We start from the raw sequence: 60,948 nt of genomic DNA on the forward strand, positions 1-60,948 counted from the left end.
TGCCAACAAAGGAGAGCAGGAGGCCAGTCCTGTTCAGTGCTGCAGCTACAAGCTTGCGCAAGTGTGATGTGTGATTTCATATTCAAGAAGCTCTTGTATGTGTCTCCCATGAGTGACTGGACCATCGGAATTACAGTGTTACAAGGTATCGGCCAGCGCACCAGAAAAATGACATAATACTATACTTAGAGCAACACAGCTAAGCTTTTCAAGCAAAGTCATAAACCGTACTTTTGGCCCTCAGGAACACATCAAAACCTTTATGTTGGAACTAATGGTAATTACATCTTTCGGTTATGAAAGTTCACATTATAAAGGGTTTCTCAGGAGCGCATTACCTTTATAACGTGGGGAGTGATGGAACACCCCTCAGAAAATTTTATAATGGTGACAAATTTGTTGCTCAAAAGTGTGTAAGTTAGGACTCACTATATATTACTGTAAGTTAACCTTTGTACATTTCAATGATTATTCCTTGGTATCTGAAGCTTTGTGGACTGCAAAACATGTAGTCAAATTCTTTGACTTTTAATGTATGACAGATAAAAAGAGAAAAATAAGTAAAAAATAAGATAGTCACTGGATGCAGTCTGTAATACCTGTAAATTTAAATTAATAAAAATTGTATCTATGCTGCAAGTATAGGATAAGAAGACCCTCTGCTTTTGTTTATTGCCATGACATGACTCAAATTTTAAAGTGAAAGCCTAAAAGCCTACTGAAAAACATGAAAAATGTAATTCAATTTGTAAAAAAGGACAAAAAGCCAAAAACCAGCACTGGAACTACTACATTTCTTAGTTTGAAGAGGTCACTGTGTAATTAACAGGTAATTAATATATGCCTTTGTGTATTAAGATGGCTCTTGCAAACAACGGATGTGGTCACATGCAGCTAAGGAATCCAGAGTAAATAAATACCATTAAGGCACTAGAATCTGCCATCTGTCATTCTGCAGAAAAATATAAAGGTTATGAATCTTATGAAGCTGTAGTTTAGTAATGACAAATATCCATCCATAATGATGTTGGGATTATGGGGAATTCTGGAAAGGGTGTTCTGAAAATTTACATATGCAAAAACAGCATTCGGGTAATTAGCCGGTTTTGCATATAATCATCAAAGTTTAAACAGATATTCAAAGTATGAGTTCATAATGGAATTTAATCTTGGCACCAAAAAACATAAATGTAATTATATATAAATTACGTTAATGATAATGAACAGAGATAAACTGGAGTTTGCGTGGCTGCATCTTATGCAATTTCACTAATACATTTTGAAAAATGACATAAAGGCCATCACACATCCCAGCACACAGACATGCAAATGTGCATACTATTCAGACAAGGGACCGCTGTCTCAGTGCTGTCATGCATGAGAAGCACAGGCCAACATTTTATATTTATTCCACATTTAAGGTGTGAGATTTTAAGTTCTCAGCTAAGCCTCTATTCATGAGTCAGTGTACATAGAGCTCTTGTTAAGCTTAATGTAAGATGACATGTTCAGGAATATTTATACCTTCAAAAAAAGGATGTACACGGCATGAGATCAACTTTTTTTCAGTTCCTGTATCAACAGCACGCATTTTGTGTGATTTTGGAATTTTTATCATTTAGAAGATTAGTCACCTACTGAAAATCCTGGTGTTGATTTCCCAGCGACTTTAAAGTCAGTTAATTTGACTTCTAAGAGCAACGTTCGCCCATTTGACCTTTGCCAAACATCCACATAGGTAGCCTGAGGTGTTTGCAGACATGTGGGTACCATGAAATACAACCAAATCTAGTGATGAAATTCAAGCAGACAGTTCAAAATATCTATTTAACCTTCAGTTAATACTTGGGTAAAAAAAAAAAAAAAAACCCGAAGAGGTATATTTAGCTGTCCTAATTAGGTGGCCTGATTTTCCTCAGCTGTGGACGGAAAGAAATCCCAGAGTGCACAGCCTTTAAGATCTCTTTCATTGTGAGTGACTTGGAAGCAGGCAAAGTCATATTTAGAAATGAATATCTTATCTAACTTTCTGCTATAGACAGCCGGGTGAAAATCCAGTGATTCATTATTTATCATATTTCTCTCTACTAATGTATATTGATATTCAATCTTTTCATGAAACCTGACATCGCCCACATTCCCAGGCAACTGACAGGACTGAAATATGTCAAGCTTCATTACCAAACTCAGTTCTGAGGAGCACGTTCCTCCCAGGTTTTGCACGAGTGGAATACTGCATGTCCGGCACCCTGTTCAACATCTTCAGATTTGCCTTCTGAATAATTTACATACCATTTGCAAATGTGCATACAGTATTACCGATCTATAATTCATATTGAGGCATGCCATGCATAAACAGTAGGTTTATTTTGATGTTAACTGAAATCTAAACATGACATAAAATTTCATAGGGAAAATAATCACCGTATTTACTCTAATATAACTCGCCCTCGCGTATATCTCGCACGCCTGATTTTACTTTACGAAAAAATAAATTAAAAAGTTTTGCATATACCTCGCACATTACAAAAGTTTAAAACTGCAAAAAACAGACAATCAATGTTTTTTCGGATATTTTGGAATTTGGTTAAAGAGAATCAGCATTTCGACAATCATCGGCTTTGCCTTTTTTTTAAAAGGACAAAGAATAATGAAACTGTTTTAATTTAATTACAGAAGCACTGTTGCTAAAGATTCAAATATATCGCATGATATCACGTAAACAACGTTGAAAATAAAAATTTAAATGCATTAATTTTATAAATAATGTGAGCAATTATAAATTATAATGAATACTGAGGATTTAATTATAAACATCAATTTCATTTTTTCCAGAAAAATCGTAGTTTTTGAAAATTCTCGCATATATCTCGCAACCCCAATTTTTAACTCGAATTTTGGGGAAAAAAGTGCAAGTTATATTCGAGTAAATACGGTAGTGTTGCAACGCTATACACACATTAAAAACATCACCACTGAATCTTTTGACAGTGTATCATAGAAACACTTTGTGTAGAAATGTACACAAGGGTTAATTTGCTCAGAATGTAGCTACACTATGAGTTTTATACTTCCCTGTCAATTTTTGTAGGACAGTTGGTATTGTAGTTACAGTCCACTGCCTTTGGACCAAATGGTTGCAGGTTTGATCTCCACCTCCAGCTGTAGTAACCCTGAGCAAGGTACTTACCCTGATTTGCTCCAGTAACATTACCCAGCTGTATAAATGGGTAAATAATTATAGACAGACTAACACTGTAAGTTGCTTTGGAGAAAAGTGTCATATAAATGTATTTGGCCAAGAATGATGGTTGACACATCTCAGTCATGCCCTTGTGCAGGGCATTGTGGGAAATCTTACCTTAGCCCTGCTCTCTACACAGCTGCTCTTTAGTAACACAGAGGACCACAGTGTCTCATGCAGTGACTGTGCTGGCTGCCGGATGCACGTCAGAAAGACATAGAAAGCCTTTTATGTGTCGTGGATAGACAATTATTCATGTGTTTGAAATGAACTGACTTGCTCAGTGTATTAGACTAGCTTGTATTAACTGTGTAAATTACACCGGAATTTACTCCAAGTGTTTGGTTGTCGCCTACTGTTAAAGTTTGAAAGCAACCATGACACACAAATGCAAGTGCTTACATTTCAACTGCAATTCCATTCAATGAATCTGTGTTGGACCGAGAGTAGGTTGGCAGAATCTAATGTATTCCAAACATAATGTGTTTGCATTTGAAATAATCTTCTTTGTTCATTCACTCATCTGAGTGCAAACGTAAATGTTTTGGCCAAATTTTTTCCTAACCTTAGAACAGGTGTAAGACAAAAGTTTATGTGATTCTGAGAACTAAAAGATTAATTTAAAATATTTAAATCAACATGATTTGTCTGCAGCAGGCTGCTCATGCATGCCAATGGGCTGGCATGACATTTCTCTAAATAAAAAATATGTCCTTATAAAAATTTGCCTGTATAACAAAAAAGCAAAATGAAAAGCCAGTAACGACCTTTAAAAAAAAAAAATCCGTTACTAATTGCAATCTTGCCTATTAATAGAAGTATATAGCTCACAGGAACAAGTACATCGTTCAATGGTACTACAGTTCTGCTGCTTCTGGGACTTGAACCTTGAACATTAGAATTTCATGCACTTAACTGCTGCACTACAAGTCGACCTTTTACTTCCCTTTTGTAGATAAGACCATTTTTCAAGAGTTGATGAGTTAAGGCAAAACTATAAAAAAATTGCAACATTACATAAAAGCTTGCTTAGTCAAAACTACATAACCTTTAAAATTCTGCAGTCACATATATTATTTACAAGACTGTAAATACTAAACATAATAACAGTACTTAAGTAAGTGCTCGGAATTTTAAAAAATATGGGGAAATCAAGTGGCATCATTGTCTGAAAATTGTCAACTTAGATCAAAACTTGCCACCCAGCTGTTGTTCAACAAATAGCAGAAATCAATCACAGATTACATTAGATTGGAATTTGTCTTGATATTAAAAAGAGGTAATTTCAGAAAAGTGTCTCAAAATGTAAAGCGGTTTTCAAACTCTGAAATTTTTCAACAGATGGCATTGCAAAGAGGGTCACTGCGTTTATTGACCGGACTTGTATATCATTATTTATCATCGCTGCCATCAAATGGCAAACCTGGTCATGCTTTTTAAGTATTCCGACGGGGGAATATCAAATAGCTGATTGGGATCATTGTTTTAAATGTCACATCATTGTAATTATATCGTTTATTGTCTTTAATTAGGCTAATTTATTCACTTACTAATAAGGACATTTAATTTGTAGAACCAAAGTTATTGAGCTAATAGTTCTTTATGATTACAGGTGGTCCCCTAGTTACGATGGGCCGACTCATGATTTTTCGACTTTACGATGGTGTGATAGTGATATGCATTCAGTAGAAACCGTACTTCGAATTTTGAATTTAGATTTTGTCCTGGGCAAGCGATGTGTGGTACGATACCCTCTCGTGATGCTGGGCAGTGGCAGCGATCCATATCTCCCAGTCTGCCATGCGCAGTTACTTGTGTATGCAACCGATACTCTACAGTGTTCTGTGTTGCCAGCGTTTGTTTGGATGTACCCCCCCCACCGCATCTATGTTGTGTTTTGTGCATCTATCACATCTACGAAACGCCCATCTGTGTCTACTGCTACTGGTAAGAAGAAGAAGAGGAAGGCAATTACTGTTGAGGAGAAACTCAAGATAATTGCCTAGCATGAAGGCGGCAAGACCGTAATGGCCATCGCACGTGAACTTGGACTTTTGCAATCAACAATCTCGACCATCTTAAAGGATAAGAAGCGATGATGTTCGGCAGGTTAGGTGAATTAAATGCATTTTCGACTTACAATATTTTCGAGTTACGATGGGTTCATCAGAACATAACCCCATCGTAAGTCGGGGGCCGTCTGTATACTAAGAAATGCAGCTCAGATTTTTGGAAAATTATGCATTCAAATATAATATTAATCAAATGATGATGCCTTGGAGTAATTAATAACCATTAATAATGTGGCATTGGTAAATGTGTTTTGGTATCGGTAACGTGGTATTTACATGGCTTGGCAGCTGGCATCCCTGATATGCGGTGATAAATCCAAATCCCATCCAAATATATGTTTAGTTTCTCCATTTTTCATGTGGGTTTGCTATAAATCCTCCCATCTTCTTCCCACAGTTTGAAGATGTTGTGAATTGCTGACTCTATTTTGCCCTTTGTGAGTGTGAGCATGACAGAGTGTGCTGTGAGGAACTGACATCATATCCAGCGTGCAGCACTCCTTAAATTCCGCGCTTTCTGAGACAGAATCCAAATCATGCGATGACTAATGGATGAGTGGTAAAGCACAGTATCATATCAGTCATTATCAACTGCTTGTCAGAAATGCCCTGGAATCACATAATACTCTATTACCTTCATAAGGACTGTGGAGCTGAATTAACTAAGGTGTAGTTTATTCTATATGTTCACCTTTACTTGCTAATTCAGTTAATATGATTTTTCCAAAAATCCCACAAACACCAGCAAAACATATTTTCTGTGGCTATGAAAAACAGCTACCACCTTTTGATGAACTTTCTATCATATTGGCACAGAGTTTCTGTTGCTATAGCAACAGTTAATGCTATAAACAGCCTGGGCAGTGCATTCAATTAGCATGTTAATTTGCAACAAATCCAAGTCATTATAATAACACCCATAAAAAGCCCGCTGAAGTCGGCATACAATGTGATACCTTGTATTTACACTTTCATTGCTTAGGTGTAAATACTGTGACTAGTTTCCCTTTGTTCCTGGCATCAGGTGAGATGTGAATTTATACAATAGAAAAAGCATGAATCTTCAGCTGACATTGCGTATTATATGTATTTTGTAACATGTAAATTGGAGTGTGATATCCAGGTCCAATAGAAGTCATGGAAGAGTCTGTTGAAGATCCTACATCTTTTCAGTAGTGTTTCAGCTGATCATGAGTTTGAGTTTAAGCGCTTCACTAGCAGAACAAAATGTACCTGCCCAAGTAGGCTAACATTGTACGTTCTGATCATATCCACATATATATTCACGTCAGCCTGCTGAGATGCCTGACATACCCACCTGCCCAGATTCTACATCATCTCAAACTCCGGTCTCACCTCCCACGGTAGTTACCACTAAATCCTTCCCTGGCAACCAAGTGACAAATAGATCAAAGCGACCGCCCACCTGCAACCTTGCGGGATTCTACAGCAGAAACCCCAAGGTCCATTTGAATTGAATTGAATTACCAAGGAAACGGTAAAGGAAGGAGCTGCTCATTGGTTGGAATGCTCTTTTGAGGCTTAGACAGCTTCGTCATTCATGACACGAAACGTCATTTTGACACAAGCAAAAATAGAACTTTCTTTACGTATGTTAAAAAAATGCCTAAAGGGGTATAATCACCTCACAGACATCAAGTTAAAAATTAAATGAGAATATCTGATGCTTCACGAACTTGATACATTTAGTATTTTGGTTAAACAAACAAAAACAGGATAAACGTACACGTATCGTTCATAGTCAAACACATATTATACTTATATTGTCTTCACCATGTATGGAGCATAATAACTAAGAAAGCAGGTGCAAAATCAATAAATGCTCTTCAGATTAAATGCTGAACGACTGTGTGCATAGAAAGATCAGGAAAAATTGCTTCTTACTGAAAAACACCTAAGATGTGTCTAATGGTCTCCAGTCTAACGGTCTCCGGAGAAACGACATTTCGTTCCACTGTATACAAGCTATTGCATATAGAGGAATGGCGATAAAAACAACTTGAACTTGAACTTGAATAGCCACCATTCATAAAACCTGCATTTTCTTAGTGTTATTTCGAACATTTCAGTTGAGCATTACAGATTCCACGGTAACTTGGAAAATTAATACGCACCTGGAAAATAAATTACATAGTGTGCATATTTAAGGCTGTCACCTGGATTAGCCGTATATAACGCTGCAGTGCTCAGGGTGCAGTTCCATAGTTGTGTAATTTGTCATTATGATGAAAAACCATAGCTGTCAATTACTTGTGATGGTAATCAGAGACCTCCCTTTCCAGAGAGAGAGCTTCATATACGTGGGTCATCAGCTCCTGACTTATGACCATGAACATATAAAGCTGAATAACATCAGTTGCGTCATTCAGCGTCCACCACAATATTCAAAACATGAAATAACCTGAAAGAAAACCCAGTTAAAGTTATATAGTTGTTTCCCCCCCAAGTATTAAATGAATGATTCAGAGTTTAATAAGATGTACATACTGTATTTGACCAGTGTTCCCTAGAATTTCTCTATGAACCAATTAGGGAATTTTGTAAAGTTGACAATTATGATGATGATGATGATTATTATTATTACTATTATCCAAAAAGAGACTTTCCAGATGAAGCCAAATATATTTTATAATTCCACCCTCAGTATATTTGTTGTTCAGATGCTTTACTTATGACCCTTTTTTTTTGTAACATTGAAGACACCGGTCCTTTCCTGTTTTACATCATTAAATGTCACCCAGTACAGCTGCATACAGTCTAAGCAATCAACTATTAACATTTTTCTGCCTTATTTACTGAAGGTGTCTTTCCCATTTGCACATAAGAATGAACTTAGACATACAACTGAATGTATTTTTCAGATGGGAGCAGGTTAAAGTGGAGCTCCATGCACTATATGGGAAGCATCCTTTTCATTGTCTGGGGGTACCTTAAATCCCAGTGTTTGCAAAAAATGAATACTCCATGGAAAAAAAGAAATGTAACAAGCAAAGTGGTGGTAATGAATTCATATAAGGCTGATCCACATAAATGAAATATGTTGGCAGCGTTCTGCAGAACCCACATGGAGACGACTGCAGATGAGCAGGGCGTTATGGTGCTTCCAAGCACCCTGCTTCTTTAGATTATCAATCTGTTGCTCGTACACTCAACCCTTTGAAGATATTAATGCTACTGCAGGATTCGTTCTGTTGGAACATCAGACCGACTAAAGCTTGGATTGAACCATTGAAGAATCACTGACACATATTTGAGTGTCATTTAGTCATCAGGATCAGTTCCTAAGGAGCGGTCCAGAAACAGCTGTACTCCTGAACAAAATATGCATATAACAGTTATGATTGTTTCACAGATGCAGGTTTTACTCTATTGCTTTTATTTAGTTTACTGAACAGACAATCATCGCCTCACTGGATGACTGTCATTTTTACAATATGCTCTGTAAAACAAGAGTCAATAAGGCAGGCTTATGGCCTTGAAGTGCTTTATAGGAAATTATATAATTAAACTGTAATTTAAATAGTCTTGAGACTTTTCACTAAAGTCCTGTAGGGATATATCATCTGAGCCCACCTGAGTACAATTTAATTGCACCAAATGGTATCTGAATGATACACTTTCAGTTAACATGCAAAGTTATAAGTTAAAATTTGCAGTTTCAAGTAGCAGGGTAAAAAGCTTCACCGTAATCATCGCTATTAATTTAGTCATGCATACTAAAAATGTATTAGTATACATACCGTGTCTTTTGATGAAAGTAGAGTAAGAAAAAAATGTCTTTAGATTCAGAGTGCCATCTAGTGATTTAACATTTCATAAATAGCAGGCACACCAAGATTACCCTTTTGAGCATGTTTTCTTTTCCCCTTTACTGTCTTTACTTGTATTACAAGAAACACTTATTTGTATCAGGAAATCATAATCTCATCATTCATTATACTTGTCATGCAAGAAATGTATGGTGTCCCCTGCCCATGTTGTATGTAGCTCATGCTATTGAACATTACCACTTTCGGTGACCCAGGTTGGGCCTTTTTTCTTGAAATGGCACATTTACGTAATTGATTTATATACGGACAGATTTATGATTTGTTATATATTCCAAACACGGTATTTACGATTACCGAAATTTATATATAAAAACAAGATCGTTTGGGGTTTTACATCATCCTGCAGTCTCTAAAAATTCCACATTAAAGCAAATCTTTTTAAAATTCATATCTGGCAGCAGGATTGTGACTGATCCGCAATCGAAATGAGTGAGTTCACTCTCCCATGACAAGCCACTCAGGGAAAGGGAAAGCCACCATATGCTTAATCAGAAGGACATGGATTGATGGAACACTATGGCTGGAGGAAGGAATCGCTCAAAAATCCATATTCCATATACTACGGTATACCATTGACATTTTAAGAGAAGAATAACCAACTGAGATATTTGTTTTTTATTAAGTTTACCTATATGAATAGCATATGTTGAGCCACAGCTTGCCGATTACATAAATCGGCATAACCATGTCACAGTTTCATGGTGCAATGATACCTAGGGAGCAACAAGGATTGGCTTTTAAACAGGTGACACCTGGTATTCTGTCTCCAAGGCACGGTAGCTGTAGACGCCTGTGCCAATTTCTCAACCAGAAATAATCCAGTTAATTTTTGTTTAGAATCGCAAGCAGAAAGAAAATTGTAGGAACATGAGGAGACAGCAGGGTTTTCAAAGGGTGTATTTTATATGTGTACTAACTGCACCTTGTATGAAATCTGCCCCCTCTATGAAATGTGTCCTTTTTGCTGTGATTAAGATATTCAGCAGGGGGGTTATACTGATTTCTCCTGATTGATTGAGATATAACGGTAGGACCCACAAGTAATGCCATAGCAGCACGGTAATTTATCGTTACCGTGGCGAGTAGTCCTTCACAGGGAAATCCGGGTTCGGTTTACAAAGTTCCAAATGTCCTAACCCAAAAGCACACATCGCATTGCATCCGATTTTCAGATTTACAGTCCTAAATAGCCTAAATAGTTCTAAATTTTAATTATGCACAAATCCAGCATTCCAGTGTGAGATTCTTAGCAGACCCATTTATTTCTTCTCTTCCTTTTGCATGTAATTCCCTCATGGAAGGCTTTACAGCAGCTTTCCAAAATTACCATCTGAGAGCCAGACTTTGCCAAATGTGTGCAAAATGCCATACCGAGTATGCGTACAGCATCACATCCGCTCTTCAAGTGAATTTGATGGAAGATACGTGAATAACGCAGGGCTACCTTTACATTCACCAAACTGCCTTCAAACAGCCATTTCTCTATCTGTTGCTTTGGAAACCAAATTAACCAACATGCCATGTGCAGGTTACTAAAACATATATGTTTATAGGAATAGGCATCATTATGAATTATGCTAATGTACAGATGGCAGGTAGAGTATCTCTATGGATAATATTTGTGAGAGTTCTATATATCTCAGCACAAAGGACATGGCTGGAACACCAACATAGTTCATATACACACACAGTATATATATATATATATATATATATATAAAGCTGGAACACATGTATACGGCTGTATATTATATATATTATAGACATATATATATATATATATATATATATATATATAGAGAGAGAGAGAGAGAGAGAGAGAGAGAAAGAGATTAGCTGTATAATATGACATTCAAGGTTTAGATGGGGTTTTTTCTGGATTCTGACACATTCCACATTGAAGACACTGACTGAGGGTAATGCCAGTGACTGAATGGCCCGGTGTGCGAAGCCCTTGGAAAGATGCCTTATTACTATTATTATTATTATTATTATTATAAGAAAAATTTGTGTTACTCACAACAATTGGTGACCGCGAAGCTGTTGGCCACTTCCAGGTTGTCGATGTGCGGCGTTAAGCGGAACTCGGAGGTCCCGAACTGAACCATCCCGATTCGAAAGGCGCTGTACTCCTGGTCGGCGCCCCTCGGAAAGAGCCCCCCTGCGGAGCAACACGGGGGGGGACATGGACACGCGTTTACCGTACACACTTACACACGGCTCGGACGCGTACATCGCACAGACAGACAGAGCCCTACATCATGATGCCACACACACACATACACACACATACATGTTCCACATGCTCTTTGGCAGATCGTGCCACACGGGGCTGCACCGTCCAGCAGGATGTGAACGGGATCGTCCGGAAAGCGATCTGATTTCTATTTTTATTTTCTTTATTATTGTGTGTGTGTGTGTGTGTGTGTGTCTGTGTGTGCGATCGTAATTTCGAGTGTTTCAGCCATACGTGTCTCCCTGCCGCCAGTTGCCCGTGTCTCCATCATCGCTCCACATACCGATTTGAACGCTGGGAGAGCCGCCGGACGATAGTCCGCATAAAAAAGGAAGAAGGAATAATGATAAATTCATCTTTCGCATTTCCACCGCGTTACGTCCACATCCACCGGGGAGAGAGAGGAAAGAAAGAAGGAAATCCTCGTTCTTTCAAGCGGAGTCTGTATTAGATCCTTATTATTTGCTCATCATCTTGGGTTTAATTGGAGATGGAGAAAATTATGGTATCTAGTATTTACTGACAGCGGTTAGTGGGAAAATTGCTTTGTTTTTTTTTCTTTGTTTCTTTTTTTAAAAAAAAAAAACGTATAAAAATAAAAATCCGAAGTCCAGTTCCGGTGAGGGAAGGAGGGATGGCGAATCGATGTCTCCTCTCCCACTCGAGAGCGATGCTCTTATGTCCGCCGCGCGCAGCAGCTCGTCTCAGCAGCGCGGACACGGGGGGACGGGGGAGGAATGCTAATGAGCGCGTGAAGACGCCACGCGAGCCGAGGCGAACTGAACTGAGCTCAGATCAGCGCAGCTCCGCCGCCGCCGCCGCCGCCGCCGCGCGCGCCCCTCTCTCACCGCGCTCGCGCACTGCTTCAAATGCATGTGCGCGCGCACCACCGGCTCCACGGTCTTCGTAGATGAAACGAAAAGAACGCGTAGGCGCCGACCGGATACGTCGATCCGTTACATTTTATTGACCAAAAGATAATTATTGTGTCATATCCGCCCGCACATTTCAGCGATAACGACATCGATACGTTTATGATTCTTATTTTTGCATTTATAGACGCTAATTGCGTTCATATTTGGAACAGATGTTCGTGGATTCAGTTGGTTGCCAGGGTCATGTGTCAAAGGAAAAGCGGTATTCGCTGTGTTTCTTCGATGCTGCTGCTGCTGTTGCTTCCTCGGGGGTTGCTGCGCCGCCGTCTCGCGCCTTTCTCACCGCGCTCGTGCACGTCCCTCGTTCGGCCAGGGTCAGGGACTGGATGGTTGGAGCCTAGAGGATGCCCACCGATGCCTGGCACCTCTCCCCCGCAGGCTTTTTGTCTAAAAGAATCGATTCTAGGTCTACGGGGTGAACCCAGTAAAATACAGCCCCATTTACCATACCTTAGCTGGACAGCTTATGGGCTCCAGCTATATTTCGAATTTTCGCCCTCTGGTTGGTAGTGTTAAGGTTTCCTAGTTTCTAAGCACCTGACATAATTCTGTGCATGGTGGAATATGAGAACATAATAGTGGAACCTGCATACACCTCTATACGCATTGCCAGATGGGTTTACTCCGGTATAATTCATGAGCAGCTGCCTTAGTGTTTTTTTTTTTTTCCTCCGCTGTAACAGTGTTTCATCCTGGACTGTTATGAGCTAGTTATCCTACAACCTTGTACCTACTGGTTTGGCTTCTTTAAATTATCACTCTTGGAGGTCTTTGAAAAAAGCTTCAACTGAAGAAACAAATAAAAATACACACACACACACACACACACACACACACACACACAATAGATGAAGCCACTTGTCCCAAGTGGGGGTCACTGTGAACTGGAGCCTAACCCAGCAACACAGGGCACAAGGCCAGAGGGGGAGGGGACACACCCAGGACAGGACGCCAGTCCATCACAGGGAACCCCAAGCAGGACTTGACCCCCAGACCTGCCAGAGAGCAGGATCCGGCCAAACCCGCTGTGCCACCACGCTCTCCAAATAAAAATAATAAACACTATTTGCATAACATGTTTGTAATCAGTAGGGGGTGTAGTGGCACAGTGGGTTGAACCACAATCCTGCCCTCCGGTGGGTCTGGGGTTCGAGTCCCGCTTGGGGTGCCTTGCGACGGACTGGCGTCCCGTCCTGGGTGTGTCCCCTCCCCCTCCGGCCTTACGCCCTGTGTTATCGGGTAGGCTCCGTGACCCTGTATGGGACAAGCGGTTCTGAAAATGTGTGTGTGTTTGTAATCAGAAGGCGCACTACAGATGCTCTTCCATTTGGTTTAATATAATTATAATTTGTAACACTCACATTTATTTAGCAGATACTTTTCTCCAAAGTGACTTCCAATGAGCTCTATGTAGTGTTATGAGCCCACACACCTTATTCACCTTGGTGACTTACACTGCTGGATACACTACTTACACTGGGTTACTCATCCATACATCAGTGGAACACACACTCTCTCTGTCACTCACACACTATAGATGAACCTGAACAGCATGTCTTTGGACTGTGGGAGGAAACCAGAGCACGCAGAGGAAACCCATGCAGACAAAGCATGGCTAATGACTACAAATTAAAGAGTGCAGACCATCCCTTAAGAATTGTTTTAAGATCATTCTTTTAGTTTCTGAACCACCAAAAAAAGAAAACACTATTAGACAGAGTGTATAATTTGAGCCTGCCTTACAATCTTGGGTTGTCTTACTGCATTAAAAGAAATTACAATGACACCTGAAGTCAGAAAGTTATGGAGATCAGACCTTGGACAGCACTTTATATGATCCAGCCATAGTTCCCAAGTGCTCTTCAGTTTGACACTAATAGTAAACAGAGACAGCTTGTGCTTCAATTAACATCTTTCCTTGATTATGTTTAGTATACACTAATTTTGAAAGTCTTCACTGGAGAGGCTCAGGAAATCTCTTGGATGTCTCTACTGGAAGGCATGCCCTTCGTACACTAATTTGACTTCTTTCATTCTATTCATGCTGTCTCACTTCATCTTTTGCTATAGTAGCAAAATCCCTTTTTCACGAGGTGGCTTTTGTGCGCATTAGGTCAGTTCATTATCCTTGACAACCTTGTGTACGTACGTCATGGTGAAGTAGCAAACATGGATGCTCCTTTAACCGTCGAAGTTCAAGAAAAAGCGTACATATGAACGTTCAATTCAATTTATTTTTATAGAGCGCTCTTCTCACGCAGTGGTACAAAGTGCTTTAACACAGGCATAAGGCAAGAAAAACAAATACGTCAGATGAAGAAACAAAGAATACAGTTGACTACTATCATAATATAATACTTTTATAGAGCTATAAGTATGCCTACTGGCCACAGAGGAAAGGAACAAAAACTCCCAACTAAAAATCGAGGGAGAAAAAAACCTCTGGGGGTCCGAGGGCCAGTGGTTGCTCACCCCTCTGGGCATCCTAGATTGAGGAACAATTTTAAGCCAGTTTACAAGTAATAATGATATTGTTGCTGTATGATAGCCTGAATCCCCAGCTCAGCATGGTATGTCTTGTCCATCGTGGCAGTTGGTCATCATCTTCAGGTAGCATGGGATGCGTCTGTGACGGCCGGCCGGCCAGCCTCCTCAAGCCTTACGTAGGGAGACAATGCTCAGCAAGGAGAAATAGTTAGTAATTTGTAACTTAAACAAGCCAATTTTATATGCATTGGTATAAAGGTGGTAAAAACAAACACAGGCAAGTGGAATTACATTTCGAGGTGGCATGCTTGAGTAAACGTGTAAGTCTTAGTCTGGATTTGAAGACATTCCTAATGCTTCAGTACCTGAAGGGACATTGGTAGAGGTTAGAGCTGCTGCTGCTTTTGGACCCCAAGGTCACAGGTTTGATCCCCACCTCTAGCTGTAGCACCCTTGAGGAAGGTACTTATGCTCAGTTGCTCCAATAAAATTACCGAGCTGTATAGATGGATATATGACCGTAAATACATCAATATTGTACGTTGCTTTGGAGAGTAGTGTCAGAAAAATGAATCAATGTAAATATACCTTTGCTATTAAAAGTGAGGATTAAATGTAAAAAGAAAATTCATTATTAAACCCAAGAGTTATGTAATTTAACAATAATCTTATTTTGTTAAGGTAAGTGTTTCATCTGGAATATACTGGAGATAAACTGTTATTTTTCTCATTTCTAGAGTGTGTGCAGGTTATTAGTACCGCCTGCGAGAGGAGGCCAAACCCACAACGTGAGCGTGGAAGTAACAGACGTAGGACGAACGTCTGCTGTTGCTGATGTCATAAAAAAAACATGTGAGTGCCTACAATTCTTTGTTCACAAAGAAGTCCTCACCCTCCCAACAACTGTCGCTTTGAATAGATTGAACGCGTTTATGTAATATATCTGGAAACATTTTGTTACGACAGAAAATCTCACATATTGCTGCTGCTGAGTGAATTTTCAGGGAGACCAGAGCTGCATAAGGTCGTCATTTTGATTTGTTGCCTCGAAGAATTGGGTTCTCCCGCTGAAACATGGCCCAGTTAGGGTCTTATCTCCAGGGGGGTTTATGTCCTTCGAACAGTTTTTTTCCTTCTCTGCGGGGATTTTTTTGTCTTACATTCGGAACCAGTTTTGTCACATTTTCCATTTTTTGCCCCCGAAGGATCAGGCCATACACATGTACAATACAGCTTGGAAAATGCCAAGGAAAAGGTAATTACAAGTGCAGTCATACTCCTAGATACAGCCGTTCAAGTTACGAGAATTCAACCTTATGACGAGTTTCTTTTAATACGGGAACAGCTGGCAGTACAGGGGTTAGAGCTGCTACCTTTGGCTCCAAAGGTTGCAGGTTTGATCCAAGAGTAGTACCCTTGAGCAATGTACTTACACTAAATTGCTATAGTGAAATTACCCAGCTGTATAAATGGGTAAGTATTGCAAGTAGCTTAGCGTAAGTTGGTCTGGAGAAAAGCATCAGCTAACTGTAATACCCCCACTTCATCTTACAAGGCTTTTCTTCACAAATAAAATGACCTAATTTGGGTTTCACATCCTGTCAGGCACTTGAGCAGAGTAAGACATTTACATTAAAATCAATTCATTTAGCAAACCATTCTCTAAAAAACAGCAGTGAATATTATAGTATTAAGCTCACTTTAGTCCAAGATGACCTACAAATGGTGCTAAATACACTACAATAAACTCCCTCCAACCGTTCATGGGTTTATGCAGTACAGCAGTGTAACACACACAGACACACACGCACGACGGGCAATTTATAGTGACCAATTCCACTGAAAAAACCACTCAAACCCAGGAAGGACACACTAAGTCTAATTGATCTAATTAATAGTCTATCTAATAATTCTTTATTATAAATAGTTTATCTAATAGTCTAACTATTTCAACTTGGTTAATGAGTCTGAATTCATTTGTGTTGTTTTTTGATTATTTCTTTTCTATTTACTGCTCTGTTTTCACAAATAATCCCCACAACCATGAGCAGGACAGGAGTTTGCTAAAAATGGATGTTGGTTGAAATAATACATTAGCATTGAATATAAGTGTACTCTACATATGATTTATTTGTGAGCATTTGTAAAGTATACCATATGTATTAGTTATGAAAGACCTGAACAAGCACAAGTAATAATATTTAATATTATAAAATAAATAATAATAATATTTATTTTATATTATTAAACATGATTGATACATTATTCATCATTATTACTATTACTAATTAATAAATAATTTTGTCATAATTGTAACCTTAACATTGTAAGTCTTATGTAAGTTTTGGAGAAAAATGTAAGCTAAACGAATAAATGTAATGTAAATGTAAGTAGACAGCGATACACTATTAAGAGAAGCTAGTTATACTGCCAATGTTATTAACATAACTATTTTTAACCACTGAAGTAATTGTTGCCTTTTAATTGGATTTGGTCATATTTTAGCACAGATGGGAGTCCAGTTTGGGGTTCAGTAAAGCATAATTTTTGTTTTTTTCTATCAAAACTAGGTATAATGGGGACTTAAGGAGGAGTAAGTTCTCCGTAGATTGAAAAATAACATCCTTACAACATTGTACATTTTTCAGTATTTCTTGTTTTCCAATGTCATTGTAAAATCCAGCTCAAATTGTTGTCATAAAATAAAGCATATTGTGGTACATCTACATATTCACTGTAGAAATAGTAGTAGGCCACTGTATGTCACTTTAAAGAAAAGCATCTTCTAAATGAATAAATGCAAACATAATCTAATGGTAATTACATGTATGAATTGTGACAACTAATCTCACAAAGAGTTTTCCAGGAATGAATTACTTTTGTAAGGTCAGGGAAGACTGTATTCCCCCAGTTCACACAAATGGGACGGATGGTTACTTATCTGCATCCAGACTTAGTGAAATCTGCACATATGAATGTTCCAGAAAAGAGTTTTCTTTGCGTCTCGTCCTTCTGTGGCACATAACGCAGTGTGCACATGATTACGTATGTTCATTCCTTTTTTGAATTCCTCGGATCTGGACATAATTTTAATTACTGATTATTACTTTACATTACTTGATTCTGATGGAGTCTTATGCTGCCACTCGAGTGATGAGCGTTGATTCATATGGTGGAAAGTAACAAATTAACTAACTGCACTTTAGAATCATGCGCCTGCATCTAAGTGTCTCTTTCTCATTGTACACACATTGTATTTTCTATGAGATGTGCGTCGCTTTGGAGAAAAGTGTCTGATAAATAAATACTAATGTAAATGTAATGTAAATTACAGAAAAGATGTTACATATAAACATTCCATTTGTCGTGCACTCAGATAATCTTTAAAAGTAAAAATTAAACTAGGAAAAAATAAATAAACAAGCTTTAACAGCTCAGATGTTAAAGAACTCTTTAAGAAGACACTGACAGCTGTGAACTGTATGTGGGTATGAGCCTTATGTTGGGCCCAAGGGATGCAGAACCCATTAGGGAAGGACTGCTACGTAGTAATTCCGGTGAAGAAGCTCTGCCATCATTTAGAGGCGTCATGCAGTAACTGTGTTTCCAAATCTGAGTTGCATTTACCCTGCAGGGGCTACAGGTGATACGTTTTGAATAGTGAAATGTATATCGGATGTACGTATATAGTGTCACAAGAGACACCATCAAGAGGCTGGAATGCAACTTCATACAAGTACCAAGGGGAATGTGAAAACAAACATTTCAGAAAGTTTTAGAAACACTTCCTCCATATGCATACAATATTTATGCATCAAATCCATCCTACGCATATTTCTAAAACGTATTTGTAATGACACAAATGCTGCATCAGTTGCTCATAAAGGAAATGAAATGTCTCATATTGAAATGCATTCTCATCTGAGTCATGTAACATTTTTTGTTGTTTGAAATCAATAGCATCACATTCATTCATTAGCTTATGCTCCAAAGCAACTTACAATATTCAGCTACTTACAATTATTTACCTATTTATGCAGCTGGGTAATTATTCTTGAGCATTTTAGGATAAGTACCGTGGCGCGCAGTGCCGTGGGTTTGGATGGGGCGAAGGAGGACGCGGAGGCAGCGTTCATTACGAACGATTTATTTGAACACCAGCACTAGGGAAATAATGCTCTCGGTCCAAGGACCTCGTTTCCTTCAGGACCTGCGCCTACAGCCAGCCTTCCCAGCCTGCTTAGCACCCTCAGGCTCTCTTTTTCCTCCCAGGGAGATGCAAACACCCCCTTTGATTCCCTGTGCAACACCAAACACTAACCAATAACAATAAAACACATTTCCCGCTAAAAACAGTAACGTGGGTTGTTACAGTACCTTGTTCAAGGGTACTACAGCTGGAGGTGGGATTCAAGCCTGCGATCGTCAGATCCAAAGGCAGCAGCTCTAACTACTATGCTACCAGCTGCCCCAATAGTGAAGTTACATCTGAGATTTTAAATCCAATACCTTGGACTGAGTTTAGAACATTCTACCATGGTACAAGCTGCTAAACAATAGGATTACTAGAACTTCAATTTCTAACATTCAACTAGATGCCTACACAATTCAAGGCTTCTAACTAGGAAATGGTTATAAAAGCTTAAAAATCATTCTTCTGTACATTTTGTGATATTCTGCTGTGCCCAAGCTCCAGGAAACATCAGTGGTGCATAATTTAACCTTCTACTTCTGCCACAACAGGCAGAGTTGTTATTAAATCACTCATTCAGCTGTGGCATCTGCCTGACTTCTGAATATTCCAGTCGTTGCGTTCTGATTTTCCACTGAGGTATATTGTTACATCTGTAACCCATCAGTAGGTGTTTGAATGCTAAGTCATTGCTCTCATAGGTTTGTATTAATTTATCTGAGTTTCAATTTTTTCATCTTCACCTGCCGTTTTATATAAGAGGTTCGCTACTAACGAAAAACACATTGTATGCACATACTAGGGTTCGCTGAAGGCCATTAAATTCACTGGTAATTTAACGGTTAAGGACCCGAAGGTTGCTGTTTGAAGTCCAAAGAGTTAAATGATTTCTTTGCCTTTGAGCCAGGTATTTTACCTGAATTCCACCAAGAAAGTTAAATTGTACAAACTGGCAAAATTACAGCTTACGTTGGAAATAATAATAAAAGTAACCTTAATGTTTTTTTTTTTTTAAATCATGTATTCTTGTTTATAGTTAATGGTTGAAGAGCGAGTTCCTATGAGACAGATGATAAATAATGGCTCTAAGTGTGGCAGGAAAGCACATAAAGGAGTAGTCGCTAAGGAGTCAGGAGGTTTCATGTTAAACTGAAACAAAATGCTGCTAAACACATAAAGGAGGCCAGAACAGATTGACCTTTTTCTCAGAGCAGCTGCTCATGTGGAAACAATGGTATGATGAAGGTCAGGCAATTACTGGCAAGGTGACAGACAGGAGACGTGTAGGGACAGGCAAACCGAACGCTCTAATGCAACGGCAGCGGAGCTGGTAATGCTTTGTTAACTTGATCGAGTCACTCTGTCATTGTGCCGACCTAACAGAGCTCTGGAACCAAATGACCGGCGACTGACCATGTCTAATTTCCAAGTCCTGCAATGGCTGAGAAGGTCACACTTTCTGACCAATGCTTGTAATTTGGAGGGAAACCTCTTAATGTCATTTGCATTGGTTTTGGATGCATGCATGCAGTGAATGTTAGTGGGTTCATGGTGGTACAGCAGCAGAGCAGGTAACTGATGGTGCCCCCAGCTCCTGGTTTGTAGGTTTGGTTGTGGTAGAATGAATGAATGCACACACGCACATTTTCAGAACCCTTTGTCCCAAACGGGGTCGCAGGGAACCGGAGCCAAACCGGTAACACAGGGCATAAGGCCGGAGGGGGAGGGGACACACCCAGGACGGGACGCCAGTCCGTCGCAAGGCACCCCAAGCGGGACTCGAACCCCAGACCCACCGGAGAGCAGGACTGCAGTCCAACCCACTGCGCCACCGCACCCCCCGTCTGAATGAATGAATGAATTCAAAATATTGATGACATACGGCAGGCAAAGATTCTAGGATTGCTTGGATCATTGCAGACTTAGAGAATGGGCTGTTTATGTGGCAGGGGATGTAGGTCATGACCTCAGAGTGTCCATAGTGCTGGCTACCTGAAACATTTTTGGATAATGGGGTGAACCTGGAAATGAAATGTAAGGTAACATTTGTCTTTATTATCTGCGTAATTAAAGCATTGCTGCCATATCAGTCTGCAAACAGGTCAATGACGAGTAAAAAAAAAACTCACCTAAAACAAAACAGCTGGTAGTGAAGTGGCTTTAGCTGTTGCTGTCTGACCCAAAGGTTGCAGGTTTGAATACCACCCCCCAGCTGTGGTACTGTTGAGCAATCTATTTACCCTGAATTGCTCTGTTAAAATTATCCAGCTGTGTAAATGGGTAAATAATTGTAGGTAGCTAAACAATGTAAAAGTCACACACACACACACAGAACCGCTTGTCCCATAGAGGGTCACAGGGAGCCAGAGCCTAACCTTGCAACACAGGGCATAAGGCTGAAGGGGGAGAGGACACACCCAGGACGGGATGCCAGTCCATCACATGGCACCCCAAGCAGGACTTGAACCTCAGACCCACCGGAGAGCAGGACCCAGTCCAACCCACTGCGCCACCGCACCCCCCACTTTTGAGAAAAAAATTAACGTAAAACAGCATGACATCATCTATGAGAGAAACACTGTTTCTTGAGTGCTTATCCTTGATTGGCAGCTGTCACATTTGCCCATATCTCTCATTTTACATTGTAAATCCAAGCTGTGGCATGTGTGCCATCTTCTCTAGGAGCAACAGGATGCTCCAAGTCAGAGATATGCTTGCCGCCTGCAGGCTTTTTTTTCGGCTGACGCTTCAGTTTGTGTGTTCTAGCAAGGGCTCATGTGAAACTGGCGAGCAGGGCGGCTGAGTGACACTGAGTATGGAACCGCAGCTGCAATGAGGTGACATCTCGCTCGGTGGCAGTAAGGCAGGGGGATGCAATTAGAGTTTCTCCGGAGGGAAGACACTGCCAGTGAACAACCTACCCGATACGCACCAGGTGTATGCAAACCGTGTCAGCACTATAATAAAACGCCAAAGCTTACACTTTAGAAATGCAAAAAACTTGACAAATTAATGCTTTATATCAAACTGCAGAATACACATTCACTCATTTATAGAAGTCCACTACACTTCACATGTGCCATCAACTATAGAAATGATATATATCCACACCACCTCCCTGCAAGAGCACAAATGATCCCTTTAAATAGCTTCCCTTCATTATTGTAGGATGGACTGAACCATTTACTCCAAAGGGGGGGGTATCACAATGACATAGACCTGAACCTGGAAAAACTTTGACCTACATATATTGTTACACATGAAGACTTTACAACAGGTCTGTGCCTGAATGCAATTTTCCCTCATATTACAATTCACTATTCTCTAAATACTACGATAAATTGAAAGCACATAATTAGATGCTTCCCCAGCAATGAGTTCTCCTATTTGGCTCCTGCTGGCCATGTGAAACAGTGAAACCAGCCATATTTTAGGTCACCTAAAATGTTACTTGGACCTTTTGCTAGACCCAAAAGGTAACAGTGCTGATGAGTAAATAATACCAACCAACCAACCAACGTCTACAACCGCTTGTCCCACGGCAAGCAAGAGCCCACCTGGCAACACAGGGCACAGGGCCGAAGGGGGGGGACACACCCAGGATGCGGCACCAGTCCACCGTAAGGCACCCCAAGGAAGGCTCAAAACCCAGACCACCACACAGCGGGCACTGACCAAACCTGCCGCACCACCGCGCCCCCTGGGTAAGTAATTCACAAGTAAAATATAAATTTGTCATATTAGGCATAACACACATACTGTGTTGTGGGCAATTCTGAGCCATCAGTCCACCTGAAACATATGTCTTTGGACACTGGAAGGAAAGAGATGAAGGAAACCCCTGTGGCCAGAGGCCACAACGCTACAAAGTGCCAAACAGAATTACAGAAATAGCAGAAAAAAGTGCACTTACATTAAGTGGTGTACTATGTGGTGTACTGCCAGCAATATTGTCAGTCGGACTGTACGTTTCTGCAATGCATCAACAGCAGAATCCGCCGGCTTTATCCGAGGAGGTCTGTTGCTATGGGAAATTGGCCGACGCAGCATATTTTAGGCATTTTCATAAACACGCTCGGGGTGCGGTCCACTTGTTTCATTACTGACATGAACATGCAATCGATGTGTGCCAGACTCCCACACGGGAAGCTCAGCGGTGGCCTTGACTAGCCTCTTCATATTAACGCCACCTCCCTTGTTTACCACAGTGCGCAAGCCATCCCACGGGGATGTTTCTCAGTTCCTGTGGCAAAAACAAAATACCGTGCTGCTAAGTATGAACCAGTTTTAATTGCACACGCTTGCTGAGAGGACACAGTCCGTTTTAATAGCCACGAATTCTGAGCCGGACGCTTTGTTCATGCTGGTGTTTGATGCGGTTCCACCGAGGAGAAGACCTGGACTGTTTACAAAGGGGTCAGGCTAGCAAAGATTTTAGGTGGACACAGGTCTGCAGAGCAGATATTAACCCTTTATTCTGGAACTAGGACATGTCAGTTTATATTATGATCTGCTTCTCCATGCCTGTCCACCGGGTGCCCGATTTCCACCTTGTTCTCTTAGCACTCATTAGATGTTCCATTTGCAAGGGTACCTGCTACTCAATCGTGTATCTGCCAGCCAACAGCCACATCACATTTACATTTACATTTACATGTATTCATTTAGCAGACATTTTTCTCCAAAGCGAAGTACATCTCATAGAAAATACAATGTGTTCATCACATTAACAGAAAGAGACACTTAGATACAGACATGTGATTCTTAAGTACAGTTAGTTTGTTTCTTTCCCCCATATGAACCGATGTTCATCACACAAGCAGCTGCATAAACTTAATCAGAATATAAACTATTCCTGATAACCTTCCTAGTAATGTTTTTTTGGAGATACATATAAACATTTTCATTACATTGCAGGAGTAGCTGTGTAAAGGTTTATCTGGGGATGATCTTAAAGTTATAGTGCATGAACATTTATACCTTACATGAACTTAAGAGGTGATGGGTGAAGTGAGTCTGGGAGAGATGAGTTTTAAGACCCTTTTTAAATGTGGACAGAGATTCAGCAGTTCTGAGTGACAGGGGGAGGTCGTACCACCACAACGGATCCAGAACCTAGAACCTTCTTGATTTACCTTTCGTGCATGGGACCACCAAGTGGGCAGATGTGGAAGAACGTAGCAGTCTGGTTGCAACTGCTATGCTCACTGACATTTGACTTTTTTCTATGGAAACATTCTTCTAGTTGTGTCGGGGTGGGTAAACATGGAAATGGTGACCAGGTAGACTTAGAAGCTGAGTGATGCGCAGAACCACCCGGCAAATTTCAGTTAATACCCACATAGCCCCGAAAGCCTGTGGCTGTGCCCCCACGCTACACTGGCTGCAACGTGCCGAACAGTACAGTTACATTTATATTACACTCCTATTTTATTCAACAAGCTGATGGCCTGACTCACTGTTGCACCAGTGGTCACTGTGGCACCTAGCAACAGGCAGCTCCCCTTAACATCCCCCTGTAGCCTCAACTGTCAGGCAGTGGAGGCTCAGCCACTAAGGATGGAAAATATATAAGAAGAATTTGCTTTCATTACAGAAAAATGTAACTTATTTTTCCTGACACTTTTTAGCCCTTTCTTTTTTTGCAGTGTGGATTGGCACGCTCCTGCTGTTCACTTAAATATCAGGGCAAAATTGAAATTCACTACTTTTCATGGAAAGGAAATTGCACTAAAACAAGGATAATTGGTAATACATTTTGACGGAGCCATGATATTTTCAGAGACGCTTCTGAGCAAAATGTACAGTGACAAGCAACAAGCAGGGAGAAGAACCTCAATTGCAGGCAGTATATTCTAAATGTCAACAAAAATGTTAATTGAGCTTTCTGTTTGAGTTAACTATTGCCTGTTTTTGTCAGGTAAAGTTCCATCAGTCAGGAACTTTTCCACCTGCTATCATTTTGGGGGTCAACATGAGATGGTGGAAATTCTGCTGCAAAAATCAAATACACATGACACTCTTAATGACAGTGACATCTTGCTTTATATCTTGGTGTTAGATGATAAAATATTAAAAAATCTATAAAAATATTAGATATATATTATATGTTATTTTATATAATAATATATTATGAAGAAATATTTGTCATGTTCCCACCCTGGATGTGCTCTCAAGTATTCCATGGCTGCCACAGGTGCAAAGTCAATGATGCAACGTGAAAGAAATGAGTTAAAAGTAATTTACATTTAATAAAGTACGACCAAAGACTTCTTTGAAAGACCACCAAGTTAACAGTTCCATGTTTTTTTCCTGTCTGTAACTGATTCCCAAACAATTTGCACGTCTTCCACGTCTTTTGGTTGAGAAACTTTAAGAGACCAAATGAATGACCTGTGCAGCTAAGGGTAAAATGCACTAAACTGTGCAGTAAACTGGCCATGACCCCACTTTTTAATGCCATGCCTGCTTTGTTCTCTGATTGAGCGAACATAGGAAAGTGAATCCAGACTTTGTGCAGCGGACTCAGCCATTATGAGCCTTTTCCCTGATGGAGACCAACAGACCCCTTCAAAAATACTCCAGAGTACTCCAATTCCAGATGTTGCTTGGCAAAATAACACAAACATTCATGCACAGACTACAAACAAAACTACAGTAAGCAAAGGAAAAAAGGGAGGATATGAACAACACACCAAAAAAATCTACAACAAATATGACTTTTGAATCCTTGATCAGCTGTATTAAAAAGTGCTGTGAAAAGAGTTGCTGTGCTGAACAGATTGGCATCCATGATATTCTCATCATCTCTACCTCTATAAAGCATTATGCATTTGCATTTGTTTATTTAGCAGATGCTTTTTCGCCAAAGTGACGCACAGTGATTTATCAATATTTAGCCGACTCCTTAGTCCAAGGTGACTGACAATATCAGATATGCAACATTAAACTCCACAGAGTTTTTCACTCATATACAGAGCAGAGTGCTGAACAAACACACACACACACACACACACACACACACACACACACATACACACACACATTCACATACACTATGGTCAATTTAGTGTTGCCAGTCCACCTGAAACCCAAAAGTTTTTCTGTGGAAGGAAACCCATTGAGACATGGGGAGAATATGCAACCCCCACACAGACCGAACCAAATTCAAAGCATTGCTCAAAAGCACAGCCCAGGCGCTGCAAGGCACCAGCACTACACACTGAGTCACTCTGTTGCTATTATGCAGTATGAGCACTGTGACTAGATCTGTTTCCTGTGTATAAAAGAATAATTATATGGGGAACACTGATACATACGTAAAGTGTCTCGGTTTCGGGATTATCACTTCTACTTGATAACGTGATGGGGGGAGGGCTAGCAGTTAACAGACCCATATCCAGGAGTATGCAGCATGCTCATTAGGCCGCAGCCGAAGCAGTTTGGCTTAGACAGCAATCTGAACCATGGGATGGAGGGTTGCGGGGGTTTGGAGGCAGTGCAGATTCACAAACAAGAGTGGCGATGCAGCATGACACTGCAGGCCTCGCAGAAGAGCCACCTGAGATCAGGGTTAGGTGCAGAACATTCTGGAGTTTTTCACAGCAAAATGATAAACATCCGTTTACAGTCATGCGCCGTTTAACGACTGAGCGCATGTACGACGGTGGTCCCACAAGATCGTAATGTAGCTGAAAAATTCTTATCGACCAGCGATGTCGTAGCGCAACGTGTTACCCACGTGTTTGTGGTGGTGCTGTAAACCAACCTACTGTGCTGCCAGTCGGATAAAAGTATAGCAAATAAAATTATGTACAGTACATAATACTTGATAATGTTACTGGTTTATGTATTTACTATACTACACTTTTTATCATTGTTTTACAGCGTACTCTTTCTACTTATAAAAAAAGTTTACTAAATTAATAATATGCTGTGTTACGCCCGCAGCAGTGTCATAAATCTCATGTTTATCTCATCTCTTGACTGCATCAAGGCTATACCATGTAGGTTTGTATAAGTATGATGTTCTATATCTACATCTATATCTATATCTATATCTATATCCATATCTTTGTATAACTATGATGTTCCTACAACAACAAAATCGCCTAACAACGTATTTCTCAGAACGTTTCCCTGTCATTGAGAGATGCATGTCTGTATTTATTTAGTCTTTCGAATCTGGTCACTAAAATTGCCTTGGAAAAGGCCCTACTATGACATAATGCTCAAGCAAGAACTGAAGAGGAGATTGCAGCATCTGCTTTAGAACTTGTTTGTTTGGCCTCTGTTTATAAATGTGGTCAGCAGTCCTGCTTGGATCCTTGACTTAGATCATATCATTTGACTGGGAGGGAATGGACATGTGGAACTATTGGATGCTCTCAAAAAAAAGACTAAGTCCTGAAGGAGGATGACAAGCAAGCAGATGGATGTCAAGTGACAATGGACCCTGCACCCTTTTAACACTAAGGACACAAGTGGAGGACAAAAGTTTCCGGAGACATTCTATGTGCTTGAGAAGACTTGACCATGCTTGGTTGGCATTTAACAACAACGATCAACAGTGCCAGGCATAGGCACCACTTGGACTCTAAAGGCGAGGAGAATGTTGTTAAACTTCACAAGTGATTTTCCCCTCAACCAGTCTGCGAAGAATCCATAGTTCATATTTACTGTACAGACGGTTCCTGAGTTACAGTGGTCCAACTTACAATTTTTTGACTTTACGATGGGGTGATAGCGAAACACATTCAGTAGAAACTGTACTTTGAATTTTGAATTTAGATTTTTTTTTTTGGGCAAGCAATAAGCAGTACGATACTCCCTCGTGATGCTGGGTGGTGGCAGCGATCTGCCTCCCCCAGTCTACCACACTGTCGCTAGTGTATACAGCCGATACTCTACAGTGTTCTGTGTTGCCAGCATTTTTATGGATACCCGCCCTGTATCTACATTGTGTTTTCTGCATCCATCATTTCTACGAAACGCCCATTTGTGTCTCCTGCTACTGATGGTGTATGAGGAGGGTGGGTATCATGATTTGTCTATCCTATGTTTTTATGCACCTACTCAAATGGTGAACCTCGGTGCAGCAAATGGTAGGTAACAAATTAGGTTTACTTGAGTCACACATCTGCAGCTATGTCTCTTTTTCTTAATGTAATGCATAAGTTGTACTTTTACTGAGTTGTACGTCGCTTTAGACAAAAGCATCTGCTAAATGAATAAATGTAAATATAAATGTAAACTCACGATACAGTAACTGCCCAGCATGAAGGCAACAAGCCTGTAATGGCCATCGCGCATTTGCTAGGCTGTGATGTTCAGTAGGTCAGGTGTATTAAAAGCATTTTTTATTTACGATATTTTCGATTTACGATGGATTTATCGGAGCGTAACCCAATCTTAAGTCGGGGACCCTCTGTACACTCCAAGTAAAATTTCCAGTGATACTGAACTTCAGATTCAAAACTAACAATTAGACAGTATAATAACATTTCATACCTTGTGAGATGTGTTTTTCATTTATTTATTTATTTATTTATTTATTTATTTTGGCAGCAATAGGTCATTGAGCATAGGAGTGCAACTTGTGCAATGCTGTAGCTGTGCTTTATAATAATAAATGAGTCTCCATCCTCATACACTACAAACACTGAACAGATTTTGAATTTTTTATTTGTTTGGTTTCTGCTTCTCTTCATCTTCCCAAAAAAAAAAAAAAATGTGTTTTAAACAACCATACTACAAGTCTCTGACTCAAAGAGCACACACAATTAATGGTTGGAAAAAAATACTCTATGATTTTTTTGTTACCTAGAGTAAAAGACACAGTTACTGCTGAAGTATTTGAAGAGATTTATTAATACTGGTTAAACACTGATTCACATGTTGGTTAGAACTGCAAAAACTTAGATTAAGCAGATCAGCCAAGTACTGTTGGTGTTATTTCAAATGCACTTAAAAATTGTGTAGAAAACCTTTGCAAAAATTACCTTGTTTGGAAAGAACCCACTGGTATAATGAATCCAATGGTATAATGGTTTAATGACCAGTGGACAAAAGTGGTCTCCACTAGAGGACACTCCAGGGCTTGGAGACGCTTTAGGCCCTTTCAAATGATGGCTGTAAGGAGCTGTTCAAGTCCCTGATCCTAAAATTCACGGCAACATGTTTCATGTGATAACAGCTGAAATTCAAACCAGAATGAAAACTGTGTGGCCCTTCTACTGCAGTCATATTGTAGTAAAATGAAATGCTGAAATTTAGGGAAAGTTGAGTATGTGGTGTGTCTTATGTTCACGCTCATACAGCTACAGTGCCACACGGCTGTGGTCCAGGCCATGCCGGCAGTTTTCGCTCGCCATGTTTCAGTATTCTACACCAGTGAGGCTGGGTGGAGCATCTCATCCTGCACCCTGTTCTTCTGTTGCCATGACAGCAGGACTGTGCTTATGGGTTATGTTGTCCACCGCTTTGAGATGCCTATGTCTAGCTGATAAAAGTGGCAATCTGCAAGGGGAATACAGAGAGGATCAAGCTGTAAATAAAAGCCTAGAACCTCCCAGGAGCACTTCTTCACATTACAAATGCTGATAAACAGAAATAAGAATAAATACTTCAATTTTTTCTTTATTTTAACTAGATGTGAGGGAATAATAAAGCTAGGTTCTGAGAGATTTTAGTAGGAAAACTTTGTAGGCAATAACCTGGGGTCTTAAATGTAAGTGCCTGCATTTGATAATGCACTGTTTTTATATTTGCCTTTTTCATCTGTGCTGCTGGAGTGAAATGGCAACATCAAAATGGCTTGGACTGCGTGAGTCTATAACCGTTCTTGTCGGCTGTGGGGGATGGTGGAGATGAATATGCAAAATATATTTTCTCTTGGGAAAAAATGAAGTTCACTCAAATTTTGTCATGCTTACAGTGACTCAAAAAGAACAAAAATAGCTAAGTGTGCCTTATCACATGATACTGGTGGTTAAGCAAGAATGCTTTTATGCACTGTATTACCGTTGTCAAATGAATTGCGTGGGACGGCACAATGGCTCAGCGGGTGGTTTAATCAGATCCACAGCTATGTCTGCAAGGAGTCTGCTCTCCTTCCACCCATCCCATACCCTTCCTCTAGGAAAATTGGTTTCATCCCACTTTCCAGTTTCTCGGAAATGCAAATTACACTGTGATCAGGCAACCAAATTTCATTATAGTGCACTTCTGGGGACACATCACTAAACCTGGTGCAGGTGATTAGTATGCCAGACCGAGATGCAACCTGCAAGTAGCATACAGACACCCCTCTACTTGCGTAAATCTGATTTACGTAAATCCGGATTAACGTTAAAAAATTCCTGGTATACACATTATTCATGTATAGCACTTTTATTTTACTCAAAACATCTGAAATATATTAAGTGCAATTTGGCGTAGCCAGACAAGGCAGGAAGCCACATCTTCCAAGTTCCCGCGTTTTTGAGCCATCAACGCATCTCTTCTCGTTAGCATAGTGCTTTTTTTCGCATATTTTTTACCCATTTCATTATTTACAATGCCTGGTGCTAAACGTGCACTTGAAGGAAAACGAGAATCGTCTCGTAAGTATCCAGCAATCAATCTGGAGTTGAAATAATAAACAAGTATGAAGGCGGACAAAGACTATCGTCTATAGCATGGGAACCAGGTTTAGCCGTATCGACTGTGCATATGATAGTGAAGGATGCTGCATGTATAAAGGAGCCCGTGAAAGGAACAGCTAGCAGGAAAACAACAATAATAATGGGTCGGCTAGCCTATGTTGAATGGTGGAGGAGGACGGGGAATCTGACATACGTAACTTTTGAGTTATGTAAGGGGTTGAAGAACGGTCTATTTGCGTAAGTCGAGGGGCATCTGTATGCCTTGGTTAGTTTATTAGTGTATGTCTAGCATGTTGTGCCTTGACATGAATCCTTTTCAATCTTGCATTATGCTTCATTCTGTACAGGTTTGGATTTAGATCACAGAAAACTTCACTGCGTCAGTCATTACCGAACATGCTTGGACGAATGCATTTCATATGCATGTGTCAACATGCTGCATGAATTATTACCATGGTCATTAAAATTAGAGCCTCTGCAACAAATCTGGAGTTTTATTCGGTTTAATAGCTTGGACATTTTTTCACAGGATAATTTTGTCCATACATATATAAATTTAATGCATGGGTCATGTTCAGTGGTGGACTCTCACAACACTTTATAGGGAGGCCGTGTCATTAAGCGTTAAGAACAACAATGCAGTGATCAAATAAGGAATCTCTATAACACATTATTAACAGTAATAATATTATAATAATTTGTGGACATTTCATTATATACTCTTTAATATACTTTGTACATGCAATGTAAACTAATTTAGTATTAAAAAACTAAAAAGTTTTATCACTCTTTTATCACTTTTTTATTACCTTTCATCACTCTTGCTCCTCACTGTCCATTCCAAAGCACAGAACTTTAATATGCAGCATTTGGAGCAGACTTTGAGCTCAGTGCCACGGTCAGAGTGATAAAACCCTCATGAATGAATGCATAATCAGAGCCTTCCAAACTCAACGGTATACACTAGACAAGAAAGTAAAAAAAAAAAAAAGATCAGGTTATTAGGCCAGTAAATATATTTTTTCTGAATTATACACCAATGCAAGGCAGTTTTGCTTTCAAGGCCAAGGATAGATGGGAAAGTTTATCTTCAGTACAGACACTGATGGAAATGGATTGGAGGGAGGTGGAAAATGCAACTTTCTCACAAATATATGGACCAGTATATGACATTAAAGAAAAGGAAAGAGAAGGGAAAGAGGGCTCTGGCATACAAATCTATCCGCTTGGCTGCTGTTGGTATCACGGGCTTGGGCGGTGGCGGTTTCTTGTGGGCCTTGGCCTGGGACTTCCCCAGACCACCCCCGACCTCAATGGGTTTCCCGTAGCAGTCAAAGTTTGACAGCTCGAAATCTCGTGGCAGCGATCCCACAATGCTGAAGTCATTGGACCGCAGGTCGGACTTGGAGGTGCACACCTTTTTGCACCTTGTTTCTGACACCTGTTAAGAAAGGCAGAAGATAAGAGTCATCCAGGCAACATGGTGGTGATGAAAGTCCACCATTCTAAAAATAAAGGCCTCGGTCACCCTTAACATAGCACAGCTTCAACATTTGCTGCACTTACTTCAGTGAATATTCCAAGAAGTACTTTTTTTCATAAAACAACTTCAACCTCGCAGTTACCTTTCAAAGCAGTGCAGAGTTAACATGTGCAGGTAGACAAGCTCTTTCTGCTTTATATTTGCATGATTTGCAGGTACGTATGTCATCAATAATCATTGTGAAAGCAGGTAGTAGAGATGACAGAAGAACAGAATTGATTCAAAAATTTGTCTCTGCGTTTCTTATTATTTGAATATGTCATTGCAGTGCCTTTGTGGTATGCAGATCTTGCTATAATACACACACACACACACACACACACTTTCAGAACCGCTTGTCCCATACGGGGTCACGGGGAACCGGAGCCTAACCCGGCAACTCAGGGCGTAAGGCTGGAGGGGGAAGGGTACACACCCAGGACGGGACGCCAGTCCGTCGCAAGGCACCCCAAGCGGGACTCGAACCCCAGACCCACCGGAAAGCAGGACTGTGGTCCAACCCACTGCGCCACCGCACCCCCATCTTGCTATAATACCTATGTAAAAATTTTAATAGCCTAGCTTTTGAGGTCAAATGTTTTTGGGCAATGTACACCAACACTGAACACACTACAGACAGCCCTTGACTTATGCAAATAAGACCGTTTTTCAACCCCTTATGTAAGTCAAAAGTTACATATGTCAGATTCCGGCATCCCTCACTTTGTATTCACAGTCGATACGGCTAAACCTGGTTCCCGTGCTATAGACGATAATCTTTTTCCACATTCACACTTCCTTATTGTTTTCGATTTCATCTCCAAATCGACTGCTGTATGCTTGCGAGATGGTTCTCGTTCTCCTTCAAGTGTATGTTTACCACCAGGCATTGTGAATAATGAAAAGGGTAAAAAAATATGCGAAAAAAAGCACTACACTAAGTTGAGAAGATGAGTTCATTGCTTAAAACACACAGGAACTGGGAAGATGCAGTTTCCTGCCTTGTCTGGTTACACCGACTTGTGCTTAACGTATTTCAGATGTTTTGCGTAAGTGCTATCCATAAATATTAATATGTATTACGAGAATTTTTCCGTAAATCCAGATTTACATGTCAAGTTTATGTAAGTAGAGTGGTGTCTGTACGTCCACTTAACAGTTATAAGCAACAACTGTTAAGTGGATGTACTGAGTTTGTTTAACTGTGGAACTAGTGATGGAAAGAGATTAAGCCCTCTAGCTATGTTTTAAATGTATTAATATTATATTAATTATTTTTTTTTCCAACAAAGCATGATGGTTTATTTTACTGCCTACTGTCTTTCAAAGATCATGAAATATTACTGTCCAGATCTTTCGTGGACTGTGATCACGGATTTGGAGAAATGCTTAACGAACTTCCACCTTGCCTTAGAGTCAACTGGAAGACTCATACCTGGAGTCAAGAAAGGTTGTTGAGCATCGCCCCTCCACCCTTGTTTTGAGAGCATCGGACAAAGGAGAGGAGGAACTGGAATGGCATTGGATTTATGAGTGTAGCAATGTGAAGGCCAATGGACTTTGATGTACCTTGTATACGACTGAAAGTTGGGTCTTTACTGGAGTTTGGTGTAATATTTCCCTCTCGAGGTATTGTTCTCTAATTTAGACTTTTCTCGACAGTGTTAATGACATCATGCACAAAAACAGTGTCCTAAGTCATAATTTCTCCTCAGCTTGATATTTCACAATAATATTTGTTTCATTTTTTTAAAAAGTTTCATTACTGCTTTAATTTCACAGGTGAGAACCAGTGCTAAAAGCACCTTGCCAGCTGTTTCAGCACCATGGCACTTGCATTATCATACCCAACTCTCGTCTTTGCTGGATTACCTATATGGGCCTATTTTTGATCCCTCACAAAAACCAGAAGTCATGATGCCTGGACCTGCTCCTTCACTGTTGGAGGCCTAAGAGTGCTGGTGGTGTGAGCAGAGAGGTGAGGTAAAATCATGGTCTCTGTTGAGTCTTTGCAAATGCAAAGGGAATAGTGCACTAACCAGACATACTAATAGCACAATGTTCTGTTCTGTTCCGTTTGCACGCAGTGACTCATGGTTATAAAATCAGTTATAAATGAGAACCATAACAAATCAAATGCTCCATATTTCCAAAAAGGAAATGACATTTCCTGTTTCCTGAAGGACTCAAATTTTGGAAAACACCTCCCCCCACACTCTCTGTACCACAGGGATAAAATAGACATCCTAAAGTCTAACAAGGTAATTAATGCTGGCATTTAGCCATCGTTGCCACGACAATTTAGTGTGCTGCTTTTGCTTTTCCTACAGCAGACCATAAAGATTCATTTGATTTACATATATTTCTGATTTATTGCATCAGATCATCTACATCCTTTTAAGGTTGTTTTATTCATACAAAATGCATATATTTAAAAAAGCATAAGCTGTCTTGAAACCAGAATTATCTTAGTCTGGCATATTTTTCACATCCGTGATAATTTATGTATGTTTAAGATTATAAAGCTGAATGAAAATTGCAGCACAATTACTGTTAGACATGAAATAAAACATATCTACACGTAGTAAAACTAATTTCTCTTTTTTATTTCAATGTTTTATTCAACTGAAATCTGCTTGGGAAAGACAGCTACGTTAATGGTTTAAGATCAGCTGTCCGTCTCTGTTCCCAGATGTGAAGCTATAAGGAGTGTTTGAATTTAGTCAGCAAAATAGTATATGTAAATGAAGACTCATGTTCTAGTTAGTTACTGCTACAGTATGACACAAATTTAAGGTGAAAGCACAATTAATTGAACAAAAGAGCTGATTTTCAGAAACTGGTCTTGAGGCTTATTAGCCAATCCGAAAATTTAAGTTAATCCAAATAAGGAAAAGTTGTTACACAGGTGTATGACATTGTTATAAGTCCAGATCAAAAAATAAATAAATGGTGAAGAAAATTATTCATTTTCCCCAGTCTCTCAGATATACCACAACCTGGCTATTTAGATCAACTCCAGCACAGTGTACATTCCAGATGTGGGGGTACTGTTATTGTTTATCCATTTGTAGCCTGTCATTGCATACTGCTTAAATAAAGAAAATTGTAATGTCATTCACAAATCAGAATTGCAAATATTTAATCAGATCCAGAAGGCATGCTGGTGCTGTGAAATGTGTTATACAGCATGCAACGAGGTACTACAAAAATAAAAAATGATATCACTTTATTGATGTTTTATTCAGCTCTTTACTCAATACAGCGTTTCATGGTTGGCATTTTGAGAGCAAAAGGATGAGAGCACCTGAGAAAATGTAAAAGTTTATGTTTGATGCATTATGACTTCAGTATTGAGGACAGAATGACATTTTACATTTATATTTACATTTTCATGTATTCATTTAGCAGACGCTTCTCTCCAAAGCGACAAACATTTCAGAGAAAATATGTGCATTACATTAGGAGAAAGACAGACATAGTTGCAGATATGTGATTCTTAAGTAAACCATTTTGGGTAAAGTTTTTTTTTATTATTATTTATTATTATTTAGTTTATTATTATTTAGTTTATTTTGGGTTAAGTAAACCATTTTAAATGATTTCCTTGAATTTTTAAGGGCGGCAATATGCGTTCTTGAATACTTTTACACTTTTCAGGAATGTTATACACTACACTATCTAAATTTTATACAGGTCTATGGACAGAGGACTGAAAACAGATCAATAAATACATTAATTAATTACAAACCTGGTCTGACAGACTCAGTTCCTAACAGGATGTGTACATGCATGTCTTTGCGCCAACCTCCTTCTCTAACTACTTCGTTAGTGCAATTATTTTGTTGCTTCTGACATTGTTCAATATGACAAAGTATTTCTGAAAACTGCAGCTTTTTTCACCATGTGTTCTGGAACACTCCCAAGAGTAAAACACATCAACGTACACTGCATGGATAGCTACCCCAGTTAAGCCGGGGGAACTACAGAGAGACAGAGGGAGCTTTCAGGAACTGAGTCTGAAGCTCATTCTGCGCTTGTACTCACCTGGAGGGTGCTGACGTGCATCGGGGTTCCTCCAGTCCCATTGACTGTGTTACTCTTTGCCTGAGCGTTTCCCACTGCCTTCTCTCTGCTCGCCATTCTGGCCTTCTCCGCCTCAATCATCTTGGGATTGTTGAGCATTACCTGGACCACTGCATACTCCACCAAGGAGGCAAAGCCAAACAGCAGGCAGGCAATTAGCCAGATGTCGATGGCTTTGACATATGACACTTTGGGGAGCTCCGAGGCCAGAGAGGTACACTCTGAAGACAGCGACAGCACCGACAGAATACCTGAACCAAAGAAAATGTACTGCTGGTGACGTCTTTCTCATCAGAAACTCTGAATACTCATCCCTCACTTAACATTATAGAAATATTAGGGTGTTACGTTGGGTGGCACAGCGATCCCCATTTAGTCTGTGTGGAGTTTGCATGTTCGCTCTGTGTCTGTGTGGGTTTCCTCTGAGTGCCCTGGTTTCCTCCCACAGTCCAAAGACATGCTATTCAGGTTCACCCATAGTGCGTGAGTGACAGAGAGTCTGTGTTCCACTGATGTATGGATGAGTGACCCAGTGTAAGTAGTGTATCTAGCAGTGTAAGTCACCGCGGTGAATAAGGTGTGTGGGCTGATAACACTGCATAGAATTCACTGGAAATCGCTTTGGAGAAAAGCGTCTGCTAAATAAATAAATGTAAAAATTATAGAAAGGTACATAATTCCACAAGCTGTGATAGTGATATTTCATCGAATAGGACCCTGTTATGTGAGGGATGAGTATTACAAAATGCCTTACCCTGATCCTGCTGCAATTGTAGGGTTTCCAAAGTAATGCAAAGTGTAGCATATCATCCAATCATGATATATAACCCACAAACATAATTTTGAAGATCTCTTGCCTCATGGAAGACAACTGTGATAAATTACTAAACAACGGAAAAGTCAGAATTACTAAATGGCGGGGAAATATAATTACATATACTTTTCTACTTTTCTCATTCATTCTTGTTCATTCGGGAATGAAACTAGAATTTCTAACATCAAAAAGAGAGCAGCAAAACACTTCAATACTCACACATTTTTGAAACCGTAATGAGTTCTCAAGGGACAATTGAGGTCAGGCACAAGGGCACACTTGCATAAAACATGAACATTTTAATTTTACCATAAAACAAACTTTTAAAGATTAAGCAAAATACACAAAGCATGATTAATGAAGTGATTTGCAATTTTCCCTCTGCATTGAAAAACATCTCATAAAGGTATTTTTTTCTAAATTAAGTGCTTTTCCCCCCTCATTATTATCAGAACAATTCAGATAATCACCTTGAAAAGGTCTTTTTCAGCGGGCGTGAGATGTTTGTTTTACATAAGCCATAAGACTGAACAAGAAGCTGCCTGGCAGCAACTTCATTCATTTCTTGGCAGCTTCCTAACGTTCACACACAGACGGACACAAACGCCAAAACAACGGACAAAATATGACTGACCTGACGCGATTCCCTTTTCCAAGGAACCAGAGGAACCACCGGAAAGACAAGGATGGGTTTTAGGTGGTCATAACAAGATGGAAACATAACACCAGAGGGATAATGGTGGGGGTCATGATGGAATGGAAGTGTGGTAGGTGGTCCTTTTACAGGCAGGTCAAGGCACATGGTGGTGTCAACAGGTGAGAGAGCTTGGTGGGTATACCCAGCGGGACTCTGGCTGCACTTGCATCCGGGTTGATCCAGAAGGAGAGCCAGGAGAGAACCACAATCAGAAGTGTGGGAGCATAGACACCCATCATGTAAAACCCAACCTGGCGCCTCAAGGTGAAGATCACCTCCACACAGGTGTAATAACCTGACAGGGGAAGAGAAACGGGCTGCTCTTCATTATGTTTGAGCCAAATTTTAGTCATAAATAGAAAAAAAACATAATAAAATACTCAAGACAAACTGACAAAGATTAGGGGTTTCTGGGTTAAAAAAAAATACAGTTTTGTTTTTTCAAACATGGAAAGAAAGCAAGAGGAAAGGGAAAATTCAGTTATTTACGATTTATGCCAAATCTATGTCAGAAAGGCATTACTGAGAACCATAATTTTTTAAACTTGTTGGAAATTTACAATAGCCCTTTTGAAAATATATAAATAAAATACTTAATTTTGAATACTTAAGTCTTGCCTGATGCATGTTTAATTTGATCAATTCCCAAATAATGCAATATGCAATTCCCAAATGATGCTCTATCCTTAAACGGCTTTACGAATAACCGTGGTATCTTACAACCCAGACTCGCATTTTTTCCAGCCTGTTATCGGCTAGGATTAACGTTTAACTCTGCCTTTTGTTCCTTTGACCGATCCTCCCTCTTCTAAAGCTACCCTGTGCCTTACAATCACAACTCGGAGCACAATGTAATGTTTAACAACGTCAAAGCTTTCCGGGTGTTTTCTTTGAGCCCTGGTTTGACAGATGCCATGCCATCGATCGACCCTTTGGCTGGTAACAAAGAGTGCCTTTGTGGCTCGCACAAGCGCCGTGGCAGCACGTCTGAAGGCAATTCAACTCAGCTTCGTGTCAGTGAAAGCATGCAAAGACTTGCAAAAGAATTTCTGGTGTAGTCTGCTTTTACTCCCTCAATGTTACAATGATTTTCATTCACCATTATTATATAACACTAAACAGCCATTAAGTCCCTCGAGAACCACAGCACAATTTCTCCGAGTGAATATACTAACATTAGAAAGAAAGAAAAGCATAAGTAAAACAAAATTCTGTGAACATTCTGCATATCACTAAAAATGTATTTCCTTATACATATAAAACATGTATAAGTGGCACCTGTGCTTTGGTCGCTTCCCCCAGTTTAAGACCATTTGAAGGAAACACCACAGAACTTCCTGGCGTATTTGTCACTTTTTTGTCTTCAACATGCCACAAAACACAAAAAACACACAGACACAACACTAAGCACATGTGAAGTCTAAAACCTAAATGAATTCGTTTACATTCATTACACCAAAATGATGACCATATACTATTTTCACAGCAAATTATCATCCAAAGCAAAGGAACATGTTGCCCGTGTGCCTTTTTTAAATAGAAAATAGAAAATAGAATAGAAAAACTGAATAGAAATAGAAAAAGAGAATAGAAGAACAAGCCGGCAGCCGATGAGAGTTCAAGGTATAACTTACGGGATGAAGATGGATGGGATCTTATGTTTTACCGCACATTAACCAATTTTTAAAAAAAAAAAAAAAAAAAACTGCAGTGTGATTGAGCTAGATACACCAATAGAGGTTTACCAAAATGAAATTCTAGAAGAACAAAATGACTTTGCATTTATTTTGTACCAATGATGTAAGCAAATTTTTCTCACAGAGAATTATTCATGTACGGAAGTTCGGAAGGACCCAGACCATATTGCAATGCCAGACTGAATGAGTCCTTCAGGATTTTAGCTTGACAGTGATTACGGGACAGTTGTGATACACACACTGTGTGGAAAGTTCCAGTTCTAGTCAACTTCAGATACTGCACTGCATATTATTATAGTTTTGCCTAATAAATCATTACATCACATTACTTGTTCTTAGGGGTAAATACGAGGCAACATTTTCCTTTACAGAATCAAACTGTACATCAAATCAACAGTTCAAAAGCATAGAAAAAACTGTGGAAACACATGCTTACTATACGTAACACTGAAACAGTAACCACAGAGACCGAAGTGAAAGAAAACACCCAACCTACCAGTTCCCTTGTAGTACTTTGTACAATTTCCATATGCAATGTCTTCTTGTTTAATGTCAAACTGAGGCAGAGCAATCTCATCCATTTGTACGGGATCTCCAGACTGCCAACTGAACTTTAGGTCATCTGTAGTGTAACCAACTGTAAACAAGTACACACAGAAAAACAAATGATTGTGAAGCACAGATTTATTACTGAGGGAAATCATATTCTCTTTTATGGTCCATATGATTTTCACATAGAATTTGTAGTTAAAAGGACATTAGATGTATGGAAAAAAATCTTGATGTTGCATAAATTCAGTCGTTTCATACCTGACTCTCGTCGAGCACATCCTAAACTCATATTTTGGCACTATCACAACAGTCTTCCCCTTCCCTTTTAGATACAACTCCAATGCTGGAGGTATATGGTTCACTCGCTTGCTCAGTTTACACCTTCTGAACTGCAGAAGCTGAAGAGGCCATCTGCACTATCGCTTGGACTTGGGGGATTTTGACCCCGAGGAATGTTCCTGGATTCCATAGCACAATATCCTTGATCGCCCACTGATTTTGGTTTTCCACAGAGCCCACCCACTCGACTGGCATCATGCCCTAGAGGTTGACCCAGAAATGTCCTCCGACTTCTGCGGAAGAACTACAAAACTGTCACAAACTACATTGTGCTCCATATTGACAAAGAGCAGGTAACATCCACTAAAATTGCACAAAAAAATTATTATTATTATTATTATTATTATTTAAAAAAAGAAAAACTATAGAATGTAATTGCCAAATCTTGTATACAGTTTTGTTTTCTCCTGCAGTTCCTGCTCCTCACTGTGTTTCACCTGCATCTGCATCTTGCACTGTGTAAACAAACACAGCACTTGGATCCACTTAGTCTTGCTTATGCGCCTCGTTACAGAAGGCTGTGGCAGAATAGAACTAATCGAGCGGAACTGTAAAGCATAAAGGCTGTTCTTGCGCACAAGATATGTATTTGGGCAGTTAGAGACTCGTTTGAAACATGCCTCCAATAAAGTGGAAGAGGCTTTGCAGTTCCTCCAGGCAAGTGCTTCCAGTCAGACACTCACTTCTCCATACTCAGCAGTAGGAACCCAGTCTTCCAAAATACCCACTGCGATGGAGGTACATCAGAACACCCGACTGGCTATCCTCAAACACTACAACTGCTTACCACACCAGTCTGAGGGTTCCCGCCTACATTGTGACCACTATTTTGTACATCTTTCTTCTGCAAGTCCTCTAAGGTAGTGTTAATTTTTTGCTTACAGGCAGAGCTCGGGAGTGGGTCACAGCTGTCTGGAATAAGCAGGAAACAGGTTGTTCTCCTTACTATAACAATTAACCAGTACTGTGGAGTCAAAGTCGGAAGCAATTGGGTTACTGGAGTCGGAGTCGGTAAAAATGTATCGTACCCGACTAAATGTACCGGTGTACATAACTAAATGCTGCCGGCGTATAACTCGATCTGGCGTATAAGTCGACCTCCAAAAGTTAGAGGTATAATATAGGTTTAGGCCTATATTCGCCGGATAAGTCGACCCCCAAATAATGTGAGACTTTTGGGCAGTGCTGTGGAGTCGCAGTCGGAGTCGTGGAGTCGGAGTTGGAGTCGGAAGCAATTATTGCGTTACTGGAGTCGGAGTCGAAAATTTTGTGTACCGACTTCACAGCCCTGCAATTAACTGCACAATTTGAAGAGGTATTGAACCCCCAAGTGGAGAGCAGTGAAGTCAGAGACTGACTCGTTGATCTTCAAGGAGGGAGAGATGGCAGCTGAGTACGTGCTGTAGTTTAATTCGCCCGTAGTGAACAGCACATACTGTAGTGAACAGCAGCTAAGACAAGAAACCTCTACTCTCATATTACTACACGGGACTCAATGACTACATCCTCACTAAACTCCTCCTGCAGTGAAGAAAAGTGGAGCCTGGATCAGCTGATTCAGAGGCCAGTTTGTCCAGATAACTTGGTGAAGAACATTGCAAGAGGGGTCAAACATGACATACAGCCAGTCCTCACATTGTAGAGGTTTTATTTCAGTGGCCTCTTACTGATAAATGTTAATTTCAAGAACCTCCTGGACACTGTAAGCAGTGTTTCATGTCCATCTCAATCGTAAAACATTGTGGGACTCAGCATACTGTGTCACTACCAAAACTGAATCCTCATGCTTTGTTCTCCTGGATACTATCTACTGTCAAGCAAAATTATGATGTTGGCAACCAGGAGCTACTAGGGAGGTACTAGCCATAAGACTGGCAATGGAGGACTGGCTGAAGGGAGTAATCCATCCTTTTGTGGTCCTTAATAATCAACAAAATCTGGAATATCTCCAGAGAGTCAGTTAAACAAAAACAGGCATTCTGGGCCCTTAGGGTTTTTTTAACCCGATCTAGGTTTAGAGTCACCTATAGGCACTGGAACCAAGAACAGGAAGACAGATGTCCTTTTGTGGGCCGAAATGTCTCCGCCAACCTACTACAACCACTTCTAATTCCTTGCAGACCTTCACCTTTGTCTATTGCACAGGTCTCCCTTCATGCTATGAATACATCATGGTTATGGTAATTATGAATTTATTTCCTAAATCTTGACATTTTTTTCCCTTTAAGGGTTTCCCCTTAGGCAAAACTGCAAGCAGACAGAAGGTGCCCAAAATTGACATACAACTTTCCAGTTGCATCTTGCATCGTTGAGTATCCATGGGAAACAGAGTCAGATCCAGAGGACAGGAAAGTGTGACAGACAACCTAAGATTGGACACAAAAGAAAGAAAGAAAACAAAAAAAGTGTCTCAAAACTATAAAAACCAAGGTAGATTACTGGTTACAACTATTATCTTGCTACTGAAGGACCCAGGTCCAACACCTACTACTTCTGTTGTACCCTTGATCCAGGCCATTACCCTGAATTGAATTGATACTACAGTGTGTTGATTTTCAGCATGTGTACAACCTGAAGGAGAAATTAGCTATTTCTCTTTGTTAAACTTTAACAAGAACTACACCTGGCAAAAAAGTATGCCATTATCCGTTTATATACAGTTTTATGCAAAAATTTGGACACTCCTGGCCGAATTACATACTTAGCTAATTTTGTAAATGAAAAGTAGTAACAGTGTGTTAAAAACATATTTTCAATTGTTAATTTTTTTCTTCACACCCCATATTTCTCGTATAGCACAACAAACATGAAAATGGAATAAAAAAGTTTCATATTGTATTTTCAATTAATTTTTACTTAATCTGATTATTTTAACAGTACCTAAACTGTGAATGAATCAAAGGATTAAGATGTATCATTATACTTGATTGATTGTGATAATATTGATTGTTATGTAGTGGGTGGACTAACAATTACAAGTTCAAACTGACTTCTAGTTCTAATTGGGTTCCAGAGTTGAGGTACAAGTCTATATACACATTTACATTTACATTTACATTTATTCATTTATCAGACACTTTACTCCAAAACGACTTACATCTCATAGAAAATACAATTTGTGCATCACCTTAGGAGAAGGAGACACTTAGATTCAGACGTGTGATTCTTAAGTACAGTTAGTTTGTTTCTTTCCACCATATAGACCAATATTCATCACACGAGTAGCTGTACAAAACTCAGAATTTCGACAATTCCTGATCACCTTCCAACTATTTTTTTTTAGATACACAAACATGGTTCTACATACACACAGAAGATATGCCTTTTTTATGGACAAATACCATCATGTGCCAAAGCTGTCCTGCCTAATAAAGTACGTATAGCCGATGACATCTATAACTACAAAATACAGAATGAAACAGGTGACTAATGGATACGCTTACCTCATGCTAATAAGCACATCACCATTGCGGAAAATGAACAGCAAGATGTTTTCCTGGGTGACATCGTGAAAATTGGCACTTTTCTCATTGGCGAAAAACAAGTCGGGTTTCCAAAGGCATTTGAACATCTTTGGGTCTACGGTGAGGGCATCAGACTTGAAATCAGAGGGGAGTCTGAGCCGAGGGTCATTCCAACGCTGTCTCAGAAAGATGTTCACTCTGTAATCCTGATCACAATTTAATGTAAACAGTGGATTTGTTACAAATTCTGCATGCAGTTCAAAACACCCAAAGTCAAGCAAAAACACATTATTATTGTGATGGTTAGCTGAAGTTTTTGAAAAGCACCTCAACCATTTCAATTAGTTGCTTATGTGTACTATAGTACAACTCTTCAAAACATGAGTCCTTGTCCTCAACCGCTATGTTACCTTCTGGATTTTCATACATAACTTAACTGATACTAAGGAGTGTGTGTATGTATGAATGAGTGTGTGTCTCTATCATTGCTCGGCAATAGTCCAAACTAAATGTACTGTGCCTCACACCTTCTGCTTCTAGGATAGGTTCTGGACCACTATGGCCTTGGATTGGACAGATAGACAGCTGGATGGAAAGCAGAATATCTAAAAAACTGAACACTAACACAATTCATATGTTCATTCTCCAAGTTTGGCTTCAGTGGTTCTGGTGTCTGATTTATGTTTACAATTAAAACTACCAACCCTTTGGTGTATTTTGCATTCAAAGAAAATGCACACTACTTTGTTTCCACGAGGGTCGGAGTTTATACACAGTGTTTAAATACGACGGGAATTGCGGCATGAAGAATGGGCTTCATTACACCAAATTAGGCATGCCTCCAAATGCTTTTGCAAGTTCAGTCTTTCTCTGACCAAGAGCACACTTGTGCTTTTGTTTAACGACCACGGCGGGTCAAATTTTTTGGGGATTCGGCCATGGAAGACACTTCGAGGCGGACTGTTATTGTGAAATTCAAGAAGGGAATAAATGTCAAACGACCAACGAATGATCCCAGCTGTGCACGGGAGCTCAGCATTACCTCCCCAGAGAGCCTCTGGTATTCAAACACTCGGCACAATGGCAAGCAAAACAGTAAATGGAATTTGTTCAGTGCAGAAAACACTTGTTACAGTGATGTATGCACTGCATATACTGCCAGTAGGAAGGATGTTTTTTGGGAGGGTCGATATGATAAATGCTATTTAGTTTGGGGTTAATGGGATGGTAACTGGGGTGGTAATGGGATGTCCGTAGCTAACAAGAGACGAGATAGACAAACATTACGATCTTGCACACTTCCACGCTTGAGAAAGAATGCATCTTGTATTGCATTTTGCACTAACTTGCATCCTGTTTGAATAAACAGGCTTCGAGGATAATCTGCTGTCTCTTGGTATCTTGATGATTAAATACCGTTCCATCAACAACAAATATTTGGATACTACAGGAGCTGCAGCAAGCTGCAATGAGATTCAGGTGGTCCCTGACTTACGATGGTTCGACTTATGATTTTTTCGACTTTACGATGGTGAGCTGGCGACAGATATTCAGTAGAAACCGTACTTCGAATTTTGAATTTTGATTTTTTTTCCCGGGGCAAGCGATATGCGGTGCGATACGCTCTCGAGATGCTGGGCAACGGCAGCGATCCGCACCTCCCAGTCTGTCATGCAGAGGTGTGTATTGGGTGCATTAAATACATTTTCGACTTAGAATATTTTCGACTTACAATGGGTTTCACGAAACATAACCCCATCGTAAATCGGGGGCCACCTGTAATTCACTTTCAACCAAATCAGTTAACATAATTCTGGCCTTAAACTGGAAAAACAAGAGCCAGATACTGTACTCACTCACTTTCGTCAACTTTCGTCCTGCTCAGGGTCAGAGAGGTCCAGAACTTATCCCAGAATTACTAGGGATGAAACTTGGGAGGGTGCACCTTGGATGGGACACCAGTCCACACACACTAAATTACAGGCAATTTAGCATCATCAATTCAGCTGAACTGCATTTGTTTGGACTGTGGAAGGACACTAGAGCACTCAGAGGAAACCTAAGCAGACATGGGGACAACATGCAATCTCCACACAGACTGAGCTGGGTTTGAACTTATGCGCAAACAGCCTAGGTGCCATGAGGCAACAACACTGAAATTCAGAAACTTCTGCCATTCTTGGTGCGTACAAGTCAGAGAGCTTCGAATCAACCGTGTATAGCTATACTCCAGAGCAGCATAAAATCCTTCTTACATCACCTGGCACTCAAACGATATAACCATCCTGGCTAAGAACAGAATAATGCACCAGATCATAGGCAATTGCAACCACTGTTACCTATATTCAATTCATTTATCCATGTATTTATTTCTTCAGACTTCTTTGCTTTGACAGCAGTAAGGTGTCAAAGTGCAAGAGGACAAGTTTGTTGCTATGCTCAGAGTTTTGAGTTCCATATTGCATCAGAAGCAACCAAAATTCTTTTTCCTACAGAAATCAGTTAAATGATCCCATTTGTAGGGTGGTTACCATTTCATAATTTCTATACTCTGTCATGTAAAGTTCCTTTTTTAAGTCTGACTGCAATGAGTTTTGACTTTCAACCTGATTGTACCGTCTGCAAAGCATGAAACAGCAGAAAAATACAGTAGCTGAAAGAGAATTTTCTTCTGTTCCATTCATGTTGCTTCACATAGCAATGATAAGTTGATATAAAAAAATCATGTCAAAAAATGTTTAGTTCATTATCTCATGAGAACTCTGGCTGGTAAACTTCTTTACTGCACTCAGCCTAGTTCTTTTTGAGCTTGTTAGTAAACCAACTAGAATAATGATTTGCTGTAAAATTACACAACCCTGAATTCAAACTCATCAGTACATTCACTGCAGTACTAATTCAATAGGTGATAATAAATTTGTCAAAAATACAGGCAGAATTAAAAGACAGGATAATTCTTATATGGTTTCTCATACCATAGTGGTCTCCTGGATTGAGCCAAAGCTGTTGATGAAGATGTTCACTTTATCTTCCACTGGAATGCCTACAATGAGCAAATCGCAATACATGACCATAGGAGGATATTAAAATATGAAGATTCATATTTATAACAAAAGGCAAAACAAAAACACTGTGCCTTTGGGATGGCCTAAGGGGAGAGGTGATCATGTTAGAAGCTGCAAGTCTTGTGCTGTCACGTGTACTTAGCATTCAGTGCATGGATGTTGTTTTTTATTTTTCTGTAATAACCCCACTTGAGTCGTCACTGATGTGGACTTTTGCCACACCACACTATGGAAAAAGATCATGAAATACGTACATAGACCACTGCCAAGTCCATGTTGTGCATGGCTAAACATAAACTAAATGTTGGTACCATTTAAATCTGAAATGCTCATTTATTCAAGAACAAAAAATGTATCATTAACCTTTTTTTTAGAACCCAGTAAATTGAGAGAGAGTAATGATTAAGTATACACACACACACACACATCTTCAGAGCCGCTTGTCCCATATGGGGTCACGGGGAACCGGAGCCTACCCGGCAACACAGGGCGTAAGGCCAGAGGGGGAGGGGACACACCCAGGACGGGACGCCAGTCCGTCGCAAGGTACCCCAAGCGGGACTCGAACCCCAGACCCACCGGACAACAGGACTGTGGTCCAACCCACTGCGCCACCGCACCCCCGCGTGATTAAGTATATTCAACTGCAAATCATCAATAAAGTACATTTATAAATGTATGCAGGGTAAGCTGTTATCACAGAGTATCCAGTCTTGGAACATAATTGCTGTACCATGTAAGAAGTATGTCTATTTAAGAAATTAGATGAATGTAAGTAACTTTTTTCATTCAAAAGAAAGTCAGCAAGTATAAAACTAACCTTTGAAGTTTGGTCGAATTCTTGGGTCGTAGCTGACCAGCAACCTGTTTAAGATGTTACTTGTGGAGTTTGCTGGGACTCGAGCAAGGTCTTCTGAAGACAACTGCCTACAATGGTTAAGGAACACAAATGAATGTGACAAATAAGGAAGTGTGAATGTGGAAAAACATTATGGTCTAAGTTGTATAAGTTGAGGGGTGTCTGTATATTACTATCAATGAGATAATAAAGATTAGGGTAACTCTTTTCTTTCAGAACAGCTTCAGTCTTTCTTGGAATGCTGTCACACAAGTCCTGAACTGTGTTTTGGGATATTGTGCCATGGTTTAAGAAAAAAGTTGCCTCCAGTTATTTGAGGGTTGTAAGACGTTGAAATCTACCACACAATCTGCACTCAAAAACTTCCCAGAAAGGCCCAGCAGTAATGTTTAGATGTGGTGATTGAAGCCATGAAAGGCATTTGACATCCAGAAGCCACTGCCATCCTGTAATATGAATCATGCGGGAACAGTGCTTGCACTATAGGCTGCACCAGGTCCTATAAAATTGCTCCATATTCCTTATGCAATCATCAGACCTTATGACTCTCAAGGGATGGATGCCCATACCTTTATTGACCCCGCGTGTTTAAAGGTATCTTATTGGGTTCTACAAATGTAAACCCACCTGGATGAAGGAAATAAGGCAAAATATACATTATCAGGCAATATTATGGTTTTCCCCATTGCTCTGGGGTCCAGGTTTTGTACTCTTAAATCAGGTAATGCATCCTTGTGTGTTGGCCCTGTATGCAAACATTTCCAAATGGAAGCCCTGTCATAAATTTGAGCTTTGTGATGCACACAACTATTTGTTAAGACTGGGTCACAGAGGTGCTGATTCCAATTGTGTAGTAATTTTTTGATCCAACACGGCCAGGTTTTAGCAAACTGCCATGTAAACTATCGCCACATTTTTTAAAATAAGGCAACACATAACCATTTAAAAGGGTCAACACGAAAGATAGTGACAAAAGCTGTTCCCTTTGATTCCAAAGGTTACAGGTTCAGATTCCCTCTGCTGCCGTAGTGACTTTGACCACCACTTACTCTGAGTTAATAAAGTAAAAAAACACAGCTATAAATAGGGTAAAATCATTGCATGTCACAAAGGACAAAAGCATCACCTATATGAATACATGTAAATATTCAATAGCCAGACTTAAATCACTTTATTTCTAGATTCAGATCTAATTTAAATTCAGGGTAGTTCACTTTTTGTCACTTATTGTTAGTATTGCCATGTTAGCTGTCTTTTGAAACTAATATACTATATTATATTATACACACACACACACATTTTCAGAACCGCTTGCCCCATACAGGGTCACGGGGAACCAGAGCCTACCCGGTAACACAGGGCGTAAGGCCGGAGGGAGAAGGGGACACACCCAGGACTGGACGCCAGTCCGCCGCAAGGCACCCCAAGCGGGATTCGAACCCCAGACCCACTGGAGAGCAGGACTGTGGTCCAACCCACTGCGCCACTGCGCCACCGCACCCCCCTATTATTATACTATATATTAATATAATTATAATATAACTAATATACATATGTATTACATACATACATACTTATACATAGAGTACTATTCAAAAGTTTTAGGCACTTGGTCAGGGAAAAAAGCTGTAAAGTGAGAATGATTCCAAAAATAATGCTCTTAATTAATAAACTTCCTACAAAGCTTAGTAACCATCCATTGTCAACAGCCGCCAGGTCCTGCTCTCTGGTGGGTCCAGTCCTGTTTGGGATGCCTTGCAATGGACTGGCGTCCCATCCGGCAACACAGGGTGTGTCGCCTCCCCCTCCAGCCTTACACCCTGTGTTGCCGGATTGTGTGTATACTTTCTTTCTTTAACGACATACAAAATCCTTACTGTAATACTGTAACTTTTTTGCAAAAGGATTGCCTGGAAATCTAAATTATGCTCTTTTCCAATGACACTAATGCAGAAGACATTAAATAAGTGTCTACAGCAAATATTTTTGTGAAACATCTAAGTGCCGAAGACTTTTGCACAGTACTGTGTATTACATATATGTGCACTAATATACATATCTATTTTGGCTGGAAATGCAAAAAAAAAAAAAAAAAAAAGATGCTTCTGCTGATAAATTGTGATAAATTCATCACTGCCTTTACAAAAAACACTGAGAGTGTGCTCTTGGCCTGTCATAACACTTACGAGGGACAGTATACTTGTTTGCCCTTCTTCTTGCCCTTCTTTGCAGACTTTTCTTTTGCAGACACTTCAGGTATTAGCAGGGAGAAGAGAAAGAGAGCGACGCTCACTTTTAACACACGCATCTTCACATGGAGGGACTCTGAAGTCTGAAATGCAAAGACACATGAATTTAATTTACATCACCTTAAGTACATTGTCTGCTTCCCTGTGCGTGACACCTATTTGAAACAAAATCTGCAATAAAATGTTCTGAGGATAATATTTATGATTCAACCATAATAACTGTGCAACACAACTGCATCGGTATCTTCTTTTCAATGCTCAGTGGAATTCATTTAAATATGTAATAAAGTTCAATGTTATTGGCAGAACATCAGACATTCTGAATTCGTATTTAATCATAAATTTATGACACCGAGCTTTATGGCATCTTGAACATCTGAATGATGAGTTCAGGGTTAACGGGGGGCTGTATATCCGACACACAGGAGAAAATGATGGCTTTGATTGCATTTGCATCTACGTGAAGAGGATATGAGGTGGCTCCTCTGTGAGGTCAGTAAGACTAGAGCCATCTCACCCTGTCTAGTTCCACTGGTCCAGGAGAAAGTGAACAGACTCATTAATGTTATTAACATTATTCTTGCTCTGTTGTGAGTTTTCGCTTACGGTACTCTTAATTAATACTGTAATAGAGTATTAAAAATTTTCTAGAGAAACTGAAAAAAACAAACACTTGACTGAACTTTTTGCTAAAATTTCTGCAGCAAACCGCTGTTTTTCAGTCTGAAGGCCCTTGGTTTGAATTCCTGCTCCCACAGCTGTGCCTTTGAGCTGGGAACATACCCTTAATTGCTCCTAGAAAAACCACCTTCCCCATAAACTTGTAAACTACAAGTTGGCAGGGTCAAAGGTGTCAGCTAAATGAATAAATAAATTAAAACGCCAGCTTCTCTTCTACATTAACTTTGTCACAGTAATCATTATGCTTTCACTTGGATTAGAACAAAGGCTATATCGGTCATTTTGGTGATCTTTGTATACGTGACTTCCACGTAAAACAGGATACACGCATTCCTCATTATTCAGTCTCCCAGTATCTGGACTTTCACCTGTCCGCTCACATATTACTAATACCACTTATCGTAAATCAGTCAGGATTTCAATTTATCCAGTCCGGAACATCTGATTTTCCTTAATAAGTTGAGACCCCATTGAAAAAAAAATAATAATGATAATGAAAAGTGTGCCTCTGTGAGGAAGATTGTGAGACGCACTGAATTGTGGGAACTGTGCACCCTGTGGCTCCCTATGGTCTCGCTTGTGCACCCTCGTGTTCGTATACTCTGTTTTGCACCATTTTAATTTTCCAATTTAATTTATTTGTATGTGTTTATCTTCCTGAAGCCAGCCCACGCACACTGTAACAGTAAGTTTACTTCAATATCATTTTTTTTTTATTTCATCCACACAAGACCCTTCGTGTTCATCTGTCATGAAACTGAAATTTCCTCCATTATCTGTTTTCCTATAGACCCAGAACACCTTAAAAATAGCAAGAACAAAATAACAAATCTTTAACTAGTTTCTTATAACTTACAGTAGGAGGGAAAAGAAATGATCACTATTCCAAATACAGACTTTAAAAAAGCTCTGAGCTGCAGAATTGTGAGGAATATTTTTACCGATGGGCCTATGTTTGTTACCACAACCATGTGGGATTCACAAAAGTTTTGCAGACGCGGCTGAACTGGAAAATGACTTTTAGAAATTATTTTCAGGAACGAAGAACAAAAAAGTAAAACCACTTGAAAATGTGCAGACATGAAAATCATACATAAGTCATAAGTATACAAAAGTAAAAATCATAAGTATACAATGCAGTTATTGCTGTTCATTCTATTTTAATGCATTACAATACTTTTTGCTTATTATATTAGGTGTCTTTTTGGGTGATTTGGAAGTGGACTTTGGATGTTAGTGTAACAAAATCAAAATTTTCACTATAACAAAAACACACACACACTGAAATCACTTATCCCAAGGGGGGTCGCAGCAAACCGGAGCCTAACCCGACAACGCAGGTAATTGGGCTGCAGGGAGAGGGGACACACACGGGACAGGACGCCAGTCCATCGCAAGGCACCCCAAGCGGGACTCAAACCCCAGACCCACCAGAGAGCAGGCACAGGCCAAACCCGTTGCACCACCGCATCCTCCCATAACAAATAGTGGAGTGAAAAAATGAATATATCTATGAATGAATGATATATAATGATGATTATACATACATAATATTCATTTCAATTATAATGAATATATACGTATATGAACAATGAAAAAGTGAATATCTGGTTTTTCAGCATATGGTCTACCTTCTAGAACCAGTTAGACAGTGAATGGGGGATAAGTGTGTATTCCTAGCAGTGCTTCTCTGCCTTGAGTCCAGTACCGTTACCTGGATGCATGCGGGGTCATCAGTGACTTAGAAAAGAGAGGAACGGCGAACACTTTGATATGCAAAGACTTCAGAAATTACTAACACGCCACAGGGAACTTTCTTAAAGGTCACAAGCTTACGAAAAACGGAATCATCCTGACTGGACGGCAATCCTAATCGGAAACCACAAAACACTCGCTGGAGATGAAACGTGATGGTAATAGCGGAACACGCACTATAGGCAGAGCAAGCTTGGAGTGTTGTGCTGCAGGATTTTATATATCTGTCTTTAGAGAACTGAACACTTCTGTAAGTCTAGTGGAGCAGTGCTGAAAAAAATTGATCTCTGTAGCATCAGTGTTACAGTAGGAAAAACCACCTTTTTGAATCAAATTTACATTTGAAGCAACCTGTGACTTTAAAATAGAACAGAACAACAGAATAGTCTGTATTTTTTTTTTATTTAGCTACAAGACATATTCCCCTTCCAACACATGTATTATGTCTACTCATTCTACAAGATAGGAGTAAAAGTCGGGAAGGACATCTCAGGACATCAACACTCTACACCAGAGCAGCATCATAAGAACAATGTTAATATTCACATGTACACGTATTAATTTAGCAGACGCTTTATTCCAAAGCAATGTAAATCTCATAGAAAATACAATGTGTTCATTACATTAGCAGGAAGAGACACTTGGATGCAGACGTGTGATTCTTAAGCGCGGTTAGTTTGTTTTTTTCCACCATATGAACCAATGTTCATCACACAAGTAGCTGCATAAAACTTTATCCAAATATCCATGATTCCAAAACACCTTCCTGGTAATATATATATAATTTTATTTTATTTTATTTATTTTTAACTGTGTGAAGGTTTACCCAGACATCATCTTAAAGTTATACAGCATGAACATTTACACCTTACATGAACTTAAGAGATGATGGATGAAATGAGTCTGGAAGAGGTCAGTATTAAGAGCCTTTTTAAATGTGGACAGAGATTCAGCAGTTCTGAGTGACAGGGGGAGGTTGTTCCACCACAACGGGCCCAGAACCGAGGATATGTTAACAATACCTATTATTCTTTAAACATCCCAGTCAAAAGACCCCAGTCCGATGAAAAACATTACATCTAGTCACATGTTCTAGGGTACTGTCACTTTGTATTGCGTGGAAATTATACACAAAATGGTAATATGCTGCATGCTTTGTACAGTACAACTAATTTGTCATCTTTAAATATTTTTTTATGTAAAGGTGCACAGTTGGTTTATGCTAATTACATTTTGCCCATTTGTACTCTCCTGGTTTGCATACTGTCCTATTTCAAATGTCCACAATTCTTTACTAATAATATCAGTACTGCTGGAAAATGTAGTAGCTGATACTGTAGTGGTTACACCTGCTGCCTTTGAACCTAAAGGTGACAGGTTTGAATCCAGGGACAGCTGGTAGTGTAGTGGTGCCTTTGGATACTGGATATTTGGATACTTTGGTACTGCTGCCTTTGGATCCAAAGGTCACAGGTTTGATCCCAACTCCTGCTGTAGCACCCTTGAGCAAGGGAGGGGGGACACACTCAGGACTGGACAACAGTCCGTCACAAGGCACCCCAAGGGGGACTTGAACCCCAGACCTACCGGCCAAGCCCACTGTGCCCCTGTTGTTCGGAGCGATTTTCATTCATATGCATCACATTTATCTGAGCGCCCCCACCCTCTCCAAGGCGACTAACAATGTGAATGTTACAGCGATTTACCCATCTATATAGCTTATAATATAAGGGCAAGTGCAGGCCAAGGCAAGATTTACATTTTATTCTTTTAGCTGACACCAAAGCAACTTACAATGTTAAGGGTACAATTATTCATCCATTTCTATGGCTGAGAAAATGGTACTAGAGATGCGGGGAGACGGATGTACACAGGACTGGAAACGCGGCCGATGCGAAGGCGCGTCGTGTCACGTGCAGCGCGCGTTCCGCCCTCACCGCGTTTCGTAAACATCCCATAATTAACGGTCGCTAAAGGGCTCACATCCCAGAGTACGGAAAGGGGAACGAATACGAATACGGCCTTTGATGGGGGTAACAACACACACACACACACACACACACACACACAGGGCAACATCATCCAGCATCATCATGCCGAAGGGTTGGGATGTGCAGACGAAATGGAGAGAGACGGAAAGGCGCATCTAGATTTGAAACACGCCGAAATAAGAAAAGCAAAAGAAAAAGAAAATAATGAAAAGAAAAAAAAAACATCGCATCAACACACACACTCACCGCGTGTGATCGGAAATATATTTCTTCGGTCCCGTGGATTAAAACGCGCAGAAAAGAGTCCGTTGAGCCAAAGGCAAAGCGCAAAGAGCAGCGCGCCTTCGCTCTCGCATCCTGGTGCCTCTCCGCCTCTTTTACCCCAGTCTTTCACTCGAGTACCATGGTAAAGACCGCGGCTCTTCCACACGCTTGGATCCGCGCGCGCTCCCCGTATTAATCTGCAAGCCCAGTGAGTGTGAGAGTGTGTGTGAGTGTGTGTATGTGTGTGTGTCTTGTCCTTTTGCCCTACATCATGATGCAAAAAGATGGAGTCTTCCCCCGTGCACCTGTCAGCGCCTAGCATGCGCAGTCTCTCACACACACACACACACACACACACACACACACACACACACACGCACACTCGCGCCCGCGCGCATCACGCAGAAAAAAAAAAGAAAATTCCGAGCTCATTATATAGAATTATTGTCACCACCACGACAGGGGGAATTTGTAGCTGCTCGGTGGCGTTGATCATGAATCCATCATAATTCCCCACATCCGTAGATCTGCCTTCAGCATCCACATTTTCCACGAGAAAATCGCTCAGCATGAAATACATACCATACAGTAATACATTTCATCGTGAAATTGCGTTTTGGCGCAGCTGGGAACAATGCTGCTGGAGACAGTATTTTGGAAGACTGTATAAAACCCCCAGTTATTCGGTTAAACCACCACATTGCGCACAAATGTCTTTGATTTTATATCCAGCAACTAGAGTTGTTTCCTAATGAATCTTGTTTTCCACCATTGTTCCTGTAAATCCTCTTAAATCACAGCACCTCCTGGATACAATGCCAGGACTATGTGTTATGTAATGCTTGAGTTGAAAACACATTTTTTATCCCTCACCTTCTATGTATATCATACCTGTTTGATTTATTTACATCAAATAGTATTTCAGCAATACATTATTTATTGCACAAAGCCATTTCCTTTGTCTTAAATTTTCCAAAGTATAAGCAGACTTTTTTTCCCTTCGGCCTTCCACTTAAACATGATTCACGGTCACAAACCTTGTTTATTATTCAGCCGTAGCCGTTCTCCTGCGAGCACGCTGTCATCACAGGCCCTGAGCTGTAATAAAATACAAAGAGCGATAAACTCGGTCAGAACTTGGTGTGGACAGAACTGACTGCAGTCCTGGCTGCCAATATACACAGAGAGTGGATCTGCGCCAGCCCTCTGAAGACGGGATACGGAGAGGGAAGGAATGTGTAATGGACTTTTAAGTCTACCTCTCAAGAAGTCAGGTGTGAGGGCTGCCTGCCCGCGATGATGTCCAAGTGCCAGGGCGGCAGACGCCGACGAACCGAAAGACACTTGTGTAACAGGCAGACCGGCAGCAGCAGCGAGAAGTGTCATTGCCGAGATGAGGTCTACAGCATGTATGCATTAGTTAATTAATGAATGAAAAAATGTAACTATTAAGCCATCCCGACCTAAGATGACAAAGATCAGCTCGATGCCACAGTCATTATGAGGTCCGCACCCTGACAAGTATGAGGACTCACTGTTCAGCCTGATGGCTGCTAACAGAATTAACCTCAGGCAGTTATATAAAAATAAAATAAATAAGAATGTACAACACACATACACAATACACACAAACACACACACCATCTGAAGCTACTTGTCCCATACAGGACCGCAGGGAGTTGGATCCTAACCTGGTAACACAGGGTGTAAGGCTGGAGGGGGAGGGAACACGCCCAGGAAAGGACGCCAATCCGTCACAAGGCACCCCAAACAGGACTCGAACCCCAGGCCCAGTGAAGAGCAGGATCTGGTCCAACCCACTGTGCCGCTACAACCCCCACCATACACAATAATACATTATGCAATTTAAATGTTGCCCTAAACATACCAGCAGAGCCCTGTCATTTTTATTTTGTACTGTACTCAAGGAATAATGGCAATAAAAACATTATTGTTTTTGTCTTTTAAATTACTAATCTATCGATAATTACTTAAAAAGCTCTTAGAAAGATTGTATTGTTAAATTTTCTTAAACTTTCAATGAAGTAATGCAGACTCTGATGCTTGTTTTGGCTCTTTATTTAATTAGTGGTAGGACTGAATGTTAATTCAAGCTCATAATAGGCCATGTTAATTGTACAGTACAGTGTTTGTAATAAACAATTCTAATCAGGCATAGGGTAAATGAAATTTATTCCAAAAGTGATGAATCCAGTTTTTCTTAGGTTTCATAAATTCTATAAAAAAACATATTCACAGCTCTTCAGGAATCAAGCATAACTCACCAGGATAATTTTCTTAAACCACTACTAATACAACAGCAATAAGATTTCACAGGACTGAAAAAATACTCAAAGTAATCAAGCTGTTTTTTTTTTCCTTGATTTGACTCATTGCATTCACCTCTGTCGACTATATAAATTTAAGTTAATCTGAATATATATGGTTGCGTCACCAAGTCAAGTTCAACGAGTAGTGACCACTCACATGGTTTCCAAGGAAAGAGAGGAATGAGAGCAGTTTGCCACTGCTTTTTTCCATGTATTTTTCCTGGGTGCAAACATGAGGAGAGACCTGCAAACTCGACACACCATGAGCTGTTCTCAGCGTCTGACACACTTTATGGAAATATAATTACAGACAGTCCTCGGATTACAAACGAGTTCCCTTCATAAGTCTGTCTTCATGTCGAATTTGTACATAAGTCTGATAATTTCAGATTTCATCGGGACAGAGCCTCCATTGTTTTTGCTTTGTCCCTTAAAATTGTCCCGTGCGTTGACCAGCTGTAGCCGAAAGCTTTTCAGATGTTTGTTGACGTTTCACCTTTTTTCGATTGCTTTATTATTTCCACTTTAGTTTCAGTTGTGATTGTTTTCCTTTTCTTTGATGCATCACCATCGCTTGCATCACATTTGTATTTTGGTGCCGTGGTTATGAGGGTAAAAACAAAAAGAAAAAAATTGAAGCCAAATACAGTAACACGCGAGACATTGTTAACGGCAACGTGGTCCAACTGAACAGAACCAAGTCTTAGTCGTACTTCGGGCTCACACACCCACAAGCTGACAAACCGCTGTAGACACGTAGTGTTTTGCTGTGTGTCGCAAAGTAGTTCCCGTTTGTTATTAAGAATCAATGTATGTAACTCAATTTTTTAATATACTAGGCTTTACCGGGGTGGTTCGTAACTACGGGTTGTACGTAAGTCGAACGTTTGTAACCCAGGGACTAAGTTTGTGAAATTGCTAGAATCTATACCATGTTTTGAGGGTTTTTTTTTTTTTTAAATTTTACTTACTTACAAAAAACATATTTTCAACTGCTGGTGTAGATAAATACATTACATTAACATCTCTACAGATCCTGGCTTGGTGTTGCTCTGCTGTAAGACAAAGAAGTTTGTTTTACATACAAGTCCACACAATTCGGCTTTCAACCCCATTTTCATTTAGATAAGAATACTGATAAGATGCAGCTTTTTCTACATGAGACGTTCGTAAAGACAATAAGAAAAAAGCCCGAAATAGGAAAGCTGACATTTATCTAGGCAGGAAAGGGGACTAACTGAAGGCACTCAGCGGGAAGATCTGAGACAGCACGCATAAGAATTCAGATGGGTTAGGTCATGGAGCTGCCCATAAAGTGGATGAGCAGAATATATGCAGAGAAATCAAGCAATGTCAACCTGAACGACTCGGTTTTGAAAAGTGAATATGATTCGAAAACAGAGAGATATGAACGGAATCAGTTAGAAAAAAGAACAACTGGTAGTCATGACCAGAATGATTAGAAGGCCTTACAAAATGACTAGAGAAGAGGGATCACCTGGAAGAAATGAGCTGTGATGCTCCTGCATTGATTTTGAGACACATCTGTCCTCAGTGTCTGGGCCTCAGTGCTAATCTGAGCACCACCAAAAGACATGAAAAGGTTATCAGCACCCTGTGTGGTATCTTGAGACGGGTGTTACATAAAAGGGAGCATCCTCAAATTTAGTGTGAAAACACATTCCATGGGCACGTATTGAATACAATAATATACTACACATGGGAATTCTTCATATTCATTGTTTTATACGAAAAGAAGAAAATTCAACCCTACTGAGTATCTTTTGGTTGATCATTATAGCAGAAGCAATAAAAACTACAGAACTCTGGGATTAAATATAAAATAGACATGGATGTTCAGTTACATCTTGTGTCTCCCTTTCAAGGTTGTACTTTGTAAAAATCACTACTGTTACTGCACTGAGACCAAACCCATATTAGAATACATTCCTGGGATTTTTACAGACCACCCATAATTTGAATGGAAGCATATGCATTACCTGCATCATTCTGCAAAATTCATATTTGGGATTGATACTAATGTGCACAAGTAAAACGGCAAAAAAAAAAGAAAAAAAAAAAAAAAAAAAGCAACAACACAACAACAGTAAGCAACTGGAAAACTTTCCCGGTGACAGTGTAACATATTCTTAGCTTAGGTGAGCTTAGGTTTCTGAGTTCTGTTAACTGTTTCAGTGCAATCATCAGCAGAAAGATAACAAAACGGCATTCCAAAAAAAAAAGAAAAGTAATGAGCATGGTCCACCAAACAATAAGCATATCAGTTTAGTAGCTATGATTGTGTGCTTATTGATGATGGATGGATGGATGGATGGATGGATGGATGGATGGATGGATGGATGGAAGTTGCCTACTTTATTTTCTTTAAAAACAAATTAAGTAGAGCTCCAAATTTTTCACCCACGAATGCATTTTAAAGACCATCTGATGCTCGTTTAAGATACAATGCTTTCCCCTGACCCCCGAATGTGACTGATGTACATTATGATGAAAACCACATGAACAGGGCCTTATTGGTGGGCAAACACGTAACTGTAGCTTCAAGATATACCAGCAGGTGTCTCCTGCCTCAAAGCACAAAAAAAAAGGCTATTTTATTAAGAAAAACGTTCCATTCAGTTATAGGGTTAAATTACAGAAGCAAATTTAATTTTGTATCATACTGATATCCTGCAAAATCATCACTCTCCCATCAGTGCCTCTTTTCTTGTTGCAAGACCATCTTTACAGTTTGCTGGTATATATACCCAGTATATTAGGAGAACTGTTAGAAAAAAAACCCAAGAGATTATATTTACTAGCAAGTTATTTATTCATTTATCTAAAACATTTTTCCAAAGTGGGGGTGCGGTGGCACAGTGGGTTGGACCACAGTCCTGCTCTCCGGTGGATCTGGGGTTTGAGTCCCGCTTGGGGTGCCTTGCGACGGACTGGCGTCCTGTCCTGGGCGTCCCCTCCCCCTCCGGCCTTACGCCCTGCGTTACCACGTTGGCTCCGGTTCCCCGCGACCCTGTATGGGACAAGCAGCTCTGACAATGTGTGTGTGTGTGTTTTTCCAAAGCAACTCACAATTTTTGGCTTGTACACTAATCTATTTTCAATTATTTACTCATTTACACAGCTGGGTAATTTTTTTACTGGAGCAATTTAGACTAAGTACCTTGCTCAAGGGTAACACATCAGGAGGTGGGAACTGAACGGGGGTCTTTCAATTGCAAGGGAGCCGCTCTAATGACAACACCACCTACGGTCCCCTGTGTTGTCCCCGCGTGCTATCAGAAAAGATATCTCAGTCTGTAAAGCCCCCACAGTCACAACCGCACTGGTTGTTTACCATGTTTCACTGAATGGCTGTGATTTTTTTTTTTTTTAAACTCTTCCATTCACTGTGCTCATGTACACTAGTTCATGTCAGAGAGCAGTAGGGGGATTCAAAAAAAGACCACCAGAGAAGTTGCAGTCTGATGGGGCCAAGAGACTAAATAGTGGGCTTTGCAGACAAAAACCTTGTGAAGGGGGAAAAAAAAAAAAAAAACCGTGCGACAGAAAGAGAGAGAGAGAGATTCTGTGTGCCGAGGTGCTGACATCTGCTGCAGACCGGGCTGGAATGTGATACTCTCTTTTAAACAAAACAGCTGGGTCCTGCTCCATGCATGGGATCCTTGTAAAAGAGTGTGCTCACCAGAGCTCCTTTACAGTACATGTGCGCAGGCCTACATCACCCAAGCGTACACAGCTGCTCATTTCTGCCTGACGCCGTTTTCAAACATTTGCTTCTCATTTCACCGGCAAAACCGAAGCTTTTCATTTTGTTGTGTGGCAGTTTTCAGCGTTCCAGCAGAGGAAACTTCCTTCGCTCTCACATAATCTATCAAAGCATTACTTTCATTTCAACGCAGT

At 40.1% G+C, this 60,948-nt stretch overlaps 2 protein-coding genes across 7 annotated transcripts in view; both read right to left on the reverse strand.

Moving 5' to 3' along the window:
- The window catches only part of gria2b (glutamate receptor, ionotropic, AMPA 2b), a 37,282-nt gene extending 25,065 nt beyond the window's left edge, over nucleotides 1-12,217 (reverse strand). For all 6 annotated transcript variants that reach the window (XM_018746294.2, XM_029251893.1, XM_029251895.1 and 3 more), the window contains exons 1-2: nucleotides 11,687-12,217; nucleotides 11,188-11,328 (exon numbers count right to left, since the gene is read on the reverse strand). In XM_018746294.2, coding sequence (XP_018601810.1) covers nucleotides 11,188-11,328; nucleotides 11,687-11,768 — 223 coding nt within the window. In that variant the 5' untranslated portion in view covers nucleotides 11,769-12,217. The remainder of the gene's footprint in view (nucleotides 1-11,187; nucleotides 11,329-11,686) is intronic.
- An 18,925-nt stretch (nucleotides 12,218-31,142) lies between these two features.
- Nucleotides 31,143-55,018, reverse strand: LOC108930858 (glycine receptor subunit beta). The gene is made up of 10 exons (XM_018746339.2): nucleotides 54,680-55,018; nucleotides 49,944-50,089; nucleotides 47,719-47,825; nucleotides 46,809-46,876; nucleotides 43,813-44,039; nucleotides 42,653-42,735; nucleotides 39,975-40,115; nucleotides 37,924-38,076; nucleotides 36,232-36,521; nucleotides 31,143-32,103 (listed from the first exon to the last, which is right to left on the reverse strand). The coding sequence occupies exons 2-10, from the start codon at nucleotides 50,063-50,065 to the stop codon at nucleotides 31,807-31,809; spliced, it is 1,488 nt and encodes a 495-aa protein (XP_018601855.1). The 5' UTR covers nucleotides 50,066-50,089; nucleotides 54,680-55,018; the 3' UTR covers nucleotides 31,143-31,806.
- Between the last annotated feature and the right edge of the window lie 5,930 nt (nucleotides 55,019-60,948).

Source organism: Scleropages formosus, chromosome 5 (genome assembly GCF_900964775.1).
Source record: "Scleropages formosus chromosome 5, fSclFor1.1, whole genome shotgun sequence".
Classification (NCBI taxonomy): Eukaryota; Metazoa; Chordata; class Actinopteri; order Osteoglossiformes; family Osteoglossidae; genus Scleropages; species Scleropages formosus.

Excerpts from the sequence above, each read along its gene's own strand:
- LOC108930858 (XM_018746339.2), bottom strand. The coding sequence starts at position 50,065 with ATGCGTGTGTTAAAAGTGAGCGTCGCTCTCTTTCTCTTCTCCCTGCTA. Across the intron at positions 44,040-46,808 it reads CAATCCAGGAGACCACTATG|GATTACAGAGTGAACATCTT; the intron begins GTATGAGAAACC and ends AATTGTGATCAG. Across the intron at positions 38,077-39,974 it reads AAAGTACTACAAGGGAACTG|GTTATTACACCTGTGTGGAG; the intron begins GTAGGTTGGGTG and ends TTCCCCTGTCAG.